Here is a 69,536-nt window from a genome sequence, read left to right as displayed (position 1 = left end):
GTGAATCCTGTCCTAATTTTAAGGATTGTGAGAGATCTGGTTGTTTAATGGATGCGTGGACACTAGCTAGTCATCACCTCTCTCCATCCTGGACTTCCGGTTGGTCAGAGTCAGCAATATAACTTCCAGAATCCCCACACTAAACGCATGAACCCCTCAAGGTTCTTCACTCAATCCAGTGCTCACATTGCTTACCCGCAGCACATCTCAAATCACTTCAGGTTTGGTTATGACACTGCAGAGGTGGGTCTCATCAGCAACAAAGATGAGTCAGCATACAGAGAGGAGGTGGAGCAGCTATCAGACTGGTGCAGAGACAGAAATCTGCCTCCTAAAGATCACTGTTGACTTTAGGAGCACCCACTGTGCGCACTCCTCAGTGCACATCCATAGCACAATTTCACTGAAACATAGCCACGGTATTCCAGTCTCCAATTCCCCAGAAGAAATGTGTTACTTATCAAAAGTCTCAATTCAAAGTTTGAATTATTTTCCAACTCTCTTCAGGCTTTACTTCTTCCCAGTATTTCTACACATTCTTGCCCTGACATTTCACATTAGAACATTCATTAGTTATGCGCCATTAAAGACCATGCAGGCTCCATCCTCAGCCTGCTCCTCATGGTTCACTCCAGAGCTTAATAATCGTTGACCTGTATGGGTTTTTCAGTGGCCAGTGATGATATTTAGAGATCAGGGAGGCTGATGGCTGATATAAAATGCGAATATCTTTGGGGTGGATTGCGTGTTATAAAATACAATAATTTAATGATAACAAATGAGATAAAATTGCTATTTTGTGCTGTTATTGTCTGCATTTTTTGTTTGCTTAAGGAGATTTGTATTTTAAATACAAGGACATACAATGTCATTGACGCAAAGCTCCAAAGCTATGTCAGTGGTAACAGTACCACCTTTTGGTGAATCATGTTAAACGTGAGTGAGTTACGAGCCAGATCCGCGAGGTATTTTGCATCTAATATATATATATATATATATATATATATATATATATATATATATATATATATATATATATATAATTAAAAAATAGTAGTTTAATCAGCCAACCGATTAAATCCCTAGAGCTTAAAGTAATGAATGTTACTGCCCATCATCTTGGACAGCTGTGTGAAAAAACTGGCCCTCTCAACCTTTTCCTAACCATAAAGTGTGCTTGGAGGGGGGTGGGTCTGGGACACCAGACCTTACCGTTGAGCCTTTTGAAGGCATTTTGGGCTTACTTCAGCAAAGCACTATTGAAGGGAGGTGCCTACCTGACGACCCCTGTGAAGATCTTACGAGGTAGTGCTTTCTTAGAGACTTTTTATGAATGAAGTGAGTAGGATGGGCCTAATGTGAAACTAATGGTTTTGGTACAGGTTTAATGGTTTGTATCTTATCCTGTATATAATTACAAATAAGCATAGGGATGCCCTAAATTATGCTCAGGCCACCCACTATTCCAGCATAACCTGCGGCAGCTCCAAGCCTCTTATCACCATTAACACTCTCTTCAAAAAGGTCCCTACTTAAACTATATAGTACTGATGGACAGTGACCTTGTTTTAATAACCTTTTTTAAGATAAAGCCTGCAAATTCTATTACAATTTTCTTCATTCCTTCCATTTCTTAAGAAACCCTTTCACTGGCTTCTGATTCTGCTGTAGATCCCAGTTTTGTCTAAGAATACTATTCATCCTATTAGCTTCACCTTCAATCTTAAAGTTTGTAACATTTTTTCTACTCATGTATCTGATAAATAAGTACATGTCTATCTCCTGTTTCTGCTCCTCCTTCTTTTAAAACCTGGGAGGATGTAACTCCCATCCTAAAATAACACATTTATCCAGCTTCTGCCAATTACAGAACAAAATCCAACTTCTCTCTTTATAAGCTTATGAGCCAAATCAGTTTGGCTTTTGTGCACACGACTGTACCAAATCTGCATTCCTGATGGTTGTCCATGAATTCCTGCTTTCTCCTGAGCTGGTTTACTAAATATTCTTCTTCTACTATATCTCAACTTTTCATAGTGTCACTAAGCCACTGTCGTAGAATGTTTAATACCTTTCCAGTAGAACACAGTTGATTACTTTGGGGAAGCATGAATCATCCACTGACGTTCTCAGTGAAGAAAGCAGTCCAGTCCCCTCCTTTTTATCAAGGGTACCGCTTGGATAAATTATCCATAGTCGTGGTATGAGCTTTCTTTGTTATTCTGATCAGTTCTATGTAAATGTGCCGTGCCCACTGGTTGAACTAGAAGTCGGTCATCACTCCTCTCACACAGGTTTGAATTGCAGGCGGTTTCTGCATCTATCACCACAACTGCTTTGGTCTCTTAACTGGTCTACCGGCCAAAACTCTTAAAACTTTCATACATTTAAAAATCAATATAAAAAGATAAATTTATCACTTTCAGAGACCTTCATGGTTATGCCCATGCTCATATTTCTGAGGGTCTGTGGCTGTACTGACACCAGGCATTCTTCAGTTGTTGGCAGCTCATTCAATATCGTGGCCCAAAACTTTGGAATGTTCTACCTTCTCTCAGACTCTCATTGGCTGCCTTTGTATTGCATATTTCAAATGCCAGCTGAACTTTCCTCTTAAACGTCCATCTTTATTTTCTGCCTACCCCACAGTGTCTTTAATATATTTCAGTATTTTTTGTTTTAATATTTTCCAGATTGACCTTGTGATTTTGGGTGTTGCATAAACAATGCGGACTCCAAAAGTTGGAGTTGAGTCAGAAACTCCAAGCATGGGAGACCAGGGCAAACTGAATGAGCTAACAGCAGCTTTTGATTTGGAATCTTTGCTTGTGTAAGCTATATTTATTGCACACATTGTAGTTTCATTATTCATGCTCTCCAATTTGTACTTATTGCAAAGCTTTGGGATATTTTGACAATTCAATACAAGATGTATATAGTGTGTATTTCTATGTATGTGAAACACTTGATACAAGAACCCAAGTCTAGAGCAGATGGGGAGCTTAAAAAGCTAAACAAAAACCAAAGCAAAACACCAAGCCCAACCAGAAACTGGTAATAGTTGGAATTACTACTGGAGGAAGATTAGAAGCTCCTCCAAAAAGAAAACAAAGACCCGAAACAGAATTAGAACCGCAACTTTCTGGGGTGGTAAGTAAGGACATTAGCAGAGCGGTAAAAGGCTGCATGAAAGCTTAATAGAAGGAACTCAGTGCTCAAAATGGGAGGCCGAATGTAAAACAAAGCTGACAAGAATGAAGGAAATTGAGAGGGAAGAATGAATAACTCACTAACTGCTTTAGAGAGGCTCATAAAGCAAGAGAAAAAGGCCCAAAAGGTCTGAGGTCTCCACCTAAACTTATCGGCCCAGTTTTTTACCAGAACCCAAAGGCTGAGCACAGGAGAGCTGGTGAGCTGCTCTGAAGTAGCAAGGGGGAACAAGTGAGGCTGATTGCCCCCATTTACTTCAGCGCCGCCCTGAGCTGCCCTCTGGTGGCTAGATGTAGCCTAGCAAATGGTCAAGTCCCAGACTGAGCCCTTACAAGTACATACACCAAGCTGATGTAATTTAATTGAGTATATTTACATATTGCTTATAAAAATATTTATAGCTAATAACCAGCATATTGTCACTACGTTTGGTATTTCATATTTCATGTTCAGTAGTTCACATTTGTGTTCATGCACTGTTACAAAGGCATAGAGGTTGATTCCAGTTTCACTAAACATGGAAGTCAACACATGTCTAAATCATACATTCAGGTTTTGACTTAATCTCTTGCAATAAACTTGCAGGCAAAAAGGTTCTGTGAGGTCTTTGCACAAGATAATAGTTCTATGTTAAGTCTGCAGAAAAAACTCATTCTGAGCTCACTCTGACATTAAAAGTGTGAGGATAAATCAGATAAAGATCAACACATTTTACTTAAAATGTGTGCTAAAAAAAAGAAAAACATCTTCCACAAAGTGTATGGACTAAAGATCTTGCAGACAAACATAATTAGATACAAAATTATGTCTTCAATGCATAATTAATCACATTGGACTACGAACACAGTTAGTGTGCTCTATATCAAGAGATCTGGAGTTATATATATTTCACTGACACCTCTGGAGGGTATACTATTTCCAAAGAATAAAAAGTTGGGTTGAATTTCTGTGCACCATAATTCTGTGGTCTCTTCTCCCACAATGAATATAGTCTGTCTTGTCTACAACTTTCAAAGTATGGAAATAACATTGTGCTGTACAGTCATATAATTGTGTGCATATATTTTAAAAAGCAACTCTCTTATTAATTTCAGATGGGGCATAGGGATTTAAGTGCACTCTAATAGTTTTTATAAACTCCATAATTAGTTTAAACTCTAAAGTTTCCACGCATTTCATTCAGAATAACTGATTCCTCATCGATTTTCCCACATGCAAACATCTACATCATTTTCTTAACTACGGTTTACATTCTGACCATTATGTTTAACATTTTTATCATTTGTATTGACCATCAGTTGCATCATCCCAAATTCATTGCACTTGGGAACTTAGCAGTGGTTCACCTTCTCATCTCTTATACCCGCCATTGTTAAAATCTGCATTTTCAAAGACAATTTTATAGAAATTAAATTGTGCATGGTGCAAATGTACTATGTATTTGTGCCACTTGAATCAATCAATCATTCTCCCTTGGTGTTCTTGCTTTTGACTGATTAATAGCAACATGTTTTCCCCTGAGACAGAATGCCACAAACATTACTACAGACATGGCTGCTATCATAGCTGAAACAGGGACAGCATTGCATTTGGCTCTATTTTATGTTTGATTTACCAGTCTTTGAGTAATTCAGTCCGAGTGAACAACTATTTCTGTGACTATGCACCAGTTTTCCGACTAGCTTGGAAGGATAATTCAGTGCAGTGGACCCTCGCTACAACCAAAAGTAGGAACAGCGAGGGAGAATGATAGTGCATGTACATTTACACAAAGCCCAAATTACATCTTTGGAAATATACAGTGGTGTGAAAGTGTTTGCCCCCTTCCTGATATCTTTTTTTTTTTTGCATGTTTGTCACACATAAATGTTTCAGATCATCAAACAAATGTAAATATTAGACAAAGATAACAAGTAAACACAAAAGGCAGTTTTTAAATGAAGGCTTTTATTATTAAGGGGAAAAAAAAAATCCAAACTTACATGGCCCTGTGTGAAAAAGTGATTGCACCCCCAAACCTAATAACTGGTTGGGCCACCAAGCGTTTGCGATAACTGGCAATGAGTCTTTTATAGCGCTGTGGAGGAATTTTCTCTCATTCATCTGTGCAGAATTGTTGTAATTCAGCCACAGTGGAGGATTTGAGCATGAACCGCCTTTCTAAGGTCATGCCACAGCATCTCAATCGGATTCAGGTCAGAACTTTGACCCTGTTTTTCTTAAGCGATTCAGAGGTGGACTTGCTTCTGTGTGTTGACTCATTGTCCTGCTGCACAACTCAAGGGCGCTTCAGCTTCAGGTCATGAACAGATGGCCGGACATTCTACTTCAGGATCTTTTGGTAGACAGCAGAATTCATGGTTCCATTTACCACAGCAAGTTTTCCAGGTCCTGAAGCAGCAAAACAGCCCCAGGCCATCACACTACCACCAACATATTTTAATGTTGGTATGATGTTCCTTTTCTGAAATGCTGCATTACTTTTACACCAGATGTAACAGGACATACACCTTCCAAAAAGTTCAACTTTTGCCTCGCCAGTCCACAGAGAATTTTCCCAAAAGTCTTGGAGATCATTAAGATATTTTCTGGCAAAACTGAGACGAGCCTGTATGTTCTTTTTACTCAGCAGTGGTTTTTGTCTTGGAACTCTGCCATGCAGGCCATTTTTGCCCAGTCTCTTTCTTATGGTGGAGACATGAACTACTGACCTTAACTGAGGCAAGTGAGGCCTGCAGTTCTTTGGATGTTGTTGTGGGGTCTTTTGTGACCTCTTGGATGAGTTGTCGCTGCGCTCTTGGGGTAATTTTGGTTGGCCGGCCACTCTTGGGAAGGTTTACCACTGTTCCATGTTTTCGCCATTTGTGGATAATGGCTCTCACTGTGGGTCACTGGAGTCCCAAAGCTTTAGAAATGGCTTTATAACCTTTTCCAGACTGATAGATCTCAATTGCTTTGCATCTCATTTGTTCCTGAATTTCTTTGGATTGCAGCATGCCATCTAGCTTTTGAAGATCTTTTGGTCTACTTCACTTTGTCAGGCAGGTCCTATTTAAGAGATTTCTTGATTGAGAACAGGTGTGGCAGTAATCTGGCCTGGGTGTGGCTAGAGATTGAACTCAGCTTTCCAAAGATGTGATAAACCACAGTTAATTTATGTTTTAACAGGGGAGAGTAATCACTTTTTCACACAGGGCCATGTAGGTTTGGATTTTTTTCCCTTAATATTAAAAACCTTCTTTTAAAAACTGCATTTTGTGTTTATGTTTGTCTAATATTTAAATAAAGGGGGCAAACACTTTTTCACACCACTGTAGATTTTAAGCATGTTGGGGATAAGACAGGTGTTTTGAGGTGTTTTCAGTTTATTTAGGTGTGAAGTGATAAATGCTGGAAAATAATTCTGATATCCATCCCATCCATCCCCCTCCTCTTTCTCTCTCCCTCTCTGTCTCTTTCTCTCTCTCCTCTGTGTTGTTAGACTGACTGATATTAAACTAATCCACTCATCCTCATGCTAAAAATGCTAATGTAAAGATATTCTACACATCTAAATAAACATTGAGAATTTTAACATCTCCTGACTCTTCCTTGACAAATTTCTAAACAAGAGGAGTTTCAAAATTTAGTGTCACATTAAGAGAAGCCTGCCTTGTCCCTCTAGAGTCAGGGAGCTGGTGTAGCCAGGATGCTTCTCTTATTAGATCTGAGAACTCTTGCAGGAGCTCACTGTCATGCCCTCACTATCAAACACAGAGGACTCTGCACAAGCCACCCCTGACATATATGGTTCCAGCCACCTGTTTGTTTATTAACGTTGATCTGTTCCTCATTTGTGTTGTGTTACACACACACACAGTGTATGTTCTCTCTGTCCCTTTCTTGTACAGATATTGTTACTTTTAGCTCATCTTTCCATTCACTCCTTTTTCTAGATTATTACATGGTTTGTTTGCTCTTCTGGTTTTTCCTTTGATCCATTTTTGTACCTTATCCCCTTTTTCTTTTAAAGTTACATGTGGCTGTTGTGTTAACCTGTACACACTTCCCATCTCTTCTTCAAAGGTGGCACACTTAATAATCAGCTCACTCAGTTATAATGGCTGTCAGACTATGAAGGCATTTAAAAGGTTATCAAGAGTCTAAAAGCAACTATGGAAAGATACAGCTAGTGCAGCTTTCTGAGAATAGATGAAATATGCTTGTGCTTGTTACATTTGTAGCTGCAGAATTTTGCATTCTACAATTTCAAGACAGCAAGGCAGGTTTTACCTAGTACTTTTAATATATAGCAGCAATTCCAAGTGCTTCGCATAAAATTGGTATAGATAAATAAAACTATTGATTTAGTCAAAAGATAAAATTAAAACAATTTATTTAAATGGAACAAATAGGGAGTTTACTATTTAAAAAAATAAATGTTCAATTTAAAAAAGTGCTAAGAGTTCAAAATGAAACATGTAAAGTGTTGAGATGAGATGAAACATACGGAATACATTAAGAATGAAAATAATTATGAGTGCACTGTGCACTGTGTGCACCACTACTACCAACTGCTGGTTTTATTATTGAGCAACTACAGTGCTCTCGGTCAGTCCAGAATGTTAAAGCTTAAAACTGAATATTTAAGAAAGTAAAAGTGAGGCTTTGGCTTTCTTAGGAGAATATCTGTGTGTGCATAATTATTGGGCAACTATTAGTGTGCAGAATTATTATGCAACTAAATGAAAAATGGAAATTTCACTTGTATATTTTCATCACTTAAAGTGAGAATAATAAACAAACAGAATATACAAACATTTTTTAAAACAACAACAACAACAAAACACCTTAAAAGTCAACTTGGTAACTAATGTACTGGTAGTCTTTCTACACGTTTAAGAAGGAGGCTGATGTGTTACCTTTTTTGCTCCTAGTGAGAACTCTGGCAGCTGCATTCTGAATCCTCAGAAGCTGTTTGTCCTGTTATTAGACCATCACGGTAAATCAACCCTGCTAGAGATCAAAGCAGGGAAGTGTTTCTATGGGTCTGGCTTTGTCAGGAAAGCTAATCTTGTTGACGTTCTTTAAATGCTTATTTAGTAACTGATCTGGTGTGACTGCTAAATCTGAGATCAGAGTCTATTAGTACAAGCAAGCTCTAGTCTTGAGGGCTTTCCAGTCCAAAACGTTTTACAGACCACAGAGCAAATGAGCTGACAAAACACATGTACAAGTTTTTATTCAGTATTAGCTGTCAAATGTCACAAACCTTGGATGTATTTCTCAGGTGATATGTATTTGTAAACTTGTATTCTATGCTTCATAGTTAGATCTCTCCAAGTGCACCTGTACAATATTTCAGTTCACAATTTCCAATAGCAATGTTAAATAGAGAATAAAAACTAAACAAGTAAAATAAATTAAAGATAAAATATGAGATTACAAGTCCCTTAAGGTTAATTATAGGATAATTTAAACAGATGCCTCTTAACCTTCCTCTTAAATATGCTTAGGTCAAAAAGCCTTCAGGTCATTAGGTAGGGAATTCCAAATCTTAAAGCCATAGCCAGAAGATGTGGCGTCTTCTCTCTTTAGTTTGGTACTGGGAGATCCCTTGCAGATAGGGAGCAAAAAAGTCAAGACGCCAAGCCCACCCAGGAACTGCAAAAGGAGGATTCCTCTACGTAGACACAGAAACACCCAAAGCAGGATTAAACCCACCACTCTCAGGGTTGCCATGCTGGAACATTACCAGCACATCACAAGAGAACTTTAACAGATGAAAAATTGATTTTCTGACCATAAAAGGGAGGGAGGGAGGGAAGGAGGGGGCAGAGGAGACAGACGGGAGAACCCAGAAACATCGGAAGAACTGGGAAAACTTTAAAGAGGGTCTGAGGCAACTTGAGGCTTTAGAGAGGGTTGAGAAGCGAGGTAGAAAAGAGGCTCAAGAAACAGCAGTTGAAGCCTCTACCCAAAATTACAAGCCTAAGCTTTTTGCAAGAACTCTGAACAAAGACTGAGCACAAGATAGCTGGTGAGATGCTCTTAAATATCCAGGAAGACAGGTGTGGCTGATTGCCCCTGATTACTTTGGAGCCATTCTGTGCTGCCCTCTAGGGCCTAAGCCAGCCTAGCAGATGGTTTGGTCCTGGGCTTGGCCCAGTTACTGTTAATAGATTTCAGAGATCATGTATGAACATACCAAATTGGCTATGTTCACACAGTATGTAAAAATGACACAAACCTTATCTTTTTCTCCATATCTGATATAGATTTGTCATTTTCAATTCCAATTTCATATGTGGTATTGAAATATGATTTGTATCCTATACATGGCAATGCGACTCAATCTGAATACCAAGATCAGACTTCATGCGATTTTTACGTCAATCCAACTCAACATTCATCATTTCTCAGTGCCTGGAAGGAAATATGGACAACAGTGAGGGAAGATTTCAGGCAACAGAGCTCATAAACACTGATAAACATAAACATAAACAAGTGAAATAGCTGCCATTACTCCACAGACACCCATTAAAACCTTGGCCCCATTTTTCTGAATTGGTTTCTAGCCTCCCCTGAAGATGAACATGAGCATTATTTTATCATTTATAGGCATTATTATTATTACATTATTTATAGGCCAGTGGCTGTTACTGTTGATTCAATGTTGATTGTTCACCTCTGCATAAGCCACATGAAGCAGTGTTCTTTTGTGCATGCAGGTCAGTTTAGAATCCCGATCTGTTCAGATTAATGTCGGATGTAGGTTACATTAAAGAGCTGCCTAACAAACATTAGATTTGGTCAATGTGAACACAGCCATAGTCAGTTCACTGGTATACAGTGGACCATGAAGGCTTTTAAAGGTCATTGAGAGTATCTTAAAATCAGTTGTGAAAGACACAGGTAACCAATGCAGTTGACCAAGAATCTGTGAAATATGTTTTCATATCTCATTTTATCTCATTTTCGTACATGTGAAAATTGTCAATGCAGCATTTTTCACTTTATATAAGATAGAGTTCTTTGTTAGGCCTGAAAGAAGAACATTACAGCAATACATTTATAGAGCATTATATATAGATATATAAAATTAACGTTTACCGTTCTTAAAGTAGTTAAGGTTGCATATATATGGCATCAAACTCAGACGGTGAAGAAAGAGGGCAGGGACCTACATGTCCTTTTCCTGAACTTTGCTAGTGCATTTGGTTTGGTACCATATAATTTCTCATGGAAGGCATATGGGTTCTTCTAGGTACCAGATAGGATTATTAGGCTGGTTAAGGCTTATTTTGAAGAGTTCTCTTTTATTACTGGAGAGTATGTTATGTTCTGGCAGCAGATAGAAATAGGAGATGAAGATGGAGATGGAGATGGAGATGGAGGTGGAGACGGAGACGGAGGTGGAAATGGAGGTGGAGATGGAGGTGGAGATGGAGATGGAGATTGGGGCTTCTTTAGGACTTTTAAGAGGGTTGTAAGTGGTAAGAGGGTGCAGGACTGTACCCAACTCTCTCCAATCATATTTTATTTGCATGTAACATTAGTTTGACGCAGGGACAATACATAAAGAGAGACATAATCAAGTGTTAAGCTCATTTGTATTTTTATTTGATAATAAGCGCATAGAGGTTAGCTCTTTGCCCAGTAGTGTATAAATAGAGCTATTAGGCTTGGGAACAATAGGCAGTGTTTTGGAGAGCGAACACAGACTATAAATATTGGCAGAAGGTTTGAAGCATGAGATTGGAAATTGGTAGCAGATGCAGTAAAACAAAAACTACCCACACACAAATGAACGACACTTAAACAACATTAGACATTAATTTTTAAACATTTACAGGCTGCAGGGAGGTGAACCGCATCCTGTGAGCCCTCCCCAACCTCCCTCTCTCTCTCTCTGGCCAGTGGCCCACTGCTACAATACATTGTCTTCTGTTAATAATGATATTAACCTAAAATTCTGCACAAAAGACTCAAAAGTTGAACAGGCCAGTTTTGAGATTCAAGTCACAGTCTCATGGAGCGGCTATACGTGAATATATTATGGCTTCCAGTAATTGTATTTTGTTTCGTCATGTTATTATTATCCTCCCTCTATGGTCTTACTGCAATTCTAATAATAGAGGTTTATTTCAGACTCGATGTTATGCATTTGTCTGTGGTTTCTTTTCTGTTCTTTAAACAATAAAAGGAAATTTAGAAAAACTGAAATTTGTTCTTGGTCATTTTTAACAATTACACATATTTTTTTGCTTTATGCACTTGGATGCCATAAATGTGCTTTGGCTATGCCACGGTCAAATCGTTTATACATTTCTGTAATACAGTCTGCTCAGTGAACATTTCCAATTTAGATAAGTAAAGAGTTGTAATCTGTTTTTTAGGTGGGTAGCTATCTGTCCACTACACATAAATATTCTTTCAGCTGTGAAACACCCTTTTGAAACTACTGAAGGACATAGCTGACTACTTGGGTGTGTTAGAGGATTAAAAGATTTAGGTAACACTGTGTTGGGGTGAACAGTGTTTTAAAAGATCTTTCACTCATGTATATGCCAAACCTAAATGAACCTGAGTCTCATGGCTTTGGGATTTACATTATGTCACATTTACTTAAGTGGTTAACATTATTGTGTCCGATCTGTGAGACTGTGTGGCTACAAGCATATAAAAAGGGTTTTTTATATTAATATCTTTACAGCCAACAAAGAACTGGCAAGCCATAATGTTGTGTTACATTGTTACCTAGACAATACATATATGACAATACATTGTGTTACATAGACAATACATATATGTTTTTGCAGATTTACAGTTAAAAGGCTTTAACATATTTGAAAATAAAAAGGCAATCTATGTCAAATAAAAAGGAATTGAAGTTAGGCTTAGAAGGTAAGGTTCTGGCTTCATAAATAGGTAAATTTCCTAGAAGACAATATTATAGCATTATCAAGATCAGTCTTATTTGTTTGACATTGTAAAACAAATATCATGCTGTCAGAAATCTTCAACATAGTTTTAAATGATATAAAAAGTAACACAGATTCATCCATCCAAAACTTTTGAGAGTGGTGACAGTTGTAAAAAAAAAATTGTAGTATTGTTTTCATCTTCTCATCAGGATCACTGAGGGGCTATGTTGTCAAAAAACTTGCTTAAATTAAGAACACATTAAAATGATAGTAAATACAGAGAAACTTAAAATTAGGTTTTTTCTGATTTTACTGGGAACAAGAATCAGTCTGCACTATTCATTTTTTAAGTTCGGTTATAACATGCTCCATTTACGACATTCTCTAGACACACTGCAATCTCCTGATATTAAGGATTTCCTAATAAAGTTATTACATTTCTTATCCTTAGTCTTGATCCCACGAATTAAAAGTGACGAAATGCTGTTGGGAGCTGAAATGTGCTTTAAATAAACTCCTTACTCTGGGCACAGTGCTGTTTTGAACCTCCAGATAACCTTTACATTCATGTTTACCCATCTCATCCCACAAACTCAAAATTGGCAATAAAGGTGTCCTTGTTCATTCAGTTGTTCATTAACTAAAATAATGTTCTGATCAACCCATTCTTCTATAAATGAACATTTCTTACTGGTTAACACTTTTTCATTATTCCATATTATGCATGTGTGAGAGGGGAAGTTGTGCTTAAATGCGATCTTCCAAGAAGAAAGTGCTTGCTTCCTGTATTAGTGAAACTTAGAGAGTTTGATAGACAGTTTGCTAAATTTATAGTTACAGGAAAGCAAAACTCTTCAATTACCACAGTGTTCAAAGATCACATTACAGATCCGACACCAAGTTACAAATAGATGTCTTTGTCCAATTTATTGTAAACATCCAATTTAATGTAAGAACTCCACGCTCATTATAACGATTATGTATTATATAATATTATATTATATAAATAATATATAATTATTTAATGCATAATTATTGGATATTATTAATATTATTATTTATTTTCATTCAGTCAGTTTTGGTTTTCTATATGAAACTATACTGTAAGGAGCCAACAAAATTTAAGATAAGCAAGAAATATCTTTTCAGCTGGCAACTAAATATATGTTTTTAATTTATCCAGTCTAGACTGTACATTTTTAATCATCCTTTCATTGCTTGCCTTAATATCAACGCAGAGATATTTAACACATAGGTGATTTAGAATAAATTACATTGTCATTACCAGTGGACTTATTGTTATCAAATATCAGAAGTTATGCTAACATTTTTACAATTCAACACAAATAGCATTCCATATGTAATATATGCTAATTAAATTAACTAAAAATATGTGATCTTTTTAATTAACAGTAGAAACAGGCTAGATATATAAGAACATCCAAGACTATTTTAATTAATAATGTACAAAAAGGCATCAAATACAGCATCTTGAGTGGCATCAAATACGGTGTCTTATTTATTTATACAGTAATTATCTGATTACATATAGATAAAGCATTAAAATTACAATATATACAAAATGGTAGACATCAAGATCCAAAAAAAGAAACTTAGACAAAATTTGATCGTAGATTAAGATCTTGGCAAGCGTGGCAGCAGTGCCCAGGGAGTAAGCGACCGTAGTTTGCCCTTCAAGCCTGTGGGTGGCAGCGTTCAAAACAGCCAAACAAAACACGCCAGTGCGAAGAAAATGTGTTTTGGATCAGCATGAAATGGCGTCTAAGAAGAAAACAAACTTCCGTGCACAGTGACTTTTAAGGTTTATAGCTGCTGTTTGTTGGCTGAAAATGAAGACAAAAGGCAAAAACAGAACTAGTCGCTCGGGACGTGCAGGATTGGTGTTTCCCATTGGTCTCATTCATAAAAGACTACGGCTTGGCAACTTCGCGGACCGAATCGGCAGCGGAGCTTCCGTGTTTCTCACTGGCGTGCTGGAGTACCTTGTGTCTGAAATCCTAAAGTTGGCTGGTCATACTGCAACGCTTAAGAAGTCGAAGCATATCACGCTGCATCATCTACCTGGGCTGCACGACCCGGACACGTACCGAAGGTTACTGGCGATGAGCGGTGAAGCGGCTACGTAGCGCCTTCGCCTGTAACCTTTGCCTGGCGATATTCTTCATGTTGTGCTCAGTCAGGTTTTTCGTGATCGGCACGGATCAGAAGATGACATCTACATTGCCTGGATAGCAGCGAAACTGGATACTGCTTTAGGCGACCCGGGCTGCATCTTTTCAATACACCAGCAAGACTGTTCTGTAAACGTAGCTACTTGTGCAAGTGTTTTAAATGATTTGTATGAATCAATGCTGCGGTAGTCGTAAGGTTGGCCCGTTGTGGCACATTAAAGCTGCAGTCTCCGTGGGCTGCTATATCTACTACATTTCTTTTCTCGTCGCGTCTATGTCGTCCAGTCAGAGTAGGCAGGGGTTTCAAAATGTACATGTGAATTGGGCTTGACAACTATCATCCCTTACAAAAGGGGGGAGGTTGGCAGTAGGTGTATTCTTTTGTATGCGTATCACGTACAGAGACTTGTACAGCTGATGCCGCGCATGCTACATGGAGGTCACACGGAAATTCATACATGCAAACAAATTTCCGCAGTGCCTCGTGTGGGCCAGAGGCTTAGAGACGTCAACGATTTTGGTGACAGTTGGCTAGTTAAAGAAGTAAAACTCAAAGTTTTGAAACTCGTTGGTGTAGTTTTGCGGGGCGGGGAGGAACGAGTCCCCCACGATAATTCCTGCTCACACTACTCGTATGATGTATGAGTTTAAATGAAACGGGCACCACTGTTGAAATTCAACAGCTAAACAAATGTGGACTCTTGCAAAAGTGTTCCCTCCAAAGCTGTACATGCACAAAATGAATGATGGGCATGTATGACCCTTATTTGTCCCAGTTGGGTGGATGTTAGTGTGCACGTCATTTTTTTGTTTCTTTTTGTTTTCACACTAGAGCCACCGCAGACTATGGATGTTTTGCCTTTGTGTATTTTCAGCTGATTGAATGTGAGGAGAATTATTAGTGTGTTATGACTCAAAGTCACTGACCCTACCTTTAAAGCAGTGAAAATGTTTTAAATGCATTGGAAATAAAGGGTGTAGACTCACCAGGTTTCCATCTTCTTTGTGTATTTCCTTCTGCTCCTGAGTTATTCTAACAACAATTTGTGCTGCTGCACAGCCAGAGAGGTTACTTCGGATTACATCTGTCTTTTTAAAGTAAGTGAGTAAAAACTTTTGATTAACTCCATGCTGCATATGTTCATTGACTTTCCCATTTAATTGCTGATAGTGGGAGAGAATCCCGACCAGAAATGCTTTTCAGCTTTCCATCGATACTGAGCGCAGATGAACTCTTCTTCCCATGTGTTAATGTTGAACTGGACAAGTGAAAATGCTTGTGAACAAACAAACAAACGGAGGTGTAATTTATTTCACAATTAGAACTTCATAAGAAGAAAATCATCATGTACAACAGTATTGAGACACACCTCGTAATCACTACATGCAGATGTTTCATTCAGCCTAGTAGTAGTCTACCAGATTCCAAAACATGCATTTGTTTTGATATCTGTTACTAAATGGGACAGGAACATCCTATAGGGGAAAATACTATTTCGACTGCAAAACGATGTCCTGGATAATACAGAACAAGTGGTAACTATTACATAAATTAAGTGAATGTTTTCCCCACCTACTGATGAGAGTTCTCATGGCATTCAGCACTATTTCATTGCTCATTTTGCACAAGTACAACCCTGTTCCTGTCCCACCCAGGACTGCGTAAAGCCTGAAGCCATGAGGTAAATCCTACCAGGGAAACAGTGATAGTGAGAAGATAATTCTAGGAATTTCTGTTCCTATTATAGAGGAATGTTTATGTTTACAGCGTTGAGCATATGCTCTCGGTGCTTAGTTGTCTATTCAGAAATGTGCCCCCAATGTTTGATTTATTTAACATAAAAGACTTTTCATATAATGAGTTAGATTGGGTGGTATATGTGTGTGTACAGTGTATGAACTCCAATACCAAGGTTGAAATTAAGTCTTCACCTTTGATTTATACAAATGTCTGCCTAGATTTTGTAATCACTTGTATTTAATTTGTCATCATATGTGATATTTAATTTGTCATCATAATTATGATCATAGTTACATTTAGTTAATAATTTTAAAATCCGTAACTTGAAAATGGCTTACTGAATATGATAGTACATAAACAAGGTAGTTCCCTGGTGTTCTCCTAGAGTCTCTGTTCATCCTACAAAGGAGATGTGGCTAGGGTCAGGCCAGTGCAGTCCATATGAATATTTTGAGGGTTTAACATGTTACATATTGTATGTGTTCATATGTAGGTTATAACAGTAAATGCCAGGGCCAGAAATGCAGGGGAGAAAGTGCAGATCATGGCATTGATCTATGCAATGCAATGAACTTGATGCTGTCCCTATCATTGCCAGGAGATGGAGCTAGTTAATTCTATCATAAAAAGGCAGATTCCTTTATGCTAGAAAATAAAGAATTTGCGATCTCTCTGCAATCTGATCTGACTTTGTATCAGGAGAGGTATTTTACCCTTACTAGGACTGTTACCATTATGTTTAATGTGGAATACAATGCATTTATTCTAAAACCCTTTCTGTTATTTGAGTGTGTCTATATATAATCTTGAGTTTCTGCTTCACATCACTGTCAGCCTTACAGACTAAACTCTCTCTTCTCTGATCTAGTCCTCTTTAGCTTTTTTACTGGCTGTTTCAAATAACATCCACCATCACCCTCTTCTGGCTCAGTGCCTCAAACACTTTGGCTTCGCAGAGCTGCATGACCTTTCTGATGTGCTTCTCCACACCACACATCGTGTTTGGTTTTTGCAATCAGCCGCACTTTTCACCACAGAATGATGACATTCTTGTTTACAGTCATCCGTAGAAAGTGATTCTGGAGTAGGACATATAACAAATCCAAAGGCGGAAAAAAAAAATATATAATGGAATTTCAGAAATGTGCTTGCTTTTCGTTAAAGAATGAGGTTCGCGCTCCAGGTCACTTAGACTCCACCCCTTCTTTCTCTGCAATTTCTCACAGAATACAGCCTACATATGCCGAGTGCCACGTAGGCTTGTGTGTGTATGTGTGTTTGTGTGTGTGGAGGTTTTGTTCTTAGCCTGTGAGTAATGGAAACCTGCTGCTTGTGCAGGAAAAATCAGATGACCTCGTCTGCATATAACTCCCATGTCACTGGGATTTCAGTATATAGAATAAAACAAAAGGTCTGTGCAAGAGTCTGTGGAGTTTATCTCAAATACATCTCTCTCCACTAATCTCCCCACTACATTTTGCCTGTGTCTGAAATGTGAACACCATCGACTACAAAGAGGTTGGTAGGATATTAAAGAGACAGTTTGAACTAGGTGTGAGTGTTCTTGAGAAGTCTTCATAATGAACACAGGGAGGACAGCTGGCACCTTGCAGTGCACTGAATTCTTTTGTCATTTCTTATCAATTTTCAAGAAGTTCCACAGCAATGCTCAGATGTTTTCTACTGCTTTCTTGCTGAGTGAACATATGCAGGGTGGGCCATATATCTTTTTTATGGAATTTGGCAGAGAGCACATGACAACTACTGGCATAGATGTTGACATTTTAAGTCTATAATGCATAGCGTGTAGTAGTGTGGTGTGTTTTATTGTGAGACCTCCCCGAGAGCATGCTACTCTCCTTTTCACACCCCTAGGACTCTTCCAGGCTTCACAAAGCTGTTTAAACATGCTGAGAAATGCAGCAGGACGCACCGCCACCGCTGTGGCTTCACACGGCACTTCCGAACACTTCCGCACACTTCTGCTCATGCGTCAGAGCATGGGTTCGTCTCTGACGTGGCCAGAGGAACTGGCCTAATCGCTCGCACATGTGTGCAAATCGCCAGAGAGCGAGCCCCGGCTGCCGTAACAAAGGCAGCCTAACGTTGTGCTCCCAGTGGGACGAAAATACACACAACAACATAAACCCAGTACACCTGGTTCTGTTCCGTTGGCACTGGGAGCAGGATGCACTTTTTCCCCTATAAGTGTCCTGAGGCTGAAATCAGTATAAGATGCTTATCCAGAAAGCGGGTAGCTACACTGAAACGCCTCATTGGAGTATTTGATTCGGGCCTTGAGGACAGTGACAAAGTTTCTGGGCTGTCTGATCAGGATGACTCTAAGTAGCTGGCCCTGTGGAGAAAAACATTTTTCATTTAAAACTTCTAAATGTTGAGACATATGGAAAAGTAAAAAGCATGTATGAAGAAAAAAAAACCTTAAGAATCCATTACTATGTTGTTTGGTCACGGTGTTTATTCCTTTTTTCCAAATCCATTTCTAATTCACAATCTTGATTATGCAGTGCTGAAAACACTTTTCAATCTTGTTTGGCTATTCATACATTATTTTAACACATATTTTATATTACGTCTGATGTCTTCCTAAAGCCATGAGCCAATGACTATTTAAACACGCTGGGTCAACTGTCTGAAATTTGTACGAGACTCTTGTCTCCCAAGAACGTTTGGAAGGAAGCAGCATTTTTGTCGCATAAAGTCAGCTACCCCGGCCAGGTCCAGCCTTAAACAAGCGGCACACCGAGATCACGTGATTTTTCCTTATAAACGCGTTAAAGGCTGTTTTACAAAGCTGGTCTTTTGCTCCTGTAAAAGAAAATGCTCTTTTCACAGCGTGCCTTCGCCGCCGGCATTTTGCCCTTATTGCAGTTTGGAAAGTGCAGCTGTGATTAATAAACTTGCTTGTTCATGCATCTCATAGGAATACACATCCACAAGCAAGACCCAGAAGGGCTTTACTAATTTTCTTCACAAAACTCTCGTATCACTAGTAGGTAAGGCTAAGCGTTGTCTATATCACTAAAACAACCAGTTTGTGAGTCCCTATGATGAAAATTGTAATAAAAAGCAAAGGCAAATACAAATATAAATTAAATCAAATCTAGGTTATACAACACTTTTTTAGATAAAAATGGATATAATTTACGTGATTTAAGTGCATTTGTATTCATTTCACAATTTTTGGTGCCTCCATAAAAGGCTGTTGCGCTTTGGTTTTGCTAAAAGGTGCCCTCTAGTGTCTGACGGTTGTGGAGACATCTATTGTTCATTGTACGTCTGGTACACAAGTGTGCGGAACTTTAGATATCCTTTACAAGGAATAAAAAAATATTTTATAATGAAATATAATGGAGTTGCTCCCCAGCCTCTAATATGATTTAATTCTACCAATTTGTGATCCATTCACCAAAAAAAGATTTATTACTGTGCGTAATGTTCTGGAAAACCTGCGAGACTTAGCCCTATGGTTTGCAACTGGCCACGGACCTTTCACAGAGTCTACACAAAGTATTCAAGACCACTGATTAAGTTATTCTAACTGCCAATTACATATACCGGTCCTATAGCAATAAGACCGCGCTGTTTATGGGAAAGTAGGGAGTGCTTATTGAAATGTGGTCTGGTTCGCTGAAAAGGGGAGAGTAGGAGAGAGGGCAACCGTCAGTCCTGTGTGGCCACGTCAGGAGGGTAATTTCAAGTGATAAACCAACACCAACACACCGAACTACTTTAAATGAGGAAACATGGGGTGATTTATAATATGAAACATGTAGACTGTTAACATCACCTTATGAAAGCGCCAAACACACGACTCTAGCTACACATAATTCTGGCTTACTGCAATGGGACGGAGCCAAAACGAAATCAGAGTTGAGGGAGTGATGGGAGTGGCGACGGTTGGAAGTACTGCGTCCGTCTTACGCGCGCCTAAATGACGCATGTACAAGATCACCATGCTGTCTTGCTGGTCTCATCGTGTGAAACTTCGAGATGCAACCTGTTTTGGAGAACTTTCATGACTAAATTTCAGAGTTCATCCAATATAATTATTGTCGTTTGTTATAACAATAAAATACACGCCGGCAAGTTGATCCTAACACTAACCATAAAGTAGACCTACTTAACGTTGGAACGTTAAGACGCTCAGGTAATGTTAGTTTGGATCTCATCAGGTGATGACTATTGTATAATTGTGCACATTTAAGTTGAATCATTTATTTTCTTTCAGGTATTTGGAAAACGTGCACTGATTAATAAAAATAACCTCTGCACGGATAGAACGTGAGGCGTTTGTTTTGGGGACATTTTTCTTGCAGGTGTATGCTAAATGACGTGGCCTTCTCACCTTAGAATGAGAATTCTACAATTATTGCATTATGCATTATACTGATGTTACAGTTCACTTTGCCTCTTGGGATGAACAAGCCAAAATGCCGCACTCTGGAATGGAGTCTACCATTCATTTCTGTTAGAGGAGAAAGGGGCTTTTTTTAAGGTCATGTAGCTCACGTTCACAGTTGCAACAGGGCTTTTCCGTTACCGGAGCTTGTATAACACGGAATCAGAAACTTTAAAAACCAACTCCTCCTCCTGCATGCACTTTGCGCATCGGTTAGCCCCTGCGCAGAGCCCTAAGAGGTTCACGAGATCTTTTTTCGTCATGTAACCTGCGCTTTATATTTTCCGCGGAGTGTATGAAATACAGTTTAGGAGTTTATTGCCCATTTTAACATTTTGAGTAACAATTACCACATTTTAACGGAGAAACCGGAGGTCCTTTAAATAAAACACAGAATGGGTGTACGTTTAATTGACGCCGTATTTTACGCATGTGCGCACATATGTTTATTAGTTTGCATGCTTCAAAGTGCTCAGTCTCAGCGACAGCGAGATTCAAGGCCGGCGAATGCTGGAAGTGCGGCTCTCAGACAGACAATTCAATGGCAGCACAATGGCAAGCTCTTTAGTATTCTGAGCCAAGGATCAGAATATCAGCCACCATTGAAAAGAGACGGAGACCAGCCACAAGTTAGACCAATAGCTATTGTAAGCAACCACCACGCGGCTACGAGAGTCAATGAATCGGCTGGATCTTCACGACCTGGACTAAGACAAGGACCTGCGGGGTCACCGTCCCGCACCATAGCGCATCGGAGTGATTTGCGCTGGTTACCAAGCGGAGGTCGAGAGCGCGCTAGGGGATCCCTCGTCCGTAGAAATCACACTGGAGCCGACCCGCTGGAAACTCGGGTTAACGGCACTGCGCGAAACACAAACGTGAGTCCATCTTCACCAATGAGTGTCGGAGAACGAGAAGAAATGATGGCAGGGGACGATCCTTATAATCCGTACAAATCAAGTGACCCAGACAACCCTTATTACAATTACTATGACACGTACGAAAGACCGCGTTCTAGAGCGAGACCTGGATACGGCACAAGCTACTTTCAGTACGGTAAGGATACCGGTTATTTATCAGTGCATAGAATAGTCTTCAAGAGTAATCCAACTCCAAGTTTTGTTTGTTTTGCATCGCGTGTTGCCTGTAATAAGACGTTTAAGTGTTCCGTAGGCTTGCCTGATCTTGTGGCTGACCCGTACTACATACAAGCCTCCACTTACGTCCAAAGAGTTCCGATGTACAACCTCAGATGTGCTGCAGAAGAAAACTGCCTTGCAAGGTATTAGTGTAAAAGGTATACGGTCTCGAGGCGTGACACGTCTCATAGCAGCCTAACAGATGAGTCATGAGCTGCGCTTTAGCGTTCTCCTAGAGGAAAGACGGTCCTGCAGTTCGAGTTTTATGAAAAGAAAAAGATTTAAGTGGATGTCCTGTGAGGGTTTGAAGGGAGATTTCAGTTGATGGTTTATATGGAAAAATCATCACCAGACAGACTGGTAAAGCAATTAATGATGCAAAACAAAACAGTCACCACAAAAAATATCAAATTGTGCCGCTGACAAAGAGACGTACAAAGAGAGAGTGTGTGAATGAGAGAGACTGAGAAAGAGGGAGGACAAAATTCAGGAAATGTGCAACAATATGTGTTCCTAGTTTCCATGCACAGTTGAAATGCACTCACCCGGCCAAGAAACACTTTCCAAAAGGCCTCTGGGCTGTGGTGAGACTCACCCGGCGTCTGATCTTCTTTATTTGATGTGCTGGTTTTGCCGAGCAGTTCGGCTTACAGGTCGAGTGTGAGAGATTATGACACACGGATGCTGCTCCGATTCCCCCAGCGTGTGAAGAACCAGGGGACGTCTGACTTCCTGCCAAACCGTCCACGCTACGCCTGGGAGTGGCACAGCTGCCACCAGTGAGTATGTCTGTGCCAAACTGTGCCCACCGTGTCTCTTCAATAGGTGAAATTGGCTGTTTGTGTCTGTGGCAGTCTGAAGTATGTCTGTCAAGCATTCAGTCAGGGCCTTGCGCTGCGTGTGGCTGTAACACCGCACTGATGAGCTTTTTTTTTTTTTTTGATGATTTCCTTTTGAACTTGATATTTGTCTTGCCTGACAACAGGGGTACAGTAGAAGTTAATAACAGTACATAATTGAAATAGCTGTGATTTGGAACGTTTAAATGGATTACTTTCAGTTTTGAAGAAAAAGAAACATTGTTCAGCAGGTCTGTGTGTGTGATCTTATCTCAGCTGAACTAATCTCTGATAACAGCAGTGGGAGTTTGGTGCCGGCAGGGTAGGGAGGAATTCTGGAGGAAAAAGGTCTGTGTTCTTGCCTGGGGAAAATCAGTGTGTGTGGAGGCTCCTTCTTTTGGCTCTGCCAGGACCGCTAGCTGCTTGGTAATGGTTCTCCGAGCATAGTTTAGCTCTGAGGTCAGCTCCCTTTCCCCACCATGTATGGTGTACATGTGGCTGAGCTCCAGTGATCACGTTGACACGACATCTGCAGTTAGCTGGGGTGGAGAGACCCTCACGCAGCTCCTATGAGCTCAGGGTAGACCTTCTGTTTACTTAGTCACACATAATAGATGTTTTCTGGCCCAATGTTGCACTAATCCTCAATCATAATGCTGCTCACCATGGCATTAGCCATTTTCTCAAACATGTAAAAACAAGCAAGGTCTTCTTAGTTTATTTTTTAAAGGCATAAAAAGTAATGTTTTTTTATACCTTTGCATAGTTACACAACATCCAGATATCAGCATTTGAGGATGTAAGTTGAAATATGACTGTGGTGCTGTGTACACTTGGCACATTTCCCCAGAGGCACCTGGATCTTTCTCTGGAAGGTTAATAAGAGCATGTGTGTATTTTCCAGAAAAAGACAGGAATCTGAGCAGCTGTTTACATTTAGCTGGTGTTTTCATTTAGCTTACACTATTGCCCATAGACACATAACCCAGCTGTGAAGTTCTGACTCACTCATCTACATAATAGCAGCATATGACTTCACAATCACTGTAAAAGCAGCACATGAAATCACACTGCCACATTAGGGCCACATATTACAACCATGATAATAGAAGCATGTCACGTCACAATCATTGCAAAGGAGCCTCTCCCGTCACCACTCTGACTGATCACTTTATTCTGTACTCTGAAGTACTTACTTCTGTATTCTGAAGTCAGTTGATGGACTGTCCTCTACCCTATCAACACTGTCAACTTTAAGTAGCCTCTTTTATGAGTGAACTAATTTTGACCAAAGGTCAGGTCTTAACAGCTTGGTGTCAATATATGTTTTTACTGAAAATGCACTTGTAAAAGCTTTCTATGCAAACCCTTATGATTACAGCATAAACTGATTTTATATATATATATATATATAAATAAACACCCAGCCATCCAGCATCCAGGTCCTAGACATTTTCACCCTATATTTACCCAGGACTCAGATATGATGTCAAACTCACCTGTCAGTTAGATACATTTTTCAGTGTCAATGTCTAAAATACAGTGTGCTTTTGGAACACTGAAGCTTGTAAATCTATTATATTAGAATTAGGAACACTGAAAATGAGCATAATAGGTCTGTTTAAGTAACACTACTCCTCTTTATGACTAATTCACACTGGGCCTCAGCCAAAGTGCCCTGGAAATGCTTGACTAATCCCTGTGTCCATCTGCAGACACTACCACAGTATGGACGAGTTCAGTCACTATGACCTACTGGATGCCAGCACCCACGCGCGTGTGGCTGAGGGTCACAAGGCCAGCTTCTGCCTGGAGGACACGTCCTGCGACTATGGATACTACAGACGGTTTGCATGCACCGCCCACACACAGGTGACAATGCCCTGATTCTGTCTTCTGACAGGACCTGATGATAATTCATGCTGGTTAACTCATTTTACCAGAAATGTTCATAAAGGAAATGTCCAGAAAATTCACTTTTTCCTTTTTGTTGCAAGAGGAGAGTTTATGTATTTTTATCATTGTTATTATTGTTAATATTGTATTTGCCTCTAAGACTAGATGCAGGTAATAAGTACTTTGGTGAGTATGATGCTGAGCATGTGCGTGTTACAGGGCCTGAGCCCAGGATGTTACGACACTTACAGTGCGGACATCGACTGCCAGTGGATAGACATTACAGATGTAAAGCCAGGCAACTACATCCTTAAGGTATGTGGCACCTCTCCATATTCTGCTTCTTCCCCAGAGAGGACTCTAATGTCTGAATTTCTTTTTACTGCTTTGGCATTTGTCATACAGAGTGGGCTTTGCATAATTTATCCTGTCCTCTCCATAATTACAGAGATAAAATGTTATTGATTTGAAGTCATTGCTTACATGTTGATGTCTCTTTTGTGACTTTGAAGTTCAATAGCTCAATTTAAAAGTAGCATAACATAGGATTACATGCTTTCTGTAATAACATAAAGGCTGCTGTTGTATTGGATATCCAGCAACTAAGTCAAATAATAGTATGCAATCTGTTTTCCTCTTGGTCCAGATCAGTGTTAACCCCAGTTACCAGGTGCAGGAGTCTGACTACACCAACAATGTGGTGCGCTGTGACATTCGCTACACCGGAAATTATGCCTATGCATCAGGGTGTCACATGTCACCGTGAGTGCTGCTTACTTCTGAGTTGTGTGGTTAAGGCTGCTAGACAACCTGCAGACATCACCTACAGATGACCCAGACATCACCTACAGATGACCCAGACATCACCTACACATCACCCATTCACCCAGACATCACCCAGACATCACCCATTCATCTCAATGTAATTTAAACATTTAGGTGAAAATACGCTTCACATTTAAATCTTTTTCATTCCTACTAATTACCATAAAGACATGACTCAAAATCACCAGACCAACCCAGGTTTATTGAAGCCATTTTTAGGCAATCAGGTTTCACCAGTTTATTCTAGTTAGGCTGCTCTACATTCAGGCATTCTTGTCAAACTCATAAGCACTAGAACCGATACTATACTGCTTTACATATCTGAAACATCCATTGCAAATTTAAGTCTGCTTAGTTCATAGCAGCGTATCACAACCTAGTCCTTAATAAATGATGTTCAGCTAACAAATCCAGGATGGTGTATGCTTCCATTACTAGTAAATTATGAGAAATGTGAAAATTGTTGCGCGTACAATAGTCTAAATGCAATAATGGGCAGTAATCAAGCGATTCTAACAGTGCTAATAATGGTGTGGTCTGCTCTCTTTCAGGTATTAAATCACATTCAGCTCTACATCCCGACGAAGGACAGATCACGAGAGACGTTTCCTCAGTCAAAGCTAGTTTAATGTGAGTCAGTGTGAGGAAAAGCAGCATACAGAAAAGTCCGTTTAAAATGCTAATGAGGAATCATATAGAAGGAATATCGCTATATTTCTGTTAGTTATGTTAGGACATTGAAACTGTCACTTAATATTCAGTCCTGTGTTTCATGGGGAGATTTTTGGGGTTAATTTTGACATAATATTGTTTAATTATTTGATATTTCATGTAAATTCTTATAAAGTGTTTTATTAAGAACATAAAAGTTTACCCAAAAAAGTATGTTAGATAACTTCCTGCTGAAGATAAAATGGTTGTTCTGGTGAGAACCATTAACATTGCAGAAAACATGGCTCCTTCAGCAGTGCAACTACCTTCTCAGCTAGTAACAGCCAAAAACTTCATGTTTGAGCAGCTAAGAACTTCACACGGATCCCAGCTGGGGGTACTGAGCTGTGAAATGCTTTAGTGTGCTAAAATGATGGTATCCATGACATTATATTTGTGTATTCTGAGTAGACATTTTTAAAGCTCATATTACTGCAACACGTTTGTATGTATTACAAGAAAATTACTTGAATAAATCACCTTTCATTCACTGGATTAGACTGGAGGCCTTTTCAAGGTTGATGGGGTAAGCAAAAAGAGGAATTAGGCTTTGAACCAGCAGTGAGGATAAATTATTTACACCACAAAGTTCTTCGGTAAGATGTGGATAAGAACATGCTTTAGAGTTTATGCAAATGCAAATGTGTATGGTAGATATGAAGCAGATTTCACTGCTTTAGAACAGAGCCATGCCCAGTCAAAATTCCACATCAAGCTAAAATCCTATCCAGATGTCTCAGCAAAAGAAGAAAAAAAGTACAAACCTGCCGTAACCGCATTATAATTCCAATTTCCATGGTATTTATAGAAACAGCAACTTAACATTTATCACATGAGCATCTTCAATGCTGCCAATACTCCGTCTGGTCTGGTTAAGATACACTACATGCGCCAAATACACTTTTAGTTATGGATGCAGAGGACTGAGATACCGAGCAGAAGGATAGTATCAAGATGACGAGCATCCACTGAAATCCGCGACTCAGTATCAGAGACAGTAAGCCAAGCTCTAGCACTCCAAAGATGGAGCTCGAGCCTTTTCGCCAGGGGCGCTGGATGTGGCGCGCGAACGAGCCAGCGTTCGTGGCGATAGGGGGCAGTATCATGGTCGCCGTAGAGAATTACACACAATTACAGAGAAAAAATCCACCGGAAAACCTTCGCTTGTTTTCGTATCAGCCGCCGCTATCGCTAAACTTCACAGTCGGCGCCGCAGTCTGACTGGTAGGGCGTACATTTAACAGAATACTTCGCACGCTTAACTGGACACACACCTTGACAATGCATCCCATATCGGTGTCAATTCCCTCTTTCCGATCGGAAGACAGTGCGGTGGAAAGAGGCTACACGGTGAGCGGTAACCGCATATTCGGGTTTTTCAGGCTGTGGTTTCGGTGGTTTGGTCGCTCACACACACACACACACACACACACTCTCTCTCTCTCTCTCTCTCTCTCTCTCTCTCTCTCTCTCTCTCTCTACGTACTGCAAAACAGCACACAGCGTGCGGGTTATCTTAATGAACACAGCCTGATATGGGTCTATATACACGAGCATCCCGCGCTGGTGCCTTTGAGATTGTAGCCTTGTGTTTAGATATTGTTTGTTTTAATAAGAGTTGACATCTCGCTTCAAATGCAGGCAGTTGAGAGTTATTGCGTGACATGCAAAATTTGTTCATGAAATTACACTCTTTCCAGGTTTTTAAGATCGAGGTGCTTATGAACGGACGCCAGCACACCGTGGAGAAGCGTTATAGTGAATTCCACGCTCTGCACAAAATGGTGAGGGTTTGGTTTTGTCTTGAGCCTAATTTCTTTCTAAACACGCATAAAAAGACCTCTAAGGACTCCCATCTGAGGTTGAAATAATCCCGTCTAATGTGCCCTGTTTCTGTAGAGCGATGTAAGAAATATGAGCAGCATGGGGAATGTTGAGAGGAACCGAGAGAAGCATTTCTGGCTAAACGCACACATGCAACGTTTTTAAATACATCAGTCTTAATGTACTGATTTAATTATTACTACTGGATCCAAGCAAAAGAACAGTGTGAGTCCGTTTATAATAAGTAGGCTTAGTTTTGTGTTCTTACAACTACGTACGATTGGAATTCATCAGGTTAGGGAATTCTCTGTACCTTTTTTTTGGCGGGGTATTAGGATTAATATTAATCTGTACTGAGAAAACTAAGAAATGTAGAGTTTGGTAACTTGCAGATGTTTGCATATCTGACCCTTAACTGAAGCAGTGGTGTCTGTTAGATATGTACAGTTACGCTTTTACCAACACTTTTTGCACACTTCCGCACAGGGCCGTGTTGGTAGCAACAGAACCCCCAGTTGCCTGCTGATTCAGTTGTTGTTGGTTTGGCTTCCTTGTAGCTGAAGAAGGTTATTAAACCTCCTGAGATTCCCTCAAAGCATGTGAGGAACTGGGTTCCCAAGGTTCTGGAGCAGAGAAGATATGGACTGGAGCTTTATCTTCAGGTACGATGTTTATGTTCAAGAAGACTATGCAAAAGCACTGATCTCTGATCAGCTTCTCTCTCCCTGCACATGATTAAAGTCTACAACACATGAAAGGGCAAAACTGATCCTAGATATCACTTTTACTCTGAGTGACTTTGCACATGATTCCTGCTCATTCACTATTAGCGTTTTAGCTCAGACAGTGGAAAACAACCTTTACTTGCTCCTCCATGATGACTCTCTACCTCTGTGTTTTTCTGTAGACTATAATCATGGAAAATGAGATCCTTCCAAAAATATTCCTGGATTTCCTCAACATTCGCCATTTTCCCTCTCTGCCTAAAACCGAGAGTTGTGGGTAAGGACTACTGCTGACACAACCATGTAATTTGGGATTTTCAGAAAAAGCACTTATGGCGCTACAGAGGCCAGTGCATCTCTATGGACATCTAGTCCAGAAGTCCAGAAAGACATTTAGCTTTTATTGTCCTGGTTGATGGATGTCTCATCTTGCTTTCAGGTCATTTGAAACCGAATCAGAAGAGTCAAGGTATATAGAATCTTTGATTCTTTGACTGTACTCTGAGTAATTTTGTATAGTGCAGAACATAACTGCAGTTGGCATAATGTCTATAGCAGGGTAAATTTAAACTCATTGTGTAAAATCTGCTGACAGAGCTTCCGGACAGGGACATTCATGCATGATGTACTGCCCTGTCAGCTTTTGCCTTTCTAATACAAGTAAATGGAGAACTTGCATGAGTCAGACTGTTCTGTTCTTCTCTCCCTCCAATGCCCCTCCCACTTCTCCTGATTATTTTTGCTCCACCCCCTTCACTCTTCCCAGTAAACTGACGCATCAGCCAGCCTTGCTGTTCCTGAGAGACCCTTATCTACTTCCTGCCACTAATGGTATATTTAACATTTTTAGTTAGTCATTTAAGGTTCGCTGAGGCTCCTCTGCTCCCTGGGCAACAGATTTTAGCAGTGAAAGCAATTTCTTAAAAGTCTTTTCTCTGTGAGTCTCTAATTTTGCACTAATTTTGCAATGTTGTACTTCTCCCAGAATTAGTACAAAGGTGTTTTTTTTTTCCCATTTGCTGTCACGGGAAAACATGAGCTTTCATCGGCTCTGCTCTATTATTATTATTATTGTTGTTGTTATTATTATTATTATTGTTGTTGTTGATTCTTAATTATGAATAATTATCAAGTATTTCTCTTGCCCTATCTAGAGGTGCCTTTGGCACAAATGAAAAATTGTCATTGGTGTGTTTTGGGCCTGCAGGGCTGTTTCTTAGCTACATTGTGTGATGTGTTGCTACACGGCAGAATTTATGGGTTTGTAAACACTTTATGACTTGAGAAATGTACGTGGTCTTCTCTCATTCACAGATACGTTTTCAAGCGTTGTCATTGAGGGTGTGATTCATGGGATATTCTACCCAGACCTACAGCCAAGGTAGACCAGAGCTGCCCCAACACTGAAGAAAAGAGTACCTCAGTTTCATGAACAAAAAGGGAATTTTTTTTTGTGTTCTGAATCATGCATTATGTATTGTACTAACACTACCAGAGACACCAGTGCTTTGGTCCACATTACTGTTGCATGCAAAAGATCCACATTTTTCTCATTACACCCAATTTAAAGATTAGTTACCTTATCAAATATTTGGCCTCGTTGTGCTATTGAACTTGGCCAACATTTTTCATCTTTCAAGGCAGGGCCAGTCAAAATGAATTAAGCACCAATGGCTATTACAATGTGTGACCAAGATCTGTTCATTTATCAGTGATATTTGTGACCTTCGGGATGGGAAGTATTTGCTATTTGGACCAAACATGTTTTTAATGTTGTTAACTGTATAGGTAAGAAGTATCCGTTGAGTCTTTATAAGGAAATTCAGATTTACTGGTGAGGTTAGATTAGCATCATGGCTTACCTCATCTTAATTAACTCTAACTATTGCAAATCGTGTTTATGAAAAAAGGAAACTAATCATGAATTCTATCATTTCATTGTATAAAAATGTAATTATGTTACAGCTGCTAGAAACTGTGAAAGGGAGACAACTGTCATTTTGTATATTTTACTAACCTTGACCTCTCCAGACAATTGTGCTGTCTGGACAGATAAGATACACTGCTATGGAAGAGAGGGAGTCTAAAATGCCTGTCATTTACTTAAGGCCAGTGAAAGGGAGATTTACTGTGCCCTTTGTTGATATGTCATGTGTTCAGCCAATGAGACTGGCTCACTCAGTTCCTCAGTGACACTGTGCTGAATTTTGGTAATTTACTGAACTCGAGAGATGGGTTTTGCTAAGACTAACATTTTAGAAACCCATCGCATGATGACACTTGTCCAAGTGCTTACACAGAACAGTGTTAATGACTAGACACATAAACTAGGCCAAATTGTTTTTCCGTATGTGATGGTGATACCAGACTCAACAAACACTTGATTTAGTTGGAAATTGTAATCCTTACAAAATTGTTCCTTAAGTGAGTATTTTTGACATGACTGACATTGTGATTTTATATGCATCTGCATGGATGTATGTGAAAATTAAGCCATGAACTTTGGAACCCAGGGTTAGTTCATTTGTCTGTACCCAACAGGAGGCACTTTAGCCAGGGAAAGTGATGGCTAATTATGATTTCACTGTTAATATCTTGTAAAACTGACAGCAATAAAACATTACACACTATAAAGGTGGTTGTGTGCTTTTGAGCCTGTTCAAAAAGCTACAAAGAATACTCTTGATTGTTGCTTTTTAATTTAAAATATATATATATACACACACACACACACACATCATATGCTCGCCATTCTAAATGATCAACTAACAGTCAACCCCACCCGTTCCCGTAGGAACTCTGATGTAAACAAATGAACAAAAAGATTTTTTGACGTATCCATTAAGGTTTATGCCTAACAATGCAAACTGAAATAAAATACATACAAAAGGGTGTTGCAGGTACACTGAGGGTACAATGCAGCAGATTCATGGATCTGTCCAAGAGAAAAGTGATCACCTCCTTTCAAATGTTGCATAGTGTAACAGTTAATGTTGAACATTAATTCTTGATATTATTTTCCAATTCATTGACACACCTGATTTTATTTCAGGTACTGATGCACTTAACCACAAGACATGGCTATAGTAATACTCAAAATTGGATTCGTCTCTTTTATTTCACGGCGACTAATAAAAAATAAATCCGAAGATTTAAAACACAGTAATAATAATGACCTTGTCTCTGATCTGCGATGGTCCATGGCACAGCAGCTGGTAGTTTTGGGACTGTCTGTGGTTCGTTGCCATGACGTCACAGCTCCCCATGTCTCGGTTCATCTGCGAGACTTTCTTTTTGGGCGGCTTCCGACTCCGGTGCTTTCATGTTGGCGTAGTCGATCTCACTCCTCAGCTGCTCCAGAGGGGGCAGCCCCACTGCCAGGTTCCTCATTGCAATGGCCGTCATCAGGACACTACCGGCAGCATGTCCAACAGGTCAAACCGACTCAATCTCTAATGCCTCTCTCTTTGTATGCATGTGTGAAATATACATGCTGTAAAATAGTGTTTTCTGCATCACAGGTCATACCCTGTGGCTTCCGTTTTGGGATTGAGGAACTTTTTTAAGTTATTAAAGTGTTTATTCAATGTCATTACACACTCCAATGACACTTTCTGGGATTAATGGAGAATTTGTGCACAAGTGCACTACTGTGCATGAATGTATAGAGACTGAAAAGTAGACAGAGCTTTTGCTCCTTAAGGCCTCCCCACCAGAATTCAAATCCACCTAAAGCAGGGGTTTCTCACTCTAATCCAACCCATGACTAGTCCTTGTTATCACCAGGTAATTAAGGGCTGCAGAGCTCCATAGCTATGTTCAAATTAGCCTACTACATACTATTCATGCACTTATTGGGCCACAAAAAAGTATGCTGTATGCAGTATGCAAACAAAATAAATTTTTCCGCTGCACAAAAGGATGATGGACTACTCCGGCCAAATATTCCAGTACGCAACCAGAACTTTCTTCTTGGTGTACTGCATGCCATCATGCAATGGTTGCGGAACCTTCATACGTCTGTGTCAGTCATCTCTTAGTATTTTTTACATTTGGTGCATACTACTACAGGGACAGTATGCATTATACAGTATATATGGAGTGTAGCGTACAGTATACAGTAGGTAGTAGGCTATTTCAAACATAGTCCATAATTCGGCAAAGATGTGAAGGAAAACTGGACTGAACACGTCTGACCTAGAGTAGTGCTCTTTATTCCCACTGCAGTGAGGGCAGCTCTACACAGTTTAGTGTTTCCTGCCCTATGACACATCTGGTTAATTAATCAGACATCATCAAATTAAACAGTGTGTTAGAGCAAAGAAAACAGTGGTCTGTGGCCTCCTGGATTGCACGGTATAGCCTCTGATATCTGGTGGTGCTGTGTGATTATGACAAACTCATGACAACAGAGTTAGCTGTGATTAAAATCTGTACATTTGTGGAGAAATGAAAATTCCATTTTATCCATAGAGAAGTAAAAAATAGTGCCCTTACCCTCGTCGGATCATGTAGTATTTCTTTGTGGCAAACCGGTCGAACCTTTCGAGCAAGGACGCCTCTCGACGCTTTTTCACTTCTTGCATGCGCTTCTGGCGCTTGAGGAAGAGCCGCACCATGGGGTCAGTGTCGTTGACCTCTGCCACCTCATCATCGAGGCCTGTTATGAGAGGCTGCAGCTCTGGGGGAAGAGGCTCTGTTTCTGGAGGGATAAAAAACATAAAAACAAATGTTTTGGGTCCAAGCTGTGAATAACACTTCTGCACATCGTTTTCCTGGAATTAAAACTTATACAGGAAATAGATCTTCAATATGGAATCTGGGTGTTTCAAATCATGTTGTAATAGCAATTCCAAGAATCATTAATATAGATCTGTATTTTCATGATAAAAGAAGCAATTTGTATCTCTAAAGAAGAGACATATTTATGATGGACTAAATGTCAACTAATTTCACCAGGGGGCGCTAGAGAGTATAATCTCATTTTATAATGCTCCGTGCCATACCTTCATGACTCGAATTCATATTGATTGTTAGAATGTTTGGCTAAATTTAGACTTCAGCTTGTCTCTTAAGCAGGTCCAGCATTCTCTGGGAGTTATACTAGTTTTATGTGGAATTATACTGGTTAAGGGCGCTGATCGCTTGGTGCTAGTGTGGACCCACCCGTCCCATTGCGAACCCTCTCCTGAAGTTCCAACAGCTTGGTGAAGTTCTTCTGCAGCTCCACCTCTGTGGTGTTAACGTATATGTACATGTAGCAGGATGGTGTTTCTGACACGGTGTACACTTTATGGTATGCTCCGGCAGGAAGCTACTCGCACACACAAACAAACAAACACAAAATATCACACATCCATCATACAGCATCCATCATACAGCAGCTATAGGCCCTACTGCTATAAGTTTGTTTGGTCTTTCTCTTGGAAATCTGAAACAAAGGAAGCGTCCAGTCATCTTCAACTTGATCTAACCAATGCCAGCGATTGGCTAGCATCACAATGACTGTTAAAGGGAAAGGAAATAGGACCATACTTCACACCCAGTGAGCAGGGCCAGATAAAAACCTTACTTAAATAATTAACTAATTATACACCTAAATTATTTAATGAACTAGAAATGTTGTCTCAGATGTGTTACTGTATAGAAGCAAAAGCAAAGTTTGTAGAACTATGCCTCCAGGTGTGTTTGATGATGGGGCTTTAAGTGCTGCTTCACCTGAATCTTTTCACCTGAAGTGAGTGTGAGGTTCTTCTTCTCATCCACCATCTCCACCTGCACCTGGCCCTGCAGCACCTGAACACTGGTGTTCCCAAGGTCTTCACTCACATAGTTCTCCAGGTGCAGCCCTGTCAATGGGAGATGCCACAGGTCACGTGGGAGTGCTACAGTTCCCTGCGCCAAATACTCAAGGTGTGCTTTTGGAATGGGTTTTGAAGATAGCAAAACTATACATGTCCCTAGCCACTGATCCCTGAGTTTTAACTGCCTACAAGACATCAAGTCCTGGATTGGTCATAATTTCCTGCAACTGAACAATGGCCAAATGTATTATTATTTATTAGAATCTATCATCACGAGTGCACTGATACAATTGCATATCTGGAGCCCATATCAGTTAAGGCCCAACACTATATCAAATACCTAGGTGTCACATTTGACTGTGACCTAAGTTTTAAACACCATGTTAGCAATGTCTCTAGAATGGCATTATGTCCTCTGCATATCATTGCCAAGGTCAGACATGTCCTCGCTGATAGTAAAAAGCTAAACTTGCATGCGTATCATCACTCCTGCACTACTGCAATGCACTGAGAGCAGCCATCCCAAAGAAACTATTTCAAGCCTACAGAGGGTACAGAATACAGCGGCCAGAGTCCCAGCACACGCAAAGATGACGGATCTTATTATTCCCCAAAGATGAGAGAGTTTATTAATCCCTAAAGATGAGAGAGTTTATTAATCCCCAAAGATGAGAGATTTTATTAATCCCCAAAGATGAGAGATTTTATTAATCCCCAAAGATGAGAGTTTATTAATCCCTAAAGATGAGAGATTTTATTAATCCCTAAAAATGAGAGATTTTATTAATCCCTAAAGATGAGAGTTTATTATTCCCCAAAGATGAGAGATTTGATTAATCCCTAAAGATGAGATTTTATTAATCCCTAAAAATGAGAGAGTTTATTAATCCCTAAAGATGAGAGATTTTATTATTCCCCAAAGATGAGAGAGTTTATTAATCCCTAAAGATGAGAGAGTTTATTAATCCCTAAAGATGAGAGAGTTTATTAATCCCTAAAGATGAGAGATTTTATTAATCCCCAAAAATGAGAGATTTTATTATTCCCTAAAGATGAGAGTTTATTAATCCCTAAAGATGAGAGATTTTATTATTCCCCAAAGATGAGAGATTTTATTAATCCCCAAAGATGAGAGATTTTATTAATCCCTAAAGATGAGAGATTTCATTAATCCCTAAAGATGAGAGAGTTTATTAATCCCTAAAGATGAGAGATTTCATTAATCCCTAAAGATGAGAGAGTTTATTAATCCCTAAAGATGAGAGAGTTTATTAATCCCTAAAAATGAGAGATTTGATTAATCCCTAAAGAACTGCACTAACTACCCTTGTCATTCAGAATCAAGTTTAAAATTCTTCTGCTGAGCCTTAAGGAAGGTCTTTCACAGTCTTGCCCCGCTTTACCTCAGCAGTGTGATTACTAGCCATCAATGCTCAAGGGCCCGCAAATCAAAAGTTTTAATTCTGCAAGAGCTGGTCTGCTACTACTGGAGCTTGACATTGTTCCTGTTTAAATTCTCCCTTAATTACACACTTTCTTTTACTTCCTGCACTTTTAGCTCACTTTTATTTCCTCGAAGGGCAGTAATGTGGCTCCATTCTGAAGCTTACATTTAATTATGTACCCTTCCATTTACTGTACTTTTATTTTATGAACTGGGCAATATCTGTTATATTAAGTGCACCTTTCTTTTAACTATTATTAATAGTTTATTTTCTATAAAACACTTTGTAAACTGTGTTTTAAAAAAAGTGCTATATAAATAAAGTTCATTATTACTAGTACAGCAATAAAAATACAAGTTTGTCTTAAATAAATAGGCAAGATTTTCAGATTGGCTAGAACATCTTTCTCCCTGGAATTGCTTTAGCCAATCAAATTACCACAGATATGCAACAAGGAGGCATTTTTCAATTCCTTTCCTCAGATGTGGTGTACACATCCTGTTCAACGCCACAGAGAATCTCACTGTACATTTATCGCAGTTCCAGATATGTGAGAATCCTCAGTGGTAGGATTCATGCTACATGGGATTAACCACTCTGTACAAGTGTGAGGAGAATGCTACGAGACTGGTGAATTACCTGGGAAATCCGCTATGAAGACCACCTCTGTCTGGTTATCCAAAGACTCCTCAACCTCCTCAAATTTTGTCCTCCATGGGGACAGGTCGACCAGCAGGGGCATGAGCCACGGATTCGGACGGAACGGTGACCAGTCTGCTTTTACAACGTCAACACGTGGGTCAAATATCCTAGACGGGTTGAGATTAGAAAACAATTAGACTGAACGATCCTCTGTTGAATAGTGGCCAGATTTAATGCCCACAGCTCAAAGACCAGTTCTGGCTTATTTTTGTCAGAGAGCATTCATCAGCAGTGAGGTTTTGGACATCATTCTCACCAAGTTCTTTAATCGCTGTCAAAAACCAGTATGGCCAGTAAAAAAAACAAAACAAAAACAGTATCGCCAGTAGCATTCAGTCCCAGTCCTGCTCCACTCCTGCTCCACAGAGCCCTACGTGAGCTGAAACTACTGTGACGAGGTTGAAAGGGATGGAGGGGGACCGAGGGGTGAGACTACAGCAGCACTGGGCCCTCACCTCTGCTGAAAGCGGTCATTAATGGACACCCAGATGTCGAAGTAGATCTCAGGGTCAGTGATGTTGAAGCGGGGGAGGTTGTGGCTCAGGCAGGTGGCGTACTGCTTCAGCATGTCGCCGTGGTCCTTCCACCGCCGAGTTTGAGTGAACACCTGTATTTAGCAAAAAGCACAGCTTCAGTGCAGGCCCTAAAAGATATCGGCAGCTTCAAGGCAGTCCTTAAAAGATACTGACAGCTACAGTGCAGTGCCTAAAGATATCAACAGCAACTTTGTCAAATATTTTTGTCAAAAATGTTTTCAAAATTCTACTACTAAACAAATACAGCCTCTTCCTTCACTGTATCCCTCTTAAACTGTGCGCAGAAAACAGCTTTGTGGAATAAAGTCTTTTGCACAGATGAGATGGAGAGTAACCTATAGCAGATTATTACAGACTGGAAAATACAATTTTATTTAAGATTATAATAATTTGTTTAGTTGCTTTTGGTCCCACAAAATGGCTACAGTGTGTAAACAAACAGGTCCAAATTCCTACATTATTGATCCAATATGTAAAGTTCACCTTAAAGCTGACATTCAGGAATTTAATCTCAGTCACAGTTCTACTTAAAACTCCACATGCTGGACTACAGAGCCAAAAGGCTTGCGTCACTTTCTAGTTACTTAGGGACTACACAATGCTGCCCCACACCTGCCAGAGAAAACAAAACAAAACAAAACATAAAAAACAAACAAAAAAAAAAAAAAGAGTACAGTTGTACAGAACCATGGAACCATACAACACAAGACTACAGAGGCCTCGTGTAGCTTCAGCGCAGGAAGGCAGGTACAAATTCACTGGAACTGAATGTAATATTTTACGCACCTCCTCGTCTCCTGTTAATGTCATGAGACCAGGCATATTTCTCATGAGTTGAGGGGAGAGTTTACTAACCTCACAAAACACAGTACAGGGACAAAGCTCTGGACACTTCCATGTTCCTTTTGTTCTAAATATCTGATTCAGCTCATTAGAACAATATCAAGGCCAAAACCATGCAATGCAGATTCTTGTGGCATGCATGGAATAGATTTATATCCTCTTGTATTAAAATATTTAACACATGAAAAACTACTTCAGCTAAGAAAAATGAATAAGTCAGTGAAAAAGTAGCACACTTGAGTAAATATTTTAACATGTGTTATAGCCGTTACGTTCTCCAACAGAGAACAATGGACCCACAGATGAATTTCTCACCATAGCAAAAGCACACTACAGTATTCTATCAATAAGATGATGCATTTTGGACCTCAGGCCCAGGACCGTCAGGGCTGCTAACCTCATCTCTGCACTGGGTACAGTTAGAAAGCATTTTTCACAGACTCGTCTTTTGCAGTCATCTTTAATCACTTTTGGCACTATCTTTGCTCACCCCTTCTGAACTTGGAGTGAGAGGGAAACAATTACAGAGGCCCTTTCTCCTAGACCAGCTACCTCAATACAGACAATAAGCCATCTGCATGTGTTTGGTCTTACCAAAACATACATACAATAAATCATATATTTAACAAGGATGGTCTTAAGTTGTTTAATTGTCTTATAGACAAGTTTAGTTCGTTTTTTATTTTTTGTATTTAAGATTTCTCTGCTTCCCCACTTCTTAAACACAATCTACCTCCTGGGTTTCATTGCTTTCGAAAGTGAAATCAACACTAAACACGACTGAACTCTGGAATTTTAATTCTAGGAATCCTCTATATCAAGTAAGTCATTTTAAGTGTTTACATAAGGCATATGCTACTATTAATTTATAGGCAAGACCCTTTTCATCATCTATGCAACTCTGCCTTACTTGGCACTTGCATGCAGGTTTTGGACTGGTCCTGTTCTTGATCTATTCTGGTCATATGTTGGCGATAACAAGGACAATTATGCCTTGGTTAAAAACTGTGTTCAAATTATTATAATGGTTGAGAGCTTAATGGACTCCTCTAATTGGACCGTTTAAGTGGGGGTGAGTGTGAGGCAGCCTTTGTATATTTTTGGCTAGTTCTGCATGTACTATTGTAGCAGGGGTAGCGTGTGCTAATGGAGCGAGAGTCATGTGTAGTAATGGAGTGAGTGTAGTGTGCACTAATGGAGCGAGTATAGTGAGTGTAGTGTGCACTAATGGAGCGAGTATAGTGAGTGTAGTGTGCACTAATGGAGCACGTGTCATAAGTGTAATGTTCACTGATGGAGCGAGTATAGTGTGTAATAATGGAGCGGGTGTTGCACGTGTAGCGTGCACTAATGGAGCATGTGTAGTATTTACTAATGGAGTGAGTGTAGCCTGTGTAGTACTCACCCCAGGGTTGAGGTAGCCGATCTGCCCGGTCACTCCATCTTTATAGGTGATTTTAACATGCTGGTGTGTGCGAGAATGAACCATCATATCCCATGAGTAGCCATAGAGACCATTTGTCCAGTTATTGTAACCCTGTGGAGAACAAAGAGTAATTAGACACTGCAGACATCAGCATTCACCCATCAAGTGATGTGTTGCATGTTACAAACATCAATTATATAATATATTAATAAGACCTTATGACATCTAGCAGAAAGTTCCAACATACAGGCTTATTTGATATTAATCAAAAAAATACATTGTGCACATTCTAGCACTTTGGATGTTACTGGTAAATTCCATTTAATAAACAGCTGAATATGAAAAGATATCAAACAAATAACTGATATGAGAATTCCAAATCCAAAATTCTTTAATCCAAACTTTGGGCAAACCCACAGCTTTTGTTTAAACCAATCAAGGTCCCATTTCCCTACCCACAGTATAAAGTAAGTGTGTGTGTGTGTGTGTGTGTGTGTGTGTGTGTGTGTGTGTATGTGTGTATGTATGTATGTATGTGTGTGTGTGTGTGTGTGTGTACTAGTAGACTAAAGGAGGTATTTACTCTCATTGCGAAAGAACGACAGAAATGTCCTCAGGCCTCTAGAACTGTGCACATTCCACATTAAACTGTTGAAAGGGTAATGTGGCACTATGGCAGGACCAACACTGATTTCCCTCAAAAACCAGCTTCATGAAACTGGCTCTCTACAGAATTCCACAAAAAACATACACACTCCTCTGCTGTGCACCTGCCAATTTTACATGACTGTTTATTTGATCTGTCGAAGTCTGCTGTAAAAAGCTATCCCAGACTGCCCTTAAGTAAATGCTGTCTGGCATGTAACTGGTCCCAAGGCCTTTGGTTCTATGGATGACAGTTAAGGTGTCATAGGAGCCATGTTGCATGCAGACAACCTCACAGTGATAGAGAGGAGGGGTAGGAAGAGGAGAAGGAAGAAGAGTGACCTTTGTGATGAAATGGGAGTAAGGCAGGAAAAGCTGCTCTGCAATGTAGACAACGGTGAAGAAGGCAGCCATCTTGTGCCTGAAGCGCGGTGCCGTGGGTTGAGACAATGCTGGGCTCTCTCGCTCTTCAGCCGACCTGTTCGGCGGACTGGGATACACACATGAGGGGCTGGGGCGAGGTTCATCAGAGGTCAGGGGCAGCACAAACTGGAGAAACTCTGGGAAACGCCCGAAAAAGCGTCTGGGCCAGTCAGCATAGCAGAACAGAGGGCTGGTGGCCAACATGGTGTAGGGAAACATTCCTGTAGATAAACACACACATATGTTTTATATTTTAAAAAATTTATCACACACACACACACACACACACACACACACACACACACACAGTCCTTAGTTCAGTCTGTAGTTTTTTTTTTTTAGCCAACCAGAATCAACTCTAAGCATGAGGTACTTCAGGAGTGGTAAGTTGAATCGTGTGTAGTAACTACACAGCATGCTATTGGGATTCTCCAGGTCTGGAGGACTCCGCTGCACTTCATGCTTCTGATGTGGGCTGTTTAAGCAGTTTCACTCCGTGCGTCAGGACTCTTACCAATGCTGAACAGCTGCGAGTTCATACAGTGGAAGTAGGTGACGAAGATAATGGCGGCAGGACGCGTGACATCGAAAAACAGGAGGTAGCCGGCGGTGAGGTCCAGGATGAGGCCTCCACCGTGAACCACCATCAGACTAACCAGCTCCACGGGCAGGATCACCCTGACACACAACAGAGTGGCAACAGTAAGTCACACCGCTAGCCTGCACATATATGACATATATGGGGTTCCCTGCCCCCTCGTGGGGACCCAGCATAGTGCACTTTTTTGTGCTTCTGTTGTTTATACATGTGACTCATAAAATGGTTGATCATGTAAGGAAAAAAAAAAAAACTACACAGATAGTTAAGAGGTTCTGGATTCAGTGCTATGAGACCTCTAGCGGCCTCTCATACACCTGTACAGGTAAATAAAGGCCTGCAGGCTGCATGTTTAATACAGGTATTAAACCTATATGTCTAATACCAATATATTGTCTGACTTACTTGAAAGGGTCAAACAGCCAATGATGAGCCAGGTACTTCATGGAATACCCTTCCACCCAATCAGCATCCAGCTTCTTGACCCCAGCAATGAAATACACTATGAAGATCTGTCAAAACAAGTATTCAGGCAGTGGAAATTTATGATATACGTACTGAAAATGACAAATTACATCTTTTTAAAGAAAAAAAGTTATTTGATGACACACCCAAAAAGACATTATTTAGCATCTACCACTCCTTTAGGGATACATATAATAATACCCTTCTCATTATGAAAATCCAGATAAAGAGATATCTATGAAACTAGAAGGCCCAAATGAAACAGAAAAAGGTATATCATGACATTGCATGTTACGGTCAGAGGTCACACTGTAGACAGTGAATGACATGTCCACTGTATGCAGAGCAGTATAGAGTGTAGCATGTGTGTGGTATGCATGTTAGCTTTATTTACTAAAGCACAAACCAAAATGGCATACCTGAGCTCTCAGTATGGTGTAATTCCACAACGGCACGTGTGCGTTCCTCTTCTTGGGGTTACGGAGTCCATCTATGGCCCTGTGGGACAGATCACGCAGTGGCCAGTAAGACCCCCTCTCTTTATCTACATTCACCACAGAGTCGCACAGGACCTGGCCGTCATCTCACCAGTATCTGTTTGCATCCATCAGCGTGAGCTGGAACCCAATAAGCCCATACAGGTATGAGTGGTTGTTCCAGGCGGTTTTGTCCAGGAAGAATATGTACCAGTAGGTGGAAATGAACATGAGGCAGGAGAGGCGGTAAAACCAGCCGAGCATGATGCCAACAGCACCTGCACACACCCACACCCACACACAGGTGAATCAAATGTCTAATCTCGGGGTCTTTACTGAAGCTTTTCAGCTGAACACCAAGCACATGGGGCTTGTGGTCTGTGTTCCTTACCACGGGTTAGAGCTCAGAACGGCTCAGCATTCTCACTGTTTCAACACATCACATTCATCTGACTCACCTGTAAGTAAAAGGGGTACTGAAATCTGGACCTTAATTCCAAACCTGGCCTGGACTTTGCAATCACTGGCCGTTCACTAAAGATTTATATAACAGGTAGGCCACACCTGACTCAGATAAAAGGTGAGAACCTGTAATGATTTGGTTAATACTCTAATAATCTATCAGCTCATGATCAAGCCCTTTATGAGTTAAAGGAGCCGTGCGGGAGCAAGGACGCCCCTAATCTGCACAGTGCTGTGAACCTCCTGGACTGGAAGTGAACAGCACCCATCTCTGAATAACCTCACTCACCGAGAAACATCACTAGGTAGACACAGTACATCCAGTCCATAGGGAGAGGCTCCAGGAAGTTGAATAGGGGGAAGCGGCAGATGGGTGCCCCGTCCAGGTACTTGTAGTCCAGGTGACTGAGCCCACGCTCCTGGGTGATGTCCACAGCCATCAGCATACCTGTGAGAGTGGAGTGTTCAATAGCACACTTAACCAAATCAACCTGGGAAATCCCACACCAAACACCAATCAACACAAAAGTCCTGCTTTAAAGTCCTGTAAGACTTTAAAGCATTCTGAAAAAGAATTCATTAAAGTCCTGTAAGACTTTAAAGCATTCTGAAAAAGAACTAACCTGACAAAATGAACTGGGGGAGAATGACGACCCATGAATGCACACATATGACACACTAACCCAATATCTGGTTCTGTTTGTGTTCGCTGAGGAAACCTGCCCCATGTCTTTTCTCTGCACTTCCACGCCAGTCTTAATCATGCTGGTTCCCTTCATGACACCCAAAAACGTGACACTACTGCCCTGGACGGACGTGGCTTTGATATGTGACTTTATGCAAATTACCACTCACCGAACAGGCAGCGGAAGATGCCCAGTGAAGCAGGATCAGTCGGCCGATTGAGGAGACACACGAACCGATGCCATGATGACAGGTCCTCCTTCTCAAAGCCAAACAGCCGTTGCATTCGGCTTCTGGAATGCATCGCCTCGGCGGGTTCTTTGGCTGTGGCTGACTCGGCTTCTGAGCCGCCTCTACGCGGATTTTTGGACCGCTCAACGTACGAAGCACCTGTAATTACAAATGTAATATGGAAAAAGAAACAACTGAGTTTCACTTCCAAAAGTTGCAATTATTCTTGCAGCATAATCACATCCTTACAGAAAAACATTGACTTTGAAAAATTCATCATCATGCTGAATGTAGCTTTTTTTATCTGAGTTGTCATCTCGGTAAGATACTATTACTAAAATGACTGAAAATTACTCAAATAACACAGCTACGCATACAAGCAAACTGAAATTCAGCCCACACACATACACATATGAAAACAAAGTCATGCAAATTACGTCCAATGTGTTAGTCAGTGTTAATGGCGAAAAGGAGCAGATAAGGTAATGATCAGTATGCAGACAATAAGGTTATTTTATTCTGCCCAGACCCCGTAGATGCGCTGCTGTTCAAATACCTGCAGCCGTGTCGCGCACACCTGCTTCCATCCTCTAAAACGATGAAACCACGCAGCAGCCTCGACAGTAGCAATGCTGGCGTGGAGCCTGCAAAACCCTAAACTCGCTCACCGTGTAGAATGGCTGCTGACACGTAAACACTACGACCACCAGCTACGTGTCCGCCAGCGGCACACCGAACAAACTCCGCGATTCCGCAAGACAGCTACCCAGCCAAAGCAGGAAGACATGGGACTGCGCACGCATTGGTTGTTTCCGAGTGCCCAGTAACGCCCACTGAATGACCAGCGCCTCTACTGGTGGAACCTGTTTCATGCATTGACATTCAAATATAACAATTATTTATAACGATTTCTGTCGTGTTTGCAGTTCTGTAGCGTGCATGTTTTCTCACACATTTTAACTGGACATAGAAATACTCGTAATAGAAATACTGTCTGTAGCTGGAATTCAGGACCACCTCCAAGACACTAGGTGGCAGAAAACGTAAAAAAAAATTCGGTAAAGTGAGATTTTTGGTATGAGAGGAAGAAACTGTTATGTTTTGTGTTTTGGAGCGCTTTTGTTCTTGTTAGGTACAGGACAGCTAATGAACCAGGTTTGGGTGTTGGACCTATACCGGTCAGAATAAACAGACTGCCATGCTGGTTTCTCACATATTGAATGGTTCCCAATAACCATCAGCTGACAGGGTGTGTCTGGGCGCTGTATATTCAAGTAAAATTCCAAGCTAACTAACTTGCTTAGAAGCTCCTCTATATAGGTTACCACCTTCTTGGACAGAGGATTGTTTACCGAGTCGTGGGACCGAAGAGCTCTGTTAAATCACTGGACTGACAGGTGAGACTGGCAAGAAATGCACCCCCCTGCAGTTGAGAGGTTAACTAGCTGTATATTTACTGCCCGACTAATAATTTGCGTATTGCTTGTATTTCGTTAAACGTGGCATTAGCGTCCAGTCAGGTGAGTCCGAGTCTACTGGTTAGCTAAGCTGGCTATAGACGTAGTGCTAGCCAATACAAAGCCACGCTAGCAAAATATATGTCTGATCTGATTAGAGCAAGACGTTTAAACTCCTTTGTAGGAAGGAAAAGATTCATTATATGGGACGTGCACATACAGAACATCAGTTTTATATATGAGACCAGTGTTTCTTCAGCTACGCTACACGGCACTGCTAGCGTGTCAGAATATTTGTGTTTATATTTCAGTTTGCTCTGCCGGAGGCTATTCTGATCAGTTCCAAGACAGTACACTCATAGGCTATTTTTGGCCACGGCGAACTTTAAAGTAGGAAGCTTCCTAATATTGCCATTTCTTTATAGTAATCCGCACATCCACTTTTAAAAATATACTTCCAATCACATACTATAAAAACATACAATATTGCAAAAAAGATTTCATAATTCACATTGAGATTTGTCTCATTTAATTTTGTACCATTGTAAGTTATATTTACCAGAATCAGAATAAATCAAATGTTTTTGCATAAAATGTATATCTTAACCAAAATATTTGAATGTAATTTTTTTTTTCCCTATAGTAATCAAATATCAATGATCATTGTTTCTCTTTCTGTACAGCCATGCATGACTCTTACATTTGATTTAGTCATCAAGCATGGGAATTTTAAGAAAGACAATCAACTTACAGCATAATGGCTCAGTTCTGAGATCCTCATATGAGACAATGCAGTCATGAGCTTAGAGACACTTAAGCAATTGGCAGGGTGTGTGTGTATGTGTGTGTGTGTCTAGCAGGGTGGAGCGTGATGGGATCGCTTGGGAGTCGGTTCCAGGCAGCTCCACGGGGTGCAGATGTAGTGGAGGAAGGCCACTGTGTGGTGAGAAGACACAGCTGTGAGTGCAAGAAGAGGAAAAGAGCCTCACACTGTGAGTGTGACAGTGAACCAGAGGAAGAGGACAGCCTGCTGGACACACCTCGCAGGTCTCACACACAAACAAACAAACAAACAAACAAACAAACACAGTCTTCACAATGACTTTCTCCTTCATGGTATCCAGTAGCGCAGGGACAAGGCTGTCCTGAACAGACACATACAAGCACACACACCCACATTATTTAAAGTGATGCTTTATACAAAAAAAAAAACACTAATGATGGATAAAAAGTAGTAGGGATCATATAGTAAAACTGCCAGTGGTAGATGTATATAAGTTTATAAGTGTGCAGAATTCTCCTTTGGACACTGTAGGTGTTTATTTAGCCCTGATCATTTTACTGTGCAGTTAACATTATGCAAATTATCTCATACTTGTAGATCTTATCTGACATTCATTCACTGCAAAACACAACAACCCTATAGAGACACATTCCTTTAATCTGACGTAACACATGCAGTTTGTAGTAACTGTGTGTGTAATTCTCTGGTGTTCGCTTTCTCCTTGCGCCCCATTGGTGGAACTGTAACAGAAAGAAACTGAAAAGCACCTCTAAGTACATCTACCAGACACTTTTTCTGAATGGGGAAAACAGTGACATACGCATCTGTGCACTAGGCCAAGAGTGGAACCTACACAAAGTTTACCTGTGTCAGGTAAGGCTGCAGAGTTCAGCTGCTGCTAACTGGAACTGATCACTCGAGCCACTGAAAGAAGTTAATAATAGTCAGGATGGACATAGAATTATGCATGTAATGTTCTGTGCTTGTGGCATTATTTGACTATGCTCCTGATGTGCCCTTCTACAAGTAATGGTCAGTTTACAGTGGAAGAGAACGGAGATATTCTCATATCTCGCCTTTATTTTCCTTTTGTGCTCTTGATTCCCTGCAGTCAGGCTATTTCTCCAGCATGTTCAGTGGCTCATGGAAGGAGTCCAACATGATGGTCATCGAGTTGAAGATCCCAGACCAGAATATTGACACAGAAGGTAAAGGCTGTTTCAAAGTTTGACCCTCATGCTGTTTGCACAGCAAACATCCAACTTCGATGCATGTCTTCATTTACCAGCTGTCTAAACCTTGCGCCTTGCAACTTGACTTGTGCGTGTGGCCGTGCGCATGTATCTGGGTGTCTGTAGCCCTGCAGGTGGTCTTTGGCTCTCTCTACAGGGATGATGTGCTGATCAAGCCCAGCAGGGTGGTCAGTATCCTGGCTGCTGCCTGCATGCTCCAGCTGGTCAGTACAGCACAGGCCTCGCCTCCAAAGCACAGCACTACATCAATCCCGCCTCCGGTGTTCGTAATTCATGTTCATAGTTAATGTTCATGAATGAACATCTTCATACACTTTTCAGTGTGATCTTTGGTCAGTAGCCTATTTGGACAAGTGAATCTGTCCTACGTGTCTCAAAATGTTTTCAGTATCTGCCATGGTTTCATAAATCTCTGAGTATTCAAAGTTATGCCTTGATTGTCACATTACAAAGTTGATCGTGTTCACGAACAAACAAACAAACAAACAATAAATAAACAAATAAATAAATAAGACTAAAAAGGCATTCATGAATAAACAGTAGTGCCACATGCTGCTTTAGACACGGTGAACCAACACCCCAGATATTTGTACTTTGTGTGTGTGTTCAGGATGGGCTTATCCAGCAGTGCGGCGAGACCATGAAGGAGAATGTCAGTGTGAAGACTGTGTGTGGCTATTATGCGGCTGCTAGCATATATGGCCTGGACTCCGTCATGAAGAAGTCAGTCCTCTCTGAGTTTTCACATTTGTCTGTTTCTCTTCTTGACCCCTTCATCCCCTGTGTTGTGATTTTGCAATGCATGTATGTGTCTGGTTTCAGGTGCCTGGAGTGGCTTCTCAATAACCTGATGACTCATCAGAATGTGGAACTGATGAAGGAGCTTGGGTATCCACCTCTTTGAAGACAACATTGAGTTATTGTGATCACAATGTTCAGAATCATTACAGTACTCCAATTTGGACCTTGAATTCTGTATTTTGTAATCACTGGTAGTTCATTTTGCAGTCAGTATAACTGTACAAGATGACTTCCTGAGAAGGGAGGTTGTTGGCTCTTTAGGACATGGAGCATTACCGCTCTAATTTAAGCACCTCTCATCGAGGGCTTGTATTCACATGTTAATCTGGTTTAAGGGTTGAAGTCATTGAACAGCTGATTCAGTCATCTGACCTGTTCGTTATGCAAGTAGAGATGGATGTCTACACTGCACTGAAGAAGGTATGTTGTCCTGATATCACGAAACAAAAAAAACACCACATTAACCATATAAATTACTTTTGTTTGTTACTTTGCCCTCTCCTGCATCTCTGTCTCTCTCGCTCTCTCGCACTCTCCCTCCCTCCCTCCAGTGGATGTTCTTACAGCTTGTCCCATCATGGGACGGCCCAATCAAGCAACTCCTGGTTGATGCAGACACATGGCTCTGTAAAAGACGAAGTGGTGGGTTTTGTATACTTACACAAATTGCCAATATGCACATCTTCCCCCATCTGCTCATACACATCTGGTTACGTTCACTTTTTACATATAGGTGGGTTGGTTTTGGGAGGGAGAGGGGCGAATATATTATCTCAGGTCTAGCAATTTCTGGATAATAATTGACCAAAAGAAAGCACTTCTGACATGTATTTCTAAGAAGCCGTGGTTAGCATTATTTGAACTTGTATGGTGTGTTTGTGTCTGACATGTAAGCAGTGTCCTAAAAAAAAATCTGTGTGTGGCACTGCTGCGTGTGTCACCTGTTCAGAGCTGGGAGAGGAAGAGCCGTTTCTGTGCACGGAGCAGGGGACGACCTTCACTCCCGTCTTCAGACACATCCGCCTGCAGTACATAATCAACGACCTTGCCTCCGCCCGTATTCTGGAGCGTGATAACATCATCCCTCCCGGTAAGACCTTACACTCAGATTAGGGGGCTTCATGATTAATATGCCCTCCCACCAGTCAGGTGCATGGCGTTGCACTCTAATCGCTGATCTTGATGCCAGTCAGGGCTAGAGCTGGAGCCATGACTCTGAGGTCTGAATGATTTCCCCTCCTTCAGTGCACTTAACTGAGTTTATGAAGGACCAGCTGGTATTGTTAAATTTCGGAAGGGGTTGGTAATTTGCTGGGTTGGATCATGTGTTTTATAAGCAGGAAAACTCTCCAGTGCAAAGTGTTAAAGTTCCCCATAATGTCCCTCCCGGCCCTGTTGTAGGTTTAGCCAAGCTGATGGTAAGCAACATCTTGCTTGCATTTTCTCTGTTCACTCATAGACTGGCTGTCCAGAATATACAAGCAGCAGTGGTTCGCCATGCTACGCACTGAACATGACAATGACAATGGGTGAGTATGATGAGACTCAACAGATCTCACACCTGTCACACACAGCCCAGTGCTTGATCTGATCCTGATCACTGCTCTCAAACTCTAGTCATAGACAAACCAGAGTTTGATTAGATCTCTACATCAGCATTTTATTGATTTTATTTATTTTTGGTCTGATTATTTTTTAATGATCCTAGACTTGATTGCATCTTTATGTTCATCTCTGCTTCCCTGGGTTAGACCCCAAGAGGCCAATAAGGAGGAATTTGAGCAGAACAGCATGCGCTGTGGTCGAAAACTGACAAAAGATGGAGATGTGAGTCTAATAGTTACTACTGTTGTGGGGCAATCAATGTATAAACTTCCCTCTGGGCTTTGCAGGGATGCTCACTTAGGCAGGTGTTTGAGGCTGGGGTGTTGGGGAGGTGTTTGAGGATGGGGTGTTGGGCAGGTGTTTGAGGGTGGGGTGTGTTAATCTGAATCCCTTCTCTCAGTACTGCTGGAGATGGACTGGTTTTAATTACGGTTTTGATCTGCTGGTTACCTACACCAACCGCTTCATTGTCTTCAAGAGGAATACCCTCAGCCAGCCGTGTGGGGGTGCGGTCAGCTTACAGCCACGACGACACCTTGCCTTTAGGTGTGCTACCTGCATCACACCACTCTGCACTGTGATTTGTGTACAAGTATTTACATCACATGCACATTCTAAGATGTTCATTTAACTCTGCCTTCAGGTTACGACTGGCTTCCTTTGACAGCAGCGGTAAACTGATCTGTAGTCGCTCCACAGGCTACCAGCTCTTAACTCTGGAGAAAGACCAGGTACACATAAGGCCATTCACACATTGCTCACACACTGAGTATTCTGATTGTTCCCCTTTTGAACACTGTCCCTGCTTTGCTGCCTCTGATTGGTTGGGCAATTCTGAAGGCGTGATCAAGCAGGAAAGACACTGCAGTGGTCAGTACATGGGTTCCCTAATATTAGAGCTGCTCTCTGACCAGAGATGGCCAAAAGAAATCTTATGCTCTACCAAATGGACAGCAAAAGATACCACATTTCATATATTATATACATTATAAATTTATAGTTATGCATAAAGTATTTTAGGACTTCAAAATAAAAGTGCCTTTTTTTTCATTTTGTCAAAATAAAAATTGCAAAAATCATTGCAATGTAATTTCAAATTCATTTTTAAAATGCTGCCCATCTCCTCCTCAAACATGCCCCGTGTGTGTGTGTGTGTGTGTGTGTGTGTGTGTGTGTGTGTGTGTGTGTGTGTGTATTCTGGCAGGAGTATGTGGTAATGAATTTGGATAGTCGCCTCTTGTCTTTCCCACTTTACGTGTGCTGTAACTTCCTGTACACCTCGCCTTCTTCTGAGCGACGAGGTGACGCCAGCGAATCCGAGACCAGCACCCACAGTGTGTAAAGACTGTCTGGCCAATAGATCCAGTAACATTTTGTTACTTTGCTTGGCTCCTCCCACCCAGCAGCCTTTAAGAGTCTACTTTTTGCTGCCAATTTTCTAAGCTTTTTTTAAGTGTATATCAATTTTTTATTGTTTTATTTTACTCTTATGTTAGTATTTCTAAATAGTTGTTTTTTTTAATTATTTTTCTGTAAAGCAATGCAATTCAACAGTGTGAGTGTTTTTGCTTATGGTTTGGCTTTTTCAGTTCACTTCTGGCCAGATTTATTTAATGTTGAAATTTGTTTTATATCATTTTATTTTATGTAGTGTTCTGGCTTGTACTGTGTACTGTCCTGATTTTGCCATGTGTTCCTATTTATTTGTTGTTGGGTTTTTTTGTACTGTTTACAACTGGTGCTGGCTGTTTACAAAGGTTATATTGTTTTTTTACCAGTGTTTGTCAGTGAGGCTTCATTCAAAGTTCACTGACATTGGTTTTGAACAATTGGGCATTTCATATTTTCAAGGATTCCATAGTATTTATACATCACAAAGAATGTGACTTGATGTAAATGTAAAGAAGACTTGAGTTTTGGACCAAAATGACTTAGCAGAAAAGACCTTACAAAATAAAAGTACACAGCAGAAACTTGCCCTTTCTCTTTAATTTTCTCCACAGACTCAGCACTAATTTTCAGATTTTTTGGGGGGGTGGGGGGTAATATTTAAAGTAAAACAGGTCTGGTTCATACATTAGTTTCAGCCAAATAAAATAGGCATTGATTTGACTGTTATTTTAATGACCATACAAAACAATTGCGACAGAGACAAATCCAGCTGATCTGATGAACACTAAGTCACAATATGGTGTCAGCGACGGAACAACGTGGGCTGGACGGATAACAAACATCATAAGTCCATCACAAACGTCGATCGTTCTGGGACCTCTCCTTCACGTAATAGTAATTACAAAAGACATTTCAGCTGCGGGATCACTGAGGTATCGATGCGAGGCTGTCCTTTATCCTGCGTGTCATGCTGGGAAGCAGATGTAGGTGGTCGTCCACGCAGCTGCCAACGCACTTCTCCATCAGAGCGCGCACCGCGGGCTCCTTCGCTCCCGTATCGAACAAGTCTTTGGCTTTGTCGTTGCAGTGCATGGTGCATCGTGTGAGTCGATCCTGCAAGGGTACCAGATCACTGCAACTACATTCAATTTGTCCCAATACGCACGTCACTGATGGACCATAAAATCATACCCATCCACCAAAATGCTAAGGTATTTGGCTAACAGGTGTCCACTTACCTGAAACTGTTCGAGCTCGTTAGTGACTAATCCCTGAGCCTTAGCCATTGGCGCATGGCACTGGTCTATGCACTGGTGCACCAGACTCATTGAGCCAGCTGTGCGCTCGCAGCAGTCGGCGCTGCATCGGAACATGCGACCCTAAAAGTCAAATGTCAATGGCTTTAGGTGCGAATTTAAACGCCACGTTATATAGATTAGAAGTGCGTTACAATTATTCGTGTACGCATCCAGTGAATAAGGGTATTGGTTCTATGCCGAAGCCCAAATAATTATGTCCGAAGCTGCTGGAGAGACCAGTTGGCCCACTTAGACAGATGGCTACCTGCATCTTACGGATGTGGTCCCGTTCCAGGCTCTGCACCATGTCCTCCACCGCCTTCTGTACGCGAGCCTGCTGCGCCTCTGCCATCACCGTCAGGTTGTAATGTAGTTGCAGGTATATTAATATCTAATGGTCGCCTATATGTCGTCCTGAAATGTAGCTAGGAGTTGTCACTCCGCTAGCTAGACCCAATGTTTAGTTATCACACCAAGCCATAACAGGGTGGGGAAAACCGTCTAACGCGGTATGGCGACCATTGCAGGTGGAAAAAAAAAGAACAGTATTCAGTTCTCACAAAAAATAGTTATATTTAAACTATTAACAAATACCAACTTTTAAGGTGACCTCTTAGACAGCATGGGAGTAGGGAAACATGCCGCTTCCGCCTCTAGCTGACGTTACGATGTGTTTCCGCTTCCGTTTTTTTTTTTTAACTTAGACGTATAACCCACCAAAAAGGGAATTTATTAGGCTTGCTCTTTTCTCTCTTTAAAAACATAATTTTAACTGCATCGCTGGAAGCAGTAAGTCAGTATTATTTAGTTCTATGTTTTTGTTGGTAGCTAGGCACATTATTTGGTTGGTCATCTAGCTAAGGTGTGCTGGTTAATTTAGTCGTTGTGCAGTTGGGAAACTTTAAAAATTAAGCATTGCTGTCTCAGATTTGACCACATATGCCGGGATTACTGCAGGGGCTTTCGTTAATTGCAAGTTTTTTAATTGATAACTATTGGTTTATCATCGAGAAACTAGTATTAGGTATACAGTACCTAAAGTCGGAAGCCAATAAATTGCGAACCTCATTAGATGACCTTTGCTATGAAATACTTTGAGCTACTGTCAGCAGTCTCGACCAGACGAAACCCTTTTCTGTTCTCTTCCTAGATGTCAAAAGCTGTCAGGAGCTAACTCCCTGCAATGTCTCTGAGAACCCTGTCCGTAAAGGCTTTCCTGTTCCTGGGGCTTTGTCAGGTTGGACGCAGGGGTCTCGCCTCTGCCCCTGAGCTCACAGAGCAGCCCAAGAAAATTGGTAAGGCGCGTTACATTTGTCTATGGGCACACAGACCGGTGTTTCTCAGTCCTGATCCTGAGAAAAGCTACGCCGCGCACTTTGGTGCTTTGTCTGCGCTAACAGACCCCATTACAATGCGTAAAACTGGCAGTTGAGAAGTAAAAATCTTAATCTGCACAACAGGTCACCAGGAGCAGGACTGCGTAACCCAACTTTAATAACTGGTTCCTCCTGCACTGTTCTCTTTACTTGGCTTGTTACTATGCATATTTTAATGTTAGCTTCTTGCAAAACTTCCTGTTAAGTGCTATGTTATGTTACGTGGTCCAAAAAACCTGCTCTGATCCTGATTAGCAACTGTTGGTGTGGAGTTTCACTTTTTTAAAAAGGAAAAACTGGTTGTGTTGAGTGTGGCTTTCCTCTGCCGCACGTTTAGCCGTTGTGGGAGCCGGCATTGGGGGAACGGCTGCAGCGTATTTCCTCAGGCAGGAGTTCGGACCTGCCGTCCGGATCGACGTGTACGAGGCAGGAACTGTAGGAGGGCGTTTGGCCACTGAGAACATTGGAGGATATGAATATGAAAGCGGAGGATCTGTTATACACCCGCTAAATTTACACATGAAGCACTTTGTGGACAAACTAGGTGAGTTGTCTCTTTTAGATGCATATGCACACTTGCACAATTACCCAAAGATTTTCCACAATTTACAGTGAAATATTTGGCCAGTGTTACTGGCTCTGAAAAGCACCATCTTTAAATTGATTGACTGGTTGTGTTTTCATTTAATACACCACTGAAGCAGCCAAAGCTTTTCAAGGGTATCAATTCTTGTATAGGAATTCTCCCTACAGTTGACAGGGTCTACTTAACCATTCATGGATGATGTTGTAACACACTGAGACTCAGTAAAGCTGTTTTTTTGCATTGAGTCTAAACTGACGCATCTTTTCTTGCTTTACACGTTTTGGTCTTTGTCCACCGAGACTCCAGAAACAGATTTCAAGTACACAAGTGTCCTGTCTCTGGCTCCAGCCCTAACACTGGCGTAGTCGTCCATGGCTGGGGAGCGGGTAGAGCAGCTTGTCTTTCCAGGTGTCAGTGCTGTATATCTTAACTGTTTAAAGGGGTTTTTTTAAATGCAAGCTGCTCTGTCTTGAGGGATTCGGTTGGATGGATGTGATGGTCCCATAATGCCATGGTAAAATATTACGGCACAATGAAGCGAGGCTGAACACAAATGGCTTCAAACCAGACTTCACTGACCTCCTTCAAACTGACAATCCTTCAAAGTGAAATCTTCCACGATTTATGTTTGCAACGTTTGAGAGGCACATTGATCCAGTGCAACTTGCATATTGATCAGTATGACAGTCAGTGTGTGCTCCCTGGGAACTGAACCCATGACCTTGGAGTTACTAAAACCTTGCTCTACATGAAATGGTATAGATGTTGACTTGACAATAAACTGATTAGTCAAGCAAGACCATAAATTTTCTCCAGGATCAGCAGTAATTAACTGCTGCAGAATCCTGATTGACACTGACCACTAATACCCCTGACAGAATGACACCTGAAATAGTATCAGCTGAGAGATGTATCATGAGCTTACAACCATTTTTAACACAGATTTAGTATCAGACTGTTATTTAGTATCAGACTGATTTAGTATCAGACTATTTTGTGCTTTCATGTCCATTTAGTTCTCCCAGTAATGACACTGTGTCCTCAGTATCACTGTGTAGAGATAACATGGTTAAAATGTCACCATGCTAATAAATATTACATTTAAATTGAAATCGGGACCTCAAATCAACTCAACACTTTGCCAACCAAATGGGGGGAAAGTGCTCTAACTCTGCAGACATGCAGTCCCTAAGACTGACTTTGATAACAGAAGTTCTGCTTCTGCATGATCTCCAGTGCCACCTTTGACACTATCGATCATGAGAACATTAGACTTAGACCCGAGTTGGACTCTCAGGAAAAGACCTAAACTGTTCTAGGTCTAATGACTCTGTTTTAAATATATCTGTTGGCGCATCAGATGCCCTTTGACCTTCAATAGACAAATAATAATCCCAACGGTAAGGTGGCCATTGAAAATGTCAGCAACTCACTGTGCAGTTTGTTGTCATATTGTTTGTGTTTTACGTTGTCATTTCAGCTGTACAGGTAATATTGACAGAACAGCTGTCTGTACTCTCTATCAGCGATAAATGACAATGACCCAGTCTCACGCTCCCTCCTACATAGTTTTCTTTTTTTCTCTTTCCCCACCCTGTTCCAACTCACTTTCTGACTCACACTGTGCTTAAACTCTCATCGGTGATTGGAGCACTGGCTGGTCAGTACTGAGCATGTTCTGATTCACTCCGACTCATCCCCGGTTGCCAGGTCTGTCTCAGCGTGCCGATGTTCCCTCGAGGATGGCCATCTTCGACGGGAAGGAGTTGACCTTTGAGGAGAGTGAGTGGTTCATCGTCAACGTCCTGCGCATGCTCTGGCGCTATGGGCTCAACTTCCTGCGCATGCACTTGTGGGTGGAGAGCATCCTGGACAAGTTCATGAGGTGACTCCTACCACCTTCTCTGTTCCTCTGAGGGACAAGTTGAACCCTTGACCTCCTTAATGTGTAGTTATCCAACTAGGTGAAATTTTCCTTTTCTTAAAAAATAGAAATTATCCCAGGGCACCGGCGTGGTTACCCTTCAAACTGTGGGAGATGAACAGGGGCCTTCTATGATTTAACATTCTCCCTTTGATGACAAGGATAATAATTTACTATGTAGATATCTAGTAGTTGAAACTCACCCAAAGCTGCTTCCTGCTTAAAGAGTATGTATGTATGTATGTATGTATGTATGTATGTAAGATTCAAGGTGAGTAACTGCAGTGTACTGTAGAAAGAGATGTAGAGATATTCAAAATTATAGTAAAGTACAGTTTCCAGAGAAACAGGAAGTTTCAGACAGAGGTCCTTCATCAGCTGTATACCAAAGTGCTTCTGAATCAGCAGCAGGACAGGAGGAACATGTTTATATGTGAAACTAGATGTTTAATTCATAACATTCATTCCATGGGGTCTAAAGTTCCAAGAGTGTAGATCAGTTCTTTTTCTTTGGGTTTCCTAATTTAATTGCTACCATATAAACAACTGGCAATGTAAACAGATTTGTCATTAATGCAGGGTCCATTACTATTAAAATGTCTTGCCACTGGAAATGACAAGTCCTTAATTCTTATGGTCCGAAGGGGTTCAACAAACCGATCTTTAAGCCTTCCCTTGGTTTCTCCAATATAAAGCAGATTACATCTCTTGCAGTAGACAACTACTGCAGTGATGCATGAGGAGGAGTAGGTGATGACGGTTAATACTTTAGTGCCAGTTAATTTAGTGGTTGTGATTTATATTTACATGCAGCACATCGAGAGCAGTTGCAGGCTACAGTGCTACAGCCATTATTTGAATGATCATTTATCTCACTCTTGATGAGCATGTCTTTGATGTTTTTGTCTTGTCTGTAGATTAGTGGAGGATCCTTAAAAAAGGGCGTGTGGTCTCTACATCGTCCTGGAGGATTCTGAAGTGTTTAAGTGTAATATTAGCAACTGTTTTATTTGTAGGAAGATAAGTCAGCACCAAGGAAATTCTTGTGGTCTTAACAGCAGATTGTTTATAGGCCAGTGCTTTTACTCTCTGGACAGGTAAACATGAGCAAAAGCATTGTCTATGACTTCCTCAGGAATCCAGCAGTTTTTTAAATTTTCACACATTTCCAGGCTTTTCTGGAGGAAGCCTTCATTCTCACTGCAAATGCGTTTACGTGTCAGTAGCTGTGAGTGAGGGATGGAGTTTTTACAGGCCTTGGAATATTAAGAATTGTACCACAAATAGGAATGAGAGTCTGTAAATTTATAATAGATAGTGGTATTTAAACAAGAATTAGCAACATCCAAAAAATGTTCATGCAAGGATGTGCTATACTCCATGTATATTCAAGAGCTTTATATATAAAAAATTTGTGTACTTGGACGTCTCTTTTATTTAAGTTCTTATAGTGTTAAGTGTTTCCTACTGTGTGCTGTACTGTTATACAACCAATTAATTCAACCTTGACTTGGTAAAACCGCAAGGCACGCATGTTTCTTCATCCACATGTGCTGTGTGATTTCAATTTCACAACTGCCAGACTACCTCCTGTCTGCGGACCACAGCTCCCTTCTGTAAGGGCTGGCAGAGCTCTTAAATCCGCAGTGCAAGCTGGGAACGCACCATTTGCTTGGATTCGTTACATTCCTCACTGCTATGTTCTCATCCTGCCAGGATTTATCAGTACCAGCAGTTTGGCCACTGCTTCACCAGTGTGGAGCGTCTGCTGCATGCTATGGGCGGAGACTCCTTCCTGACCCTCCTCAACAACACTCTGGAGGAAACCATGCTAGCCAACGGCTTCTCCCAGGCCTTCATCAATGACATCGTGACACCGATCACACGTGTTAACTACGGCCAGAGTGTTCGCCTCCCTGGCTTCGTGGGTACGAGTCCTCCTCCCAGAAATGTTTGCCCCGAGTTGGTGTGTTTAGTTTTCAGTCACATACAGCTTTTTGAATTTGGAAAAGGCTCGTGTCCTCTGGCTTGTAATTAAGGTCAGTGGCGCCATCTTCTGGGCAGAATTTGCCATACTTTTTCAAACTGGCTAAATGATCACTTTAAGTGTGGTGCTTGTGGTGGGTGGTGCTATGCAGGAGCTGTATCTCTGGCGGGCGCAGACTCTGGCCTCTGGGCCGTGGATGGAGGGAATAAGAGGGTCTGCTCTGGCCTTCTGTACCACAGCAAGGCTGAGCTCATCCCGGCCCGCGTCACTGCCGTCTCCGTGAAGACAAGGCCAGCCAAACATGGTACAGCTCTCGCTTTATCTGTCGTGTGAGAAGCCAGGGTGAGGAAACGCACCCCCACCCAGAGGCTTGATGTGCTACAGTCTGCATTCCTGATTCAGATTAGGACAGACTGGAATAATGCAGAGGCAGGGCATGCTGGGGCAAAGAAAACATGAGCCTCTACCATGTGTGAGGCCTGGGAAATGTTGAAGATGAATGAGTTTAAAATATCTGAAGGTACAGGAACGGAGACTCGACAAATTGATCAGACAGGAAAGAAAACTCCTCTTTCAGAGCTAAATATAACCATACTGTATTTAAGATCTCTCTCTATCCCTCTCTCATTCAATTCCTAATGATCAGGTGCTGTAGCGACCTTTTATGAAGTGAACTATGTTGGCGAGTCTGGCCCTGCCCACTCCCTTTATGACATTGTGATAGTGGCCACGCCCCTTCACCAGGACCTGTCTGACATCAGCTTCTCGGGCATCTCTCCGCCAATCTCTTCCCACTTCCCTGGCCGCTACCACCAGACCGTGGCCACGCTGGTCCTCGGCCAGCTCAACGTCTCCTACCTGGGCACGGAGCAGAAGCCGAGTGACTTCACTTTCTCGGACATCCTCACGACGGACAGCAAGGCCCTCGCCATCAACAGCCTGAGCTCTCTGGACCCAGCCCACATGCCGCCAAACTACAGACAGCAGCCGGCCAGCCAGACCAAAGTGTGGAAGGTGTTTTCCCATGGGCCGCTGTCAGAGTTGCAGCTGCAGGAGCTGTTTTTGTCCCGGGAGCAGGTACGAGAGCGACGCTGGCTAGCGTATCCCAACTACAGAACCCCTCAGCGCCGCATCCCGCCCTTCATCCTCCACGACCGCCTCTTCTACCTCAGCGCCATCGATTGGGCTGCCAGCGCCATGGAGATGAGCGCCATCGCCGCCCGCAACACTGCTCTGCTCGCCCACCACCGCTGGTACAGCCAGACGGATAAGGTAGACCAGGAAGATCTCCACACCCGCCTCCGGGGGGAGCTGTAGGCCGAGATGGCACATTTACCTTCAAGTGTTGCCTCACAGGAGAGGCAAGAGACCTTCACCAGCGGATTCAAATGAACTGTCCTCTTGCTCTGTTTGTGTACGTGTGTGTATATACATATGCATATTTTCTATGCTGATTCTTGTTAGTGATGCTAATTTAATCAGGTGGTACAAATGACATGATGATAATTAATAGTTAGTTTTCCTCCACATTTATCAAGATGAGCGTTTGTGCACAACCCAAAAGCACTAATAACTACTGAGCCTTATGGTTTTAAATGGCCTTGAGGGAGTCCTTTTAGACTCTTGCAGTAGTTTACCATCTACAGGTTTGTTTGTTTTTTAATTCTATTCCTACATACAATGTTAGATTTCAGCACTGATGTCCCTTTAGTGATCTCCAGCAATAACTAGAGATTAGTGAAAGCCCCTGAAAAGATCAAAGAATGGTCAGACATATTGGTCTACACACGGCTTCTGTTCTGCATGTCTAAGTTGATCAGATTTTCCAGCATTTGGTGTTAATGTAGTTGTGGTGTGTTGGGTTGAATTAATGTTTAATAACATAATTAACACTGGCTACCTCTGAGGACTTGTCTTCCATTGACTAAATAAAGGACTCTAAATTCTTACTAAATATTACAACAATTTGGAGAATTCATATTCCAATAATTTAAGTTGTTTAATCATGGTTCAGTTAAATTTAATCATAACGACAGTCGGTGCCAGCAGATGCAGCTACTAAACTGTGAACTTTGAGTTTCAGCATTTGCTATAAGATTCACATGACTACTTCCTGTTCAGTAGAAAAATGATATTCATAGCACTTGTCTGCTGACATGGTGCTGGAGCCAAAATCCTGAGCGGTGCTGTGCATTTCCACAGCAAAATCATAGCTTCTCGGCCAAAGACGTCGGTGCTGTTCTGACCCCATAACCTTCAGGTCTAACCAACAAATCTGTGGCGTGTTTACTTGCCTCTCCGCTATTTACAACAGAAATTAGGAACACAAGATAAGACGGCAAGCCTCACTAAGGAATGCCGCCGTCACTCATTTGGTGAAAAGAGGGCCGGATGGAGGAATACGTAGATGTATTAAACGAGCTTTCCGTTTTGGCGCCCTCTGCTGCTCCTTTTAGACATTGCTGGAGTCGACTGAAAGGAACCCTTCAGAATCTGAGACACAGTTTATGCATTCTAGCTGATGTACAAGATGCGCCTTTGACTTGAACATCTAAGCAGGCCGTTAACTGTTATTGATGTGACTTTCTTGTTTTCACTAAGCACTGAGGGGAAAAAAAATCCTTTGTACTGTTCTTTTATTCTTTATTGGGTGTTTTGGGTTTTTTTTCTTCTTTTTTTTTCCATTGTTTTTGTCTGTTCCCAGGAAATACTTTGTTTGTATGAATTCTGACAGATCTGTGATTATATTGGCAAAATAAGGGATTTAATAATTGAAAAAACAATAAATAAAACAACAGTTTGTTGTATAAAAAAATGTGTATTCTGTTTGAGGGCAGAGGAAGGTTGGTTTGCTGCATCTGGAGCAGGAACGTTCTGTATGTACCATGCTCACCACACACACGCTCCAACCACTTTAAGAGAATCATTTACTTATCATAGGAGCCCAGTTAGTCTTTGGCACATCTGTCGCTATGCAGAGCGTTTCGTGAGTAAAGACGCCAGCAGCATTGCTGGGCCTGATGCACTCATGCTAACGGCATCTCCTCTGTGTTGTGAATCACTGCCACCCAAAAAATATCCACTTAATTAACAATGAATAATTTTTGTAGTCCTCTGTGTGTGTCTTGTGTTAGTCACCTAGATTCAAAACATGTTCCAAAGGTAGTCTAGCTGTTTCACCAAGTCTTCATGTAGCCTACATGTTTTTGTACATACATTTGTTTACTTCTGGTTTGTTATGCTAATCTTCTCCATGAATAGAATTGTAATGATATGATTGGTCCCCAATGCAAAATGACTTGCCCAAACAAAGAGCAATGGGTTTTACACGTCAGCTGCAATGACCTCAGGTCCACGAGCACAGATGTTTACTGCATGCACGTATGTGAATGCTGCTGCTTCCCCCTCCTGAGTTCAAACACCGTGTCAATGACCATCATTGAGAACCGCAGTCATTCACCAATGAAACGAAAGGACGTTGGCATTGGCCGACACACCCTCACCCTCTCTGGCGCGCTCCCCGAGCACACGCCAGCCACCGGCTCGCACGACAGTGGGACATCTGACCTGGGCCGCCGATGAAGGCGTCTTTTCAGCACAGGGACAATGGCACATCTGTGCAGTGCCTTGAAGTGCCATACGCATCCCGGCAGCTAGGAGTGGAAGTGCCTGGCTGCTCATGCAGGGCATGTGATGCCCGCTGCAGTATAAGAGGCCAAGCTGATGGATGGCGCGCTACAACGCGTGGCTCGTCCTCCACCCACTGCCATCCAGCTCACGACGGCACTTCTGACTGCTCGAAGATGAGAGCTGTTGTTCCCATACTGCTTCTAGTGGCACTTGCAGGCCTTGAGAGTGGTAAGAAACAATATTTACACACTGATGAGTCACTTTTCTTTGGTTTGTTCATGCAGATTGCAGATGATAAATTGTTCAGGTATTCAGAACCTAAGCAAAAATATAACAGCTCTCTCTCGACTTATGCGAATTATAAGGGAAAATGCTTGACTCCAAAGTTTTAGGTTTTTAGAGACCTGTAATTGGACAACTAAAATTGTCACTTTTCTTGATGATCAAAATCTGATCACACTGAAAATGTTGTATATTGAGAAATTTGTCAAGTTGATCAGCGCTGCCCTCATTAGTTTAAAAGCTCATAACATGACTCATGTTTTTTAGAACAATATGGACTAGCCCAGTAATCAGTATACTGATTTAGTTCTGTATATGTGATTTGTGATCTATAATATGTAGTGCTTTCGGCATCTCTGGAAGTAGCTGGAATGCAGAATGTGAGTGATGATACAGGTAATATTCACTATTTTGATGATTCCCTGTGTTATATAATTCTATATAATTCCATGTTTGATAAAACCATATCTTTGTTTACTGTCACATAACAAAGATGAGCTCCAGTTGCTAAAGTATTCTATTTCTCTACAGTGGAGCTGAATGAACTGCATAAAACAGGTAAGCCACTGTTATGGTCGTCTGTCTTTCTTCGTCTCACACCCTACACAGAGACCATAAAGCCAGAAAGAATTATGTAAAGATGGTGAAGGTGGAGCGCCACCAAACACACATGGCACAGGTGGGAAAGGAAGACTTCTTGTATCAGAAAAGTGATCATGGACCAGTTCAGGTTGGACAGGATCAATTCTGATGCGGTTTCAAACTGACAAAAAAGATGGTGCATAGGCCCAGGTGGTTCCCAGTCGGGTGCCAGACGCCCAGCTGAGCCAGGCGCTTGCTCTCTGCCAGTCTGGGACGCACGTGATGTGGGTAACCGGCATTGCACAGCCTGCAATGTCCTGGTTTAGGTGTGCTGGGTGCAGGAGTAAGACTAAAGTGCAGACCAGCTAAAGATGTCCTGAGGAAGTAGATTAAGGATCTCTGGTGTAGGCTATCACACATAAATACATTAAAAGCCCTTCAGAAGGTTTAGTGATAAAGATTTAAAAAAGATAAACCAGATGATTTTACCAATTTTATATGTATCGGAAATAAACCATTGTGAATGGATTCAAAGACGGTTGATACAACAGATGTCACTTGCCTATCATTTGGCTACATAAGATCTGTTAAACTAAAATGCAGATCTGTAAATTACAACAGTGTGTAGTTGTTTGCGTGTGGCAGACTGCATTGTGAAGTTGGTTGGGCAATCCCTTGATAATTATTACAGTGGTGACTATGAATTCTCTTGGAGGTAATGCAAACGACTGACCTATATTTCTCATCACCAGTGACTTATTTTATTTTGATTACACTAAGTGAGTCACACTTCTGAGATTTGTGAGATACTAAGGCTGCTTGCTCCATTCTCTCTTTTACAGAAACTCTCCAGTCTGATGAAGAAACAGAATCAGAAGGTAATTACGGAATGCTATTACAAGACCGTGTTATTCAGACTACTCCTGGAGAGCAATAGGACTATAATGGTTAGCGTTTCCTTTCTCTAACATACCTGACCAAGCAGTCTAAGCAGAGTTGAGTCCGGTGCTTGGGAAAGAGGCCACTAAACTATGCAAGTTTGTGGTGCCTGAGGTCTGGATCTGAGTAACAATATTGCTATTATATTCGCTCCAGATATTAGCTTGTCCCAGGAACTGGTGTAAAATAATCATTCATTTCCCCTATTGACAGAAGAAGAAAGTCAAGAAGAAGTGAACTTCTTGGGTGAGAAACGTCCTTCAGTGTCTTACTGTGTAGAATAATAAAATAAGATTCTGTCCAATAACCTAACAAGCTACATAAACTAAGGCATGATTTCCTTACAGAAGCTTCAAAAGACAAAGACCCAGAGGGTAAGAACAGCCCCGTTTCTCTGAGCTGTTCAACTTGGTGCAGTCTGTTTATTTATAGGATCCTGTTCTCATCATTTCATGTATGCTTTTCACTTGAATTTTTATAATCTGTGTAATTTCATACAGAAATAAAACGCCAAGATGAGACTGTTGTTACATATTTGATGCATAAAGAGAAGACTGATGGTAAGAGAAAGGTGTATCAGTCACTGACCAGAATGTCCTGAGGTTCTTCACCACAGTTCATGATAGTAGTGAACTAATGTGTCTGATTTAACAGATGAAGAAAATGCAACAGAAAAGGAAGAGTCAGAAGAGCAAGCAGAAGCTGCAGGTGACCGTGACGGCTAACTTTGAACCACAATCAGGAAAACAAGCTGTATAAGCTATGTAGGGCTCAGATCTCATGCTGAAGCAATTTATTCATTTCCTTAGACCCGAAGCAAGAGGCATTCAAGGAGGCAGTAGGTGAGCAGCTATGCAGTTCCACTTAGGGCCTCGAGGGTGCAAAAAGTGTTACATACACCAGGTGGAGTAATAAAACAAGCAAAATGGCTGACCATATCTCAAGAAGTTAATGTGTTTTCCAGATGAAGAATCAGAGGACAGTGAGGAAAGTGATAGTGAGTATCCCCATAGTCTTTCACATTTACACCTTTAACTCTTAGTCAAGTGGGCCGCTTCTCAAAACATTTTTGCGCGCGCACGCACACACACACACACACACACACACACACACACACACACACACACACACACACACACACACACACATATATATATATATATATATATATATATATATATATATATATATATAAATGGGGCCTATTTTGTTTTTGTTTGTTTTTGTCTTGCAATTAGAAATTAATACTCATATTTTCTCTAACAGGCTTGAGACCAAAAAGAGGTAAAAACATTTTCATCAAAATATTAATGAATGGGTTTGACACACATTTACATCTTTATATATGCCTATATATTGTGTTCACTAAGGTCCAGATGTCAGCAGTTTAGTGCATTATTGTACATACTAAATGCAGGGCAATATTATGACCCATGATTATGATTATAACTCCTGTTTTAAAACATGTCTTCTGAAATAAAGAATTAAGCCCAACCATGCTCATATAAAAACTTTACAGCAATCCATTAAGCATTATATTTTGCATGTGACAACTTCATTATATCTAAACAAACAAAATATCCAAGTTTAATATTTTACACGACTATGTATGTGTGAGTTTGCCGCATCCTCATTCTCTGCAGTCAAGCCTGTCTTTCTCTGCTTTCTCCTTAGAACATCATGTTGAAGAGGTTAAAAATATGGGTGCGTTGAGTCTGTCGACTATGTAATGCAAACTAGCTTGGTATTTTTAGCAAAGACAATAGCTGAATCAGCTAACAGCAGTAAGATCACACTAGAAGCCCAGCAGCAGTGAAGTCCAGACAGTACAGCTGCAGTGCCTCTTTGGAAGACATTGGCTGGTTAAGGTTATGGGTGGGTATGAGGTAGGTTATGTGCAGGGTTAGGTTTGGTTAGGTGTAGGCATAGTTTTATCAACTAGACACTGCCATGTCATAATACTGCTAAAAAATATCAGTGATACCAACCCACATCTTTGCTCTGTATCAGCTCCAAACCCACCTGAGTGTGGCACTGTGTTCTACAGACCATCACCTGCCTCAGGTGTGTTACAGCTCCAAACACACCTGAGTGTTTTGCTCAGTGTTCTACAGAGCTTCAAATGGATCCACTCCATCTTACATAAGAGACTTGCTCCAACCCTATCCTTCTTCCAAGTGTCTGAGGTCGTCTGATCAGTTGTTTTTGCCAGTTAGACTTTGACTCTCTGAATGATTGTTATGGTCTGTGTTATTGTTTTAAATATTGTGTTGTTGTTTTTCATGTATTATTATGTAGAGCACCTTGGGCTTAAATGTGCTTTATAAATACTTACTCATTCATCACCAGTCTCAGGTGTATTAGAGGCTAGAATAGACCAAAGCTCTGAACTGACTGATGGGTTCTGAGGACTGGACTAGGAAATTCAGCTATAGGTTGTTTTGCGTATATGAAAACTGCAATGTAATACTGCTGTTACATGGTAGCTGAATGAGTATGGTGATATTTCTCCTCTGTTCATAGACAGCGACCCTGAAGATATGATCGAAGAAGAAAAAGAACATGGTAATGCTCCATTAGTTTAAAGCAGGGGTAACCGGCCCTGCTCCTGGAGAGGAAATACCATGCCTTTCAGAGTGTAGTTCCAGCTCTAAACCAATAGAACTGTTTGCTCTAATGAATATTAAGGGGCAAAGTTTTTTTTTTGTTTTTTTGTTTTTTAAATAAACGGTGTAAGTGTGGGGTTGGAATGAAACTCTGCAAGGTCTCCAGGAGCAGGCCTGCTTCACAACCTATGCATCACACAGGTAAGAGTTGCAGAAAGTTATGGTCCACAGCATAAGGACCTTGTAGTTTTGTAAAGCAGATAAATGGTTAACTATGGTTAATCCACACATTTCAAAGTAACTGGCAACATAACATTTTAAGATCCCAAGATGGCTTTTTTATTTTTTATTTTCAGAATATGTTGATTTCATTGAATTTGGAAGGCTGTGTTTGAGGTAGATGGTATTAGTGAAGCTGATGTGGGCCAGATATCCAGGTCAGGGCCATGTTCACATCCCAGCTGCTCAGCTAGCCTCGATTTATATCACCCACATAGGCTTGGCTTATTTTAGGGTCAAAGACACATCTTCCCAAGTGAGGCCTTGAGACACTCTACAGGTTTAGTAAGGGAACAGCCCATCAACAGGTCAGACAGCAAAGCACTGGGGTCACCACAGGATTACTTCTGAACTCTGGGGGCAGTGGTAGCTCAGTGGTTAAGGTATTTGACTGGTTCAAGCCCTGCCACATTTCCACTGTTTTGGGCCCTTGAGCAAGGCCCTTAACCCTCAATTACTCAAGTTGTACTCACTCATAATTGTAAGTTGCTTTGGATAAAAGCATCAGCTAAATGCTGTAAATGTAACTTTAAAAAGGTGGCAATAAGGATACTTATGTATTAGACATCATTAATGGAAGAAACCTTTATCCACAGTTTTCGAGGAATGACTTGCATGACCCTAAGAGGAGCAGCACCTACAAACCCTAATTTATCTGCAGTAACAAGAAAAGCAAAAGAATTACTGTTTAATAAAGTAATATAACACCACATGGGCAGGTTCCATGAGTAGTCATTGCCACTGACTTGCTGGCTCGAATCAGTTTGGTACTTGATCCATGCAAATTGATCCTACATCCATGGTACTCAACACGGGTGGTGAAAATGTAGTGTAAAAGAGGAATAAAGACAAAAACAGGCAAATTCCCCAACAAAAAAAATGTATTTATTTTACCCCTCCCCCTCAGTTGTCCATACAGAGTGGACAAAGAATATATGCTTAATATATACACACCAAGTTTATTCTTTGGTACCTAAAGAAAAAAAATCCACAAAAAAAACAAAACAAAACAAAAATAATGTTAAGGCAACTACAGAAACTCTAAAAGGTCTAAATGCGTCAAGTGCGACAGCCAAGCCGCCTCTCACTAGCGTTGGTTACACAGCAGGAATTGCATAACTCCACCAGCCAAGCAGGGGGTGCTGCTAAACGATCCCATCTGCACAGCTGACAATGGCACCACTACTTCAAAGAACAAAATACCAAAACCACCAACACTGCTAACCATAAATGAAAGCAAACAACTAGCCAACCAGTACGGCGCGAATGTCATGCTAATTAGTGGCTAGTAGCGTAGATTCATTTTTAGCAACTTTTGCACGTCTGGTGTAGCCGTTTCTTTTAAAGCAGTCTAGCACACCTCAGCCCCCAAGGTAGTTTCTCTCGAGGGCTGGGAGGTGCGCACGTTCCCACGGTTCCGCAGACTAGCACACAAGGCTACTGCAAAGGCAAGGGTCTAGCAGGGTCATCAGGTGAGCTAACGCGAAGGCTGGACCCAAGCATGATGCGCTGCAGCGTCTGAGTGGATGCGATCAAGTTTTACAGGAAAAACTTAAGGTCTTGATTCCAGCATTACAAAGCTCCGCACTCCGATTCCTCAAAATGGTTACTTCAGCAAGTGTTCAGATACTGGGCCTGTAGTCACGCTAAATGTCACAGCAAAATGCTACCTGGAATACTACCAAAAAGAATTGGCCTCTTGGGCGTTTAAACCATATTTGGTTCTGTTCCAAACCATGCATTCAAACCATAAGAGCAAGTTAACAATAAATAACTACTTTTAATTGTTTAAGAGGAAGGAGGGGTCAAGCTTCCAATTTGGGTTGGACTGATCAAAGAGTTTGAGTGTCCTGGTTACCACATCATTATTCCCAAACAGTGACGCATAGCAACAGAGTACAGAATGACACTCTGTACATGGGGCAATTATTTACTACAAACATTTGGGAGAGGTTGCCAAACCAAGGATTTAGGGAGAGTTCTCAGTGCACTACTGGTTCAACAGACATGCTTAGAGGAAAAGCTGGCTTCCTCTATATGCTTGTAAAATTCTGGTGTGCCTTTGTCGCATTTCATGAGCTGTTGATAAATGTTGGAAGCACTGGAAGGGGAGAAAAGTGACCAGAGCTGGGGTCCCAAAATCCATTACACAGATTAATGCCTGTAGCTGAAGAGCCTGACAGCAAAGCTGCCTTTTGTAGTGTAGTGCAAGATAAAACAATGGAAAAATAAGAAGCACAATGAATGAGAAGAGCAACACCTCTGAGGGGGCTTTGTGAAACTAATCTAAAAATTAAACCTCACAAGAGACCTCATGAGTGTTACATAAGGATTTGTCTGTGACATCCACATCTTAAACCCTTTACACAAGAGGACCAACACCTGAACATTTCTAACATCATTTAACGGCATCTTAAGGGGGGGAGGGGGGGGAACAAAAACAAACAAAAAACAAAACAAAAACCAGCAACCTCGTTTGGAACCAAACACTCTAAATGAATGGTATTAAGTGTATACAAATGTTTCAGTAAGGCTAATACTGCAATGGAAATATTCTGTCACCTTAAAAAAAAATTAAAAAAAATTAATATGTACATAATTACATCAAGAAACTTTCTTGGTTTAACTATTTACAAAAGAGATGACTATTTAGATGGCAATAATTCATCTACTCCAAAAAACAAAACAAAACTGAGGAAATAAACCTGCTCCCATGGCAAATGATCAGGTGTACGCAAGAATTGTCAACGCAGGCCGAGAAACTCCAGAAGCCACAAATCGCACACTCTAGCTAAGGAAGAATAGACATAAGGAAAACCTGCATTTTGCAAGCTCTCCCCTCCACCGGAAGAGTCCGGAAGGCTAGAAGGTAGCAAGGCAGCGATAGAGGGCACCTCTCATGTTTCTAAATGCGGATGGAAAAGGGTGCAGCAGGCACCCCGTAATGGAGGGCCTTAGTCGAAGATGGCATATTTGAAGAGGGCCATGATGGCAGCGCTGATGAGGCCAGAGATGGGCACAGTCACGAACCAGGCCATGAAGATGTTCCGGAAAAGACGCCAGTCCACGGCCTTGCGGGAACGCATCCAGCCCACAGCCACCACAGAGCCCACCTACGAGCAGACACAGGACCATCAGGATCAGAACCACATCAGACCAGAATTAGCATTAGCAGGGCCATTAGACCAACATCAGCATAAAAGGGCCATGAGACTAACATTAGACGGTCATCGGCAGGGCCATTCAAAACCGGGTGTTTTCATATGTAAAATCTGGTAGCATTTACCTTGTACCTTAAGACTGACTAACTTTGTATAATGTACATTTATGTAATGACTAAATATCAAACAGCTCAGTGCTGAACAGGATACATGTAAATGAAAAACAGTAACAACGGAGTTGCAAAAAATCTTTTAATAAAAAACCAGCAGTAAAGAGATTTAAAACAGTGATATTAGGATAGTAAATTCCACTAGCAGGGGATGGGGGTGTTACCCATTTCCAGAGTGCATCCTGTAGTTATCCTCCCAAAAGTAGATATCCACAATCAGCCCTGCCATTGTCTCATTTTGCATCGGCTTGTG

The 69,536-nt window shown here is 41.1% G+C and overlaps 7 protein-coding genes across 12 annotated transcripts in view; 4 read left to right on the top strand and 3 right to left on the bottom strand.

Moving 5' to 3' along the window:
• The first annotated feature begins 20,697 nt into the window (after positions 1-20,697).
• On the top strand, positions 20,698-26,377 carry loxa (lysyl oxidase a). Of its 2 annotated transcripts, XM_027006514.2 has the most exons (7): positions 20,698-21,528; positions 21,646-21,754; positions 22,253-22,390; positions 24,166-24,322; positions 24,566-24,661; positions 24,993-25,108; positions 25,723-26,377. In XM_027006514.2, exons 1-7 carry the CDS (start codon positions 20,868-20,870, stop codon positions 25,727-25,729), a joined length of 1,284 nt encoding a protein of 427 aa, XP_026862315.2. In that variant the 5' UTR covers positions 20,698-20,867; the 3' UTR covers positions 25,730-26,377. The 2 variants fall into 2 exon arrangements, with proteins under 2 accessions (XP_026862315.2, XP_026862316.2); XM_027006515.2 differs by lacking the exon at positions 25,723-26,377 and having other exon boundaries at positions 24,993-25,112.
• Positions 26,378-27,040: 663 nt separating this feature from the next.
• snx24 (sorting nexin 24) lies at positions 27,041-31,053 on the top strand. Its single transcript, XM_027006427.2, has 7 exons — positions 27,041-27,232; positions 27,583-27,666; positions 28,264-28,368; positions 28,614-28,708; positions 28,871-28,900; positions 29,198-29,262; positions 29,746-31,053. The coding sequence occupies exons 1-7, from the start codon at positions 27,164-27,166 to the stop codon at positions 29,814-29,816; spliced, it is 519 nt and encodes a 172-aa protein (XP_026862228.1). The 5' UTR covers positions 27,041-27,163; the 3' UTR covers positions 29,817-31,053.
• A 60-nt stretch (positions 31,054-31,113) lies between these two features.
• On the bottom strand, positions 31,114-43,964 carry ggcx (gamma-glutamyl carboxylase). Of its 2 annotated transcripts, none has more exons than XM_027006454.2 (15): positions 43,728-43,964; positions 43,112-43,330; positions 42,546-42,704; positions 41,907-42,072; positions 41,738-41,816; positions 41,259-41,365; positions 40,770-40,933; positions 40,175-40,476; positions 39,167-39,298; positions 36,838-36,989; positions 36,320-36,489; positions 34,150-34,280; positions 33,598-33,745; positions 32,929-33,133; positions 31,114-31,843 (listed from the first exon to the last, which is right to left on the bottom strand). In XM_027006454.2, exons 1-15 carry the CDS (start codon positions 43,756-43,758, stop codon positions 31,684-31,686), a joined length of 2,325 nt encoding a protein of 774 aa, XP_026862255.2. In that variant the 5' UTR covers positions 43,759-43,964; the 3' UTR covers positions 31,114-31,683. The 2 variants fall into 2 exon arrangements, with proteins under 2 accessions (XP_026862255.2, XP_035391334.1); XM_035535441.1 differs by having other exon boundaries at positions 43,840-43,964.
• A 171-nt stretch (positions 43,965-44,135) lies between these two features.
• Positions 44,136-51,038, top strand: gmcl1 (germ cell-less, spermatogenesis associated). 3 transcript variants are annotated; one of them, XM_027006457.2, is made up of 16 exons: positions 44,136-44,568; positions 44,940-45,018; positions 45,486-45,675; positions 46,162-46,285; positions 46,524-46,620; positions 46,771-46,868; positions 47,276-47,388; positions 47,488-47,553; positions 47,802-47,886; positions 48,018-48,108; positions 48,416-48,556; positions 48,926-48,995; positions 49,218-49,293; positions 49,472-49,617; positions 49,715-49,802; positions 50,276-51,038. In XM_027006457.2, exons 3-16 carry the CDS (start codon positions 45,500-45,502, stop codon positions 50,411-50,413), a joined length of 1,509 nt encoding a protein of 502 aa, XP_026862258.2. In that variant the 5' UTR covers positions 44,136-44,568; positions 44,940-45,018; positions 45,486-45,499; the 3' UTR covers positions 50,414-51,038. The 3 variants fall into 3 exon arrangements, with proteins under 3 accessions (XP_026862258.2, XP_026862256.2, XP_026862257.2); XM_027006455.2 differs by lacking the exon at positions 44,940-45,018 and having other exon boundaries at positions 45,489-45,675; XM_027006456.2 differs by lacking the exon at positions 44,940-45,018.
• A 3-nt stretch (positions 51,039-51,041) lies between these two features.
• fam136a (family with sequence similarity 136 member A) lies at positions 51,042-52,419 on the bottom strand. Its single transcript, XM_027006474.2, has 3 exons — positions 52,027-52,419; positions 51,702-51,842; positions 51,042-51,576 (listed from the first exon to the last, which is right to left on the bottom strand). Exons 1-3 carry the CDS (start codon positions 52,111-52,113, stop codon positions 51,388-51,390), a joined length of 417 nt encoding a protein of 138 aa, XP_026862275.1. The 5' UTR covers positions 52,114-52,419; the 3' UTR covers positions 51,042-51,387.
• Positions 52,420-52,455: 36 nt separating this feature from the next.
• Positions 52,456-60,432, top strand: pcyox1 (prenylcysteine oxidase 1). Of its 2 annotated transcripts, XM_027006503.2 has the most exons (7): positions 52,456-52,550; positions 52,912-53,056; positions 53,475-53,681; positions 55,434-55,608; positions 57,364-57,575; positions 57,786-57,938; positions 58,281-60,432. In XM_027006503.2, exons 2-7 carry the CDS (start codon positions 52,945-52,947, stop codon positions 58,949-58,951), a joined length of 1,530 nt encoding a protein of 509 aa, XP_026862304.2. In that variant the 5' UTR covers positions 52,456-52,550; positions 52,912-52,944; the 3' UTR covers positions 58,952-60,432. The 2 variants fall into 2 exon arrangements, with proteins under 2 accessions (XP_026862304.2, XP_026862305.2); XM_027006504.2 differs by lacking the exon at positions 57,786-57,938.
• A 6,383-nt stretch (positions 60,433-66,815) lies between these two features.
• The window catches only part of slc20a1b (solute carrier family 20 member 1b), a 15,755-nt gene continuing 13,034 nt past the window's right edge, over positions 66,816-69,536 (bottom strand). Inside the window, 1 exon segment of the mRNA XM_027006432.2 lies at positions 66,816-69,065. Coding sequence (XP_026862233.2) covers positions 68,907-69,065 — 159 coding nt within the window. The 3' untranslated portion in view covers positions 66,816-68,906.

This window comes from Electrophorus electricus, chromosome 17, assembly GCF_013358815.1.
Source record: "Electrophorus electricus isolate fEleEle1 chromosome 17, fEleEle1.pri, whole genome shotgun sequence".
Lineage (NCBI taxonomy): Eukaryota > Metazoa > Chordata > Actinopteri > Gymnotiformes > Gymnotidae > Electrophorus > Electrophorus electricus.
The sequence above is the reverse complement of the archived record's forward strand: the minus strand, read 5'-3'. Positions and strand labels throughout refer to the sequence as shown.

Excerpts from the sequence above, each read along its gene's own strand:
- loxa (XM_027006514.2), top strand. The coding sequence starts at position 20,868 with ATGGGTGTACGTTTAATTGACGCCGTATTTTACGCATGTGCGCACATA. Across the intron at positions 21,755-22,252 it reads GAAGAAAACTGCCTTGCAAG|TTCGGCTTACAGGTCGAGTG; the intron begins GTATTAGTGTAA and ends TTTGCCGAGCAG. Across the intron at positions 22,391-24,165 it reads GAGTGGCACAGCTGCCACCA|ACACTACCACAGTATGGACG; the intron begins GTGAGTATGTCT and ends GTCCATCTGCAG.
- snx24 (XM_027006427.2), top strand. The coding sequence starts at position 27,164 with ATGCATCCCATATCGGTGTCAATTCCCTCTTTCCGATCGGAAGACAGT. Across the intron at positions 27,233-27,582 it reads CGGTGGAAAGAGGCTACACG|GTTTTTAAGATCGAGGTGCT; the intron begins GTGAGCGGTAAC and ends CACTCTTTCCAG. Across the intron at positions 27,667-28,263 it reads TCCACGCTCTGCACAAAATG|CTGAAGAAGGTTATTAAACC; the intron begins GTGAGGGTTTGG and ends GCTTCCTTGTAG.
- ggcx (XM_027006454.2), bottom strand. The coding sequence starts at position 43,758 with ATGGAAGCAGGTGTGCGCGACACGGCTGCAG. Across the intron at positions 43,331-43,727 it reads TGTGCGCGACACGGCTGCAG|GTGCTTCGTACGTTGAGCGG; the intron begins GTATTTGAACAG and ends TTGTAATTACAG. Across the intron at positions 33,746-34,149 it reads CTTCAGGTGAAAAGATTCAG|CTTCCTGCCGGAGCATACCA; the intron begins GTGAAGCAGCAC and ends GTGTGCGAGTAG.
- gmcl1 (XM_027006455.2), top strand. The coding sequence starts at position 45,500 with ATGGGATCGCTTGGGAGTCGGTTCCAGGCAGCTCCACGGGGTGCAGAT. Across the intron at positions 47,554-47,801 it reads GAACTGATGAAGGAGCTTGG|GGTTGAAGTCATTGAACAGC; the intron begins GTATCCACCTCT and ends ATCTGGTTTAAG. Across the intron at positions 49,618-49,714 it reads CGACGACACCTTGCCTTTAG|GTTACGACTGGCTTCCTTTG; the intron begins GTGTGCTACCTG and ends CTCTGCCTTCAG.
- fam136a (XM_027006474.2), bottom strand. The coding sequence starts at position 52,113 with ATGGCAGAGGCGCAGCAGGCTCGCGTACAGAAGGCGGTGGAGGACATG. Across the intron at positions 51,843-52,026 it reads ACCACATCCGTAAGATGCAG|GGTCGCATGTTCCGATGCAG; the intron begins GTAGCCATCTGT and ends TTTGACTTTTAG. Across the intron at positions 51,577-51,701 it reads ACGAGCTCGAACAGTTTCAG|GATCGACTCACACGATGCAC; the intron begins GTAAGTGGACAC and ends GTACCCTTGCAG.
- pcyox1 (XM_027006503.2), top strand. The coding sequence starts at position 52,945 with ATGTCTCTGAGAACCCTGTCCGTAAAGGCTTTCCTGTTCCTGGGGCTT. Across the intron at positions 53,057-53,474 it reads AGAGCAGCCCAAGAAAATTG|CCGTTGTGGGAGCCGGCATT; the intron begins GTAAGGCGCGTT and ends CCGCACGTTTAG. Across the intron at positions 55,609-57,363 it reads ATCCTGGACAAGTTCATGAG|GATTTATCAGTACCAGCAGT; the intron begins GTGACTCCTACC and ends TCATCCTGCCAG.